This window comes from Molothrus aeneus, chromosome 10 (assembly GCF_037042795.1).
Source record: "Molothrus aeneus isolate 106 chromosome 10, BPBGC_Maene_1.0, whole genome shotgun sequence".
NCBI classification, from domain to species: Eukaryota; Metazoa; Chordata; class Aves; order Passeriformes; family Icteridae; genus Molothrus; species Molothrus aeneus.
Window position 1 is genome coordinate 2,322,534 of NC_089655.1, and position 70,337 is coordinate 2,392,870.

The window sequence follows — 70,337 nt, forward strand, 5'->3', positions numbered from 1 at the left end:
CTCTGGTGATACGGAATCCTTGCACTATAATGATAATAGAACTCTTGATATATAGGACAACAGGACCTGGGGGGCTGCTCATTAAAAGCAGCTCTGTGGGAGGCTGCAGTGTCACCTGCCTGGGTCTGCCAGTGATTCTGTGAATAAACCTCTGCCCTGACAGATGGGGCAGGTCAGAACCCTGAGCTGGGGGTTTTGGGTTCCTGCCTTGGGTTGCACCCACTCAGGAGCAGCAGAGCCTGGCCAAGCACATCCATTTCTGTAATCCCCTCACCTGCCTGCTCACTTCCAGCAGCTCTAGATGGATTTCCTCTGTCCCCCTTGTCTTCATTATTTTATTCTTATCTGAAAGCAAATTCAGGGAAGTGCACTAAAGCAAACATGCCCTCTCTTTTCTCAGAAACACAGAGATGTCTGACGTGTTTGTTACACATGCCTGTGACCTCCCAGGTTAACTGAGCAACTTCCCAGTGCAGCGTGGGGTGAACCTCTCCTCTGGTTTGGGGTCAGATGGAAAATTCAGGAGGGGGAGGCATTTCCTGCTGAGGGAGCTTGGAAATGTGCATGGGGCAGCTGTGTGAAACAAGGGCCCCTCTCCCTCCAGGAGCAGGGAATTGTTGATGTCACTGAGCTGGATCCTGACAGCTCAGATCAGACCAAATCAGGAGCCAGGGCTCCTGGTTCCATCAGCAGCTTCAGATTCAGCTGAAGATGTTTTAGCACTGGAAAGCTGGTCTGATTAATCTTATTCTCATTGATTTACCACTGTGTCATTGTCTGCTTTTTAATGCAAAGTGGTGGGGGTTTTTACACAAATTATATTAAAAACTTCAACATGTAGAATTAAGATTGAATGAAGCTCTTTCTGTTGCTAACCAATCTTCCTTTATGCTATGAATATATTTTTACCCAGTCACCATCATTTTGGATTGAAGGGAACATTTTTGTTATTTACTATATTTATATGTTGTTGAAACCCTGCTTGCTGAGAATTTCAGACTTTCTGTGCTGCCAGGCACTGACCCCCAGGAGAACACTGCATTTGACCTGAGGCCTTGGAGAAGGTTCCAAAATTGATTGATGGAACTGAGTTTGGGGGTGTGGAGTTTGAATAGGAGTGTGTGATATCATATGGTGGAAGAGTTAGAGTTTAAGGTATAACAATATAGTAATATATATAAAGCAAGATGGAGGTTTTAGGGCAGAGGCTGGTTCTTCTTCTTGACTTGTGGAGTCATCTTGGTTTTTTTTTTTTAGTTTTGTTTTCCTCTCCCTTATTTGCATCTCAGTTGTAAGATCTGGTTTCACCTTTCAGGATGAAAACCACAACTGATGTTGGGGTTTAGAGGTGGAAAACCCTGCTGTGACTGGAGGGTGCCCACTGGATCCCAGGGGTCCCCTGCTCCTTGGCATGTCCTGTCCTCAGCTGAGCTGGGCAGGGGTGATGGTGATGGAGGTGCCCTGGCAGGGTCTGCTGGGGCAGAGCAGAGCTGAGCCCTGCTGGGGAAAGGGCTCTCTGTGGAGTACAGAGGTCACCCTTGGGCTCCCACACAAAGAGTTTTTGTTATTCTGCCGAGATACTTGAGATCTCAATGGTTTTCATGCTAATTTTAAACTTGGAAGATGTTTCTCATGGGCTGTTCATAGGCTGGTTGGCTCTTCAAAGGCCCAGAGGGACTTTTTCTGCACAGCAAGCCTGAGAACTTCACTCAGGGAGGCCAGCCAGGAAGCCAAGTCTTTCATTTATTATCCTCAGAGGCCCAGCTCACTGAAGAGGGTGAATCCTGCAGACTTAATGCAGCTTCTCAGCTTGGACCGACCTCGCTGATGCTGAGGGAACTGCTCAAAAAACCTCAAATAAAGGTTTGTATCTGTATGGAGGCGTGTGGGGCTGGGGTCAAAGAGACTCCAGAACCCCAATATCTGCAGCTTTTGAAAACCAGGCTGCTGCAGACCTCCAGCTGCTGTGCTCCTAAAAAGATGGAGAAGAGCAAAGACATCTCAGCAAGGACAGCTTGTTTTGGAGAAGGCAGTTTCACAGCTGACTGACTCAGTGTGCAGTGGTTTCCTACCTGGTTTGTGCTGTGCTGAAAAACTTGCAGCCTGACTGGATTCATTGCTTTGGGTCTTAAAGGGAGAGTTAAATCCCTCTTCTTCTCAGTAGTGCACATGGAGAGGTTTCTTCCTGAAAACAAAACCCCTCTGCAGTCAGGATTAAGCATCCATGTGCAGGAATAAAGGCAAAGGAACAAAGAGTCCTCTCTGAGGTTGTTATAGAAGGCACTGTGCAATAATACCTCTAATTATTGTCTGTATTTGGGTTATGTAGATGGACAAGATAGGATCTTTTCCCTGTGTTTCCTCAAATTCCAATTTGATGGGAATGAATTGTTAAACTCAGGCAGTTCAACAAAGCAAAGGCAGGTAATTGGTCATCTAATGCTTGTATAAATATTTCCAGTTCTTGTGATGGAACGGGGTTGCGTGCACTTTGACTTTAATAATCTTCTTTTCTTTTCCATCTTTCTTTAAATAGATGCTGAAATTCCTTCTCCATTGTTCCTCACTTTGGGCTGTGTAACTGTGTCAGCTGCTGATTGAGAGCCAGGGGAGCAGGAGCCTCTCTGTTCATTCCTACCAGGTCTCCTTTCTAAGGTTGTTTTTGTTCTTGGATCACAGCAACTTCTGCTGAAGTATTTGTGGCTGGCACTTAGTGCATTTTTACTGCATTAGATCATAAGGGTGAGACTTGCATGAACCCTCATCACTGGAGTGTGACAGCATTCACAGGGGTCTGAGGATGAGGGGAGAGATGAGGATCTGACTCCATGTTTCAGAAGGCTGATTTATTATTTTATTATATACATTATATTAAAACTATCTAAAAGAATAGAAGAAAGGATTTCATCAGAAGGCTGGCTAAGAATAGAAAAAGAAAGAATGATAACAAAGGTTTGTGTCTGAGACAGAGAGTCTGAGCCAGCTGACTGTGATTGGCCATGGATTAGAAACAACCACATGAGCCCAATCCCAGCTGCACCTGTTGCATTCCACAGCAGCAGATAACCATTGGGTACATTTTGTTCCTGAGGCCTCTCAGCTTCTCAGGAGGAAAAATCCTAAGGAAAGGATTTTCATAAAACATGTCTGGGACACTGGAGCTTCTTCGAGCATCTTTGCCTTGAAAAATCACTCCAGGCTTTTAAGTCTCATCCATGGGAGGTTCTGTGCAAGGGTTCTTTAGGTGTGAGCAGCAGGCTTGGACCTGTTGGATGAAAACATGTCTGTGGTGTGTGAGGCTGGCTGCTGTGGGACTGCAAGCCTGAGAATGTGTTCTGTTAGTAGCACCAAGTGTGGCATGGCAAATGTGCTGCCACTGGGGTGGAACAGGAGCCTCCTTGAGCTTGTTAAGGTCTTTGGATTCATTTTCATCTTTGATTTTAGCTGTGGCTCAGAGTGCTGCAGGCATGCAGCTGGATCACTCTGCCCTGTGGCCATCAGCAAATTAGGGGTGGTGCTGATGCCTGGGAGGGGCTGCCCAGAGCAGAGGCTGGACAAGATTCAGAGAATAAAGTGGGGATTTATTGGAGACCTTCAAGAGCCACGCCTTGGGCAGCCACAGCCTCCCAGAGGCTACACCCAAGCTGGACAATGGGCACCAGTTTTTCAGACAATTCTAAGTTTGGTCCATTCACATATCAGGGGTTAATTCTCCAATTACAGCTTCAGCTAATGAAGTCATTGACCCCCAGTTTGCTCCCCCCATTCACTTTTGTTTGTACTTTTTGGGTCCTGAGGCTGTGGGGTGTCCATGGATCTCAGGCCCAGAGGGATTGTTTTGTCTGACCAAACTGTGAGGACAGGAACTCACACTCTGTGTGGAGTTTGGAGTGATGCACTGATGCACTACAGGATCTGAAAAACACAAAAGCTGAAATCCTGAGGCATCAGTGCCTCATAAAACCCCTTTTGGGCTGGGGCATGTGCAGGGTGCAGAGGCTGCTCCCCACCCTGGGGTGCTGCAGGGGCTGTGCTGAGCCCAGGGCAGAGCTGTGGAAGGAGCTCTCTGCTCACAGCAATCCTGCCCCAGACTGCTGCTGCCCCTGCTGAGCGACCAAACCCCATCCCTGCAGGGCTGTTCACCTCGTGGGGAGCATGGAAAGGGATGGCAGGAGCTTTCTGTGCCTTTGGACAGCCTGTGGTGTACCCAGAGCTGAGGTGCATCTTGCAGATTAAAGAGTGCATGGCCAGGGCCAGCTGGTGGCATTAGCAGGGACTGACTCTGCTGACACCCCAGGGTTTGCCCTTTGGAGGACTTCTGGCAGTGTGATGATGTGGAAAGTTGATCTGAATTAACATTTAAAATAATCAGACCGTTTAAATTGGTTAAACCCTCCTGTGGGCTTGGATTTCAAATAGTATTGCTTTACTATCAGGTATTTCAGATTAATTATATCTGAGAGTAGAGTAAGGACCACTGACTCAGAATCAAAGCACCTTAATGCCGATCAACCAATGAACTCTAAATCCACACCCCTAAGTGAACTCCAGCTGATTTCCTGTGTCCCTGTGCAGGCAGGTCCAGGGCCCCAGTGCTCTCCAGAGTGGTTCTTCTCTCCCAAGCAGAAGCAGCTTTTAAGTAAAGGAATTTGATGGCCTAAAATTGCCTCACCCTTCCTTTTTCCCTCCTTGGAAACAGCCTCTCTGTCTGCTGAGGAGCAAACACTGTACCATTACAATTAATGCCACCTTTGTAATGAAGAACTGCCAGGAAGACACTCTCTGCTCACTTCTGACTGGGATATCTCGTGGAAGGACCTGGAAAAGCTCTCAGTCTCTGTTACTCACTGACAGATTTCCCTGTCAGTCCCCACACTGCTGCTAAAACAGTGTTTTTATCTTTAAATCACAACTGATAACTTACACTTCTAGCAAGAGAAGGAGTTCCCACTCTGCTGAGTGTTCCCTTCCAGCCTTCTGGCAAAGTCAAACCAGGAACACATCCAAAAGTGAAACTACATGCCAGCACATGTATGATCATCTAGAGCTGGAGAATTGGATGCTGCCTCCTCTCTCCTGCTGAGCAAAGGTGCTCAAAGGCAAGAAAGCCTGTGGGGGAAATGAAAGGTGCTCTGCAAAAGCTGTTCACAGACTGGAAGTTCAACTGGCCCTACCAGCAGGACTTGCTGGTGCTCAGTGAAAACAAGAAAACCAAGGAATCAGGAAAAGGAAAGGGGCTGCCTGGTGTTCATCTCTACTTGGGTTGCCAAAACATCATGGAAGTGTTGCACAATCCTTTGTTATGGGCTGCTGAAAGCACTGGTGTCATTCTGGTGTAATTGGTTCATCTGTTACTGAACTTGCTCAGAGTTTGATGGGAAACCCAATAAACATAAAAGCACTTTCTGGGGGCTGGATGTTACTTCAGTTGTCAGCAGTGGGGCAGGTGTTGCTCACTTTTTTGGGCAATATTCTCTAGGGCTTAGGGGAGAAAAAGCCATCTAGCCCATGTGAAGGCAAATAAAATCAGTCTCTATAGCAACTGCAGTCAGTGTTCATCACAGTAAGTTTAGTTCTCCTGTGCTCTGTAAAAATAACATGTGTGTCAGCTTCTTACCTGGCTGAGGGCTGTCCTGGCCACAGAGCTGACAGAAACTCTGCAAGGGTAACTCCAGAATGAGTGCTGGCTGTCCCCACATGGCAGGAACCCCAAATTCCCTGGGATTTAGCTCCCTGCAGCTCCAGAGGGTGCTCCTCCTTCTCCTGCAGGACTTGGGCTTGTTCTGTTCTAATCTGGGGCCTTGGCCTTTTACAGCTGAGCTGGTGTTCCTGTTCAATTCAAGGTGAGGCACAGGGGCACTGAGAAATGATTTGCTTTAAATGAAGTTTCAGACTGTGGGCCTGAAGCTCTCTTACAGGGATGAGAAAACTCCCATTGCCTGAAGGGACTTTTCCTCATTCCTTCTGGAACGGGGCCACCACAACCCAGACAGAAAAGGAAAGAGTGAAAGAGTCCTTGGAAGCTTTTCCTGTGATGGGTACGAGGGGGTCTGTGCCTCTGGGAGGTGACACCTGGTGCCATCTCACATCTGATGAGTCCCAAGGAATGTGCAAGGCTCCCTCCTCCCTGTGAGCGTGGTGCCTGTGCCCTCATCATCCTTTGTTCCTTTTGTGATGCTGAGGAGGGAGGGCTCTGAAGGACATGGGGCTGTTTGAACTGTTTAATGCTCATTTCCTTGTTGCTATCAATTCTGCTTGACTCTAAACCCAGTCCTTGTGTTTGTATCTGAAAACTCAGCAATGTCTCTCTTGGGGTGTCCTCTGGGGATTTGGTCTGCGTGCAGTGAGATGATTCATTCAAAGCCAAATAGCTTTTCCTTATCACAAAAAAAAAAAAAAAAAAGGATGCAAAGTAGTGCAAAGGGTGAATTTGAGTCATTTAGCTCATTTTTCATATATTGAAGGTGCTGAAAAACAGGTAGGGGAAGGTTTGACTGATTGCTGAACACCCTGTGATACTGCTGGTTACACAGCCACAGTGCTTTGTTTGAAAAAATCCAGATAAATGCTTATGAAATGATCATCTCTTTTAATGGCAGCAAACCTGTCTGCTGAAGTGAAATTACAGGCTGCTCATAAACCTCAGAAATTAGAGAGCTGAACACTCATTGAAAAAAATGGGAGCTGTACCTCCTTCTCAAGTAAAAGTGTAAATTGAAATCTGAGGATTTTGGTGTTGTTCTGCTTGTGCTGGTGTGTGTGTGTATGGCCTTTTCTGTGTGTTTTTCATAAAATTGATGTCCCCTAGAGGGTATTATCCAGCAATTTGGCCAGAGGAGCTGCTGTGCCTGGTGCCAGATGTGGGAATGGTGTGAGGGCTGGGGTGGTGAGCTGATCAGGACAGGAGGCTGGGGAGCTACCACAGGAGAATATTTTTATTTCCAGCTACTACATCCTGCATGTTTCCAAGTTACACCTGCTCTCAGGTGGGGTTTGCAGCAGGTTACAGGGAATGGAACAGAAACCAACCATTTGTGTGGAAAACACACATTTTTATCACAAACCATGAATTATTTAAAGTGTCCAAAACACCTACCAACACCAGATTTGTATGCTCTAAGAACGAATCCTTACATGTACAAAACCCACCAGTCACAGAGCTGCAATACTGTTGTTAATGTAGAAATTCATACTGGAATTTAACAATCCACCTAGAGACAATATCAAGGGAAAAGATGAACTGAAAAATTCCTGGCATGCTTTCTAATCTGAAAATAACAAACTACTCTTTAAAAATATGTGCTTGTGAATAAATAATTGATTAGTATTGCTTAGCAGTAAGTGCATGTATTGCTTAGATTTCATCCACTAATATCACCTCAGTAAAAACCTCAATTCATGGCTTCTGCTTCTGTATTTTAAAACATTTGGTGTTATTTAGGTTATTAGAACAGTTGTGGTTTAGGGATAAAAAAAGAAATAGGTTGTGAAATAATGTTGTGACTACAAGGAAGCTTTTGTTAATATTGCAAAGAAAAAAACAAACCTACATCCCTGGAAGAAAAAGACAGCTTTGATCATCTGAAAAATCAAAAGTGTCCTTTTGGAACAGGTACCCTGGTAATGATATACACAGTGTTCACTCCCCCAGACCCCTGTGCTGGCTAATTATGGTAATTACAGCACTGTGGTACAAGTTTTTGACAGCTGTGTTGGCAGGGCTGTGGATTTGCTTCTGTGTGAAACTCCTCTGAAAGAAGGCATTCCCATGTAGTTTGGGATTTGAAAAGTAATTTTCCACAGAATGGTGCCATTTCATGTTTTCCTTCCAATCTGGGATGAAAATATTGTCAAATATTTTCAAATATGTCAAAATATTGAGATTGTGCTCAGAGTTGATGAGGGAGAAGGTTGTTCCCCTTTGTTTGTTTATAATTTTTCCTCCAGCTGCCCTTCTGGGGGTTCCCAATGCTTTTCTGTTTGTAGGGGGCACCACTGTTCCTCCCTCCCCAGAGATGCCCAGCAGGAGGATCCTGCAGAAGCTCCTCTGGGGGGTCACAGGGACAGTTCTGGGTGGAAGCAGAATGGTTTCAGCAGAATTGTTTCAGCAGAATTGTTTTGTAGGGATCTTTAGCTGCTCAGAGTGACCCCAAGAAGAGTTCCAAAGTCTCTTTTCCCAGCCCAGCGCTTGAAGAAGGAGTCAGGGCTCTTCATTTCTCGGTCTCAAGGTTGTTCATTGTTCCTTATCTATAAAATTCTTTCTCCTGCCCTGCCAAGGTCCATCCAGCAGGACAGTTCCAGGCACTCTGCCTGCCCCTGGGGTGGGGTTATGTCTTTATACTAAAAACTACAATGTGTACAATGTTTACAATTACTTCCCAATACCCATCACCTGTGTTAGACAGTGAGCTTCTACTCTAAACCAATCCTAAAGTGACACCATCACAGCAGAAGATGGAGGCCAAGAAGAAGAAGAAGGAGGAAGGCTGGACATGCCCAGTTCCCTCCATTTGCCCCCTGAACCCCCATACCAAAAACCCCCAAATCTACTTTTCCACCCCCTGATAACTTCACTATCATTCTACTTAATTTGTCATGGCTTGCAGATCTTTATCTAAGGTTGGTAATTTGCTCCAGGGCTCATAATCAAACCCACAGGGGCATCTTGGGCTCCATGCCAGGGTCTCTGAGCCCCCTGGCAGGGGTCTGGGCTGCTCAGGACAGCCAGAGGGATGTCCTGGGTCCTGACGTTGTTTCGGCAGAATTGTTTTGGCAGAATTGTTTCGGCAGAATTGTTTCAGCAGAATTGTTTCAGCAGAATTGTTTCAGCAGAATTGTTTCAGCAGAATTGTTTCCCAGCTCTGCTCCCACTGCTGCCCTGCACTCTCAGCCTCCCTGGCTGCCCTGGCCCCACAGGTGTCCCCAGAGCCCCCCCGCCCAAAGGGCTGGGGTCACTCTGCTTTGCTCCTAATGCTCACCAAGAGGCATTTCCAGAGATTCCCAGAGACAGGGGCTTTGCCCAGCTGGGTGCTGTGCATTCAGAGCTGCTCCTTCACTGAGTCTTCACTGCACTAACTTTGTAAGCTGACAATTAAAAAGTCCCTAAAATACATATTTTCCTAAGCTTCAGCTGCAATTTCTAAAGTTTGAAACATAACCAATACATGCACTTTAAATTTTTGTAGAGCTTTACCCTGTAACTGCATAGTTCATCATGATCTGTTCTGTTTGTACTGAAAAGCAATGTGAGACTTTTTGGAGGAGATAATCCAAGCCAGGGAGAGAGGGACCATCTGCAGGCTGGCCATTCCCTCCTGGAGAGCCTTGTGCCCCCTCTCCTCACATGCAGCTTGTTTCTTGGAGCCCCCCTACAGCACCAAGCTCTGGATCTCTCTTTTGGGCTTGGCTGGGCTTTGGCAGAAGCTCTTCAGAACCTGGGGTTTGTTGCTGCTTTTTCAGCCTGGACAAGGAACTCTGGGGGTGTTTGTTGCACCTCAGGAGCTCCACAAAGCACCTGTAAAACTGACACACAAAGAGAACAGCAGGTCAGCAGGAGTTTCATTCAGCTCAGGTTTTATAAGCCAGGCTTTATCTCATGATTTGGTATTAATAAAGTTCCTGGGATAGCTCTGGAACAGCATGGGTGTGACTATATTTTGTATTGGAGGTTGAAATGTTTTGTCAAATTAAACATATTTACTGAATGCAGGGAGCCCCTGAGGCAGGGAATGATTGGCATCTGACTCCATGATTCAGAATGCTGAACAATTGCTTTATTAAGCTATACTACATTACATTAATGCTATGTTGTAACTATACTAAAGAGATGCTATACTATACAAAAGAGACTAAAGAAAAAACTGTGACTGAGACACCAGGACACAGCTTTGAGCCAACTGGCCAAGGAAACAAAACAATCCTCAGCAGAATCCAATTGACAAATCCCTTCAGGTAAACAACCTCCACAACACACTCCACATGTGCAAAAACAAAAGGAGCAGAGAATAGAGATAAGAATTGTTTTCTCTTCTTCTCTCTGTGCCTTTCCAGAAAAATCCTGGGAGAGAGAATTGTGTGTCTCTCTGTCCAGAGAATGTGAATGCCACACGTGTCCTTGTGCCAAGAGCCCTTGAGCTCAGCAGAGCAGCACAGAGGGGAGAGAGCCTTGAACAAAATTCTGGCACAGGTCCCAGGCCTCCAGCAGCTGTCCTGTGTTTTATTGGTCACAGATATCACTGACTTGGTGGCAATGCAGAGAACAGAAGGGACTAAAGCTTCCCCAGCCTGTGGGATCTGTGACCTGCTGCAAGCCCTGCTGTGGCACAGGGATTTTGGGGAGCTGACGGTCGCTCCTGCTGCCTGCATCAGGGTGTGGATACATCCCCTTGCTCAGAGTGGGGAAGGAATTGAATTAATTGAGTTACCAATGGAACTGATGCTGGCTGCTTTGATTTGGGTCTGACCAAGGAAAAGATGAGATGTTTAAGCTCTCAGGAGGGGTTGGTTCAATATCCATAACTGGAGGGATTTTTTCAGTTGCACGGCAGAACATTCTGTGGATCTGAGGGCAGAGGGAATGTGCAAAGCATGAGGACAAGGAAAGTGCCTGTAGCTGAAAAAATAGGAATTTCAGGTGGTGTGGATTGTGTGCATGGCCCCCCTAAGGCTGCAGGGTCAAAGGCTGGTAACTGATCTCTACACTCCAGAGTCCAAAACAGCATCACTGGTAATTCTTTGTACAACTGCTAGCAATGAGCTCTGACAACTCTTGTTATCAACAGCCAAGAGAAAAATCATGCTGGTTTTTCATCAGCAGCCTTGCTTGCTGGGGAAAGTGGCTTTTTTAAAGTTTTACACAATTTTTGTATCAGCTGAGGTTCCTTTTTTTTTCAATGAGAAACTGCATTTTCTCAGGATTAAAAACTTACTTTGTAATAATCAGAATTTTTTCATCAGCCTCTTACCACAGCATTGAAATATTAAGCAGCTTCAAAACTCATGGGCAGTGCTGTCTATTTTCTAGTTTTCTCTTTGCCCCTTCCCCTCCTGGTCAAGCTCACATGGCTATTCCCAGGTACCTTTCTGCAGCCTTTCAGTCCCCAGTGAATTCCTGTTACACTGGAGAGTCTCCTCAATCTGCTTCACCTGGTCCTGGATGCATTTCCTGTGTGTGATGTTATTTTAGCTGGCCTGTTCTCAGATTTTATCCAGCCTCATTAGAGATTTCTGGGCACTGACCAGAGCAGGGGGGAGCCTGGACACAGAATTGGTTTAGGAATAGCCCAGGATTAGAGGGCAGTGTCAGCTGTGTGAGCTCTCAAGGCATCTCCTCCAGATTCCCACAGCCTCAGGAATGCTGTTGGTGTTGAATGTGGTTTTCTGGGTGGCCAACACCTCCTGCTTTCCCATGCCTGGCACCCCTGGGTGGCTGCAGCATCTCCTGGCCTGAGGTTCTCTCCTGAGTGCAGGGAAACCCAAACTATTGACTTCTCATTCTGCACTGAGTGGAACCCTGAGTACTGATTGCTGCTAAAATACCAACTGAGCCATGGAAACCAAGTGGAATTTAAGAAAAATTTTAAAATCCACCACAAACCCCCCTCCACAAAAAAAATGAAGCATGTGTGGAGCACCTGGAGTAAAAGTTTATGGTGAACTTCAGGAGTCTGACATGGACAAACCCAGTTTAATTTGTGTCTAGCTGCTGTTTGTGTCAGCAAGCTATTTAGTAAAAGGATTAATTTAGAATTGTCTGTAGAAAGCTCCTGAGCACAGTCTGTGTTGTTTTGGAGGGCTCTTTGCAGCCATGCACAGGTTGAGATCAGCCTGAGCTGCCTCTCTGGCTGTGACAGGGCTGGGTGTGTTGGCAGTGAGGCAGAGTTTCCCTTTGTGTGCTGGGCTTTCCTGGCAGGGGATGGCAACAGCTCCCAGCACTGCAGGGGTTTCATCAGAGAGTTTATTCAAAAGCTAAACAGGGAGGAGAAGGGACAGAAGGGAAGGTGGCAGGGGGGGCTGCACCCCCTGGGCTGTTTGTTTTTGGCACTGAGTGGAGCTGGTGGATGCTGAGGAGATGATGGATGCCGAGGAGATGATGGATGGTGTCAGGGAAACTTTCACTCCCTGGCAATTTCTCATGTCCCAGGAAAAACACCCACAGCTAATTCAAGCCAGACTTAAATCAATCTTTTACCATCATCATTTGTTTCCAAGAGAGAGTGAGCAATTTACTATCTGTGCTTCCTAACAGCTTCCAAAAACCATTCCAAGTGGACAACTTGCTGGACCCAGAGAAACAAATGCTCCACCTGCTGTAATCCCAGCAATGCAAAGATCAGTGCAATGGGCTGCTGGAGCTGGCTGAGGGATTGGAGGAGCTCTGATGCTCTCTGGTTTTCTCTGCAGATCTCTGCTCATCTTCACTTTTATTGTCAGTCCCTGTGCTGCTGCCTGCTGTGCCCTGCTGCAGCTCCTCTGGCACTGCCTTCGGGATCCTCACCAGCTCCTCAGAGGGGACAGCAGGACAAGGAGTGGCTGAAGGATTTTGGGGGGTTAAAAGAGTAAATCAGAGAGCTGCTGTTGTGAGGAGGAGGAGGAGGAGTTGCTGTGGGCAGTGTGCTGTGCTGGGCTGGGCTGGGTGTGGAGCAGCAAGGGCTCACATCCTCACAACACTTCAGTATCTGAGACACCTCAGACAATTTCTGTGCTTCCACTCTTGCCAGAACATGGATTTCTTCTCTTTTTGCTGAATTGGGCAATTGAAAGGAAGGACCAAAAAATCATTTGATATTTGCACATGTGGGGAGCTGCTTGTCCAACTGCCAAAAATGCAGATTTGTTGAATAAATTTGCTCCTTGGAGCCCTTTTTCAGAGCTTCCCTCTCATGGGTCTGGGTGATGTCACTGATGCTCTCTTTATCTCCTGTGGTAATTATTTATTGTGGTGTTATGGGTCCCAGGACATCTCATCTCTCTCACCTTGTCTCACCAGGACAAGGTGAGAGAGATGAGAATTGACTCCAAGTTCTCAGAAGGCTGATGTTATGTTTTATGTTATGTTATGCATGATATATTATATTATATTAATCATATCATATTATATCATATTATTGATATACTAAAACTATACTAAACAAAGAGAAAGGAGACATCAGAATGCCAGACAAGAATGAATAATAAAAACCCCTGACTGACCAGAGTCCTGACACAGCCAGACTGGGATTGGCCATTAATTAAAAACAATTCACATGGAACCAATCAAAGATGCACCTGTTGGTGAGCAACCTCCAGGCCACATTCCAAGCAATCAGATAATTATTGTTTACATTTCTTTTCTGAGGCTTCTCAGGAGAAAAATCCTGGTGAAGGGATTTTTCTGGAGAAAATATGGCAGTGCCAATCTCCCCTCACTATTTTGTCCCTCCTTGCACAGATGGAATCCAGAGGGAGGGAGGAAGGGAGGAAGGATTTCACTGACCTGTTTGTTCAGAAACACGTAGATGATGGGGTTGTGGACAGTGCTGCTCTTGGCAAGGATGGCTGGGATGATGCTGGCTGCAGGGCTGATGAGGCCAGGCTGCCCAAAGGTGGCCAGCAGTGCCACAGCTGCATAGGGCAGCCAGCAGAGGAGGAAGCACATCACCATCACCATCACCATCACCATGAGCAGGAGGCGCTGCTCCCAGCCCCCGGGGCGAGCTGCTCACCTGGGGACAGAGCACAGGGAGGGTCCTGCTGTGGTCACAGGTCACTCCACAAACAGGGCAGCACTGCTGGGGTACCTTCCTTGAGCTGTACTGCAGCATCAGCCTCGGGACATGGCTGAGACAGTGGCAGGATGGCAAAGCTCAGGTACAGCCAGCAGCAGCCAAAGGTGGCTTTGATACAGAGCATCTGAAAAGCTTTTTAGCCAATAGCACATTGCCAAAGCTTACAGACAGTGGTTCTAGGTCATTACTAAAAGCACACTCATACCTACTTCACACAATGTTTCCTTGTCTGCTTTATATTAACAATATACAATACAACATTATTAAGTTTAAACCTTCTACCACATTTTCCTGCAGTCTTAAGGTCCATCTTAGCAAAGCTGAAGACTCAAGCTATTGTTTCATTCCTTGCTTGCTGTACCATTGTAACTTTTTCTACCTCCAGACTTTGCAGCTGATTCTAAGTTTCTCTGCTCTTTCTCTTTCCAAGGTCTGGTTTCCCAGCTTTCTGATAATCTTCTTACTTTTACTATTTCCCACACCTGGGAGCTCCTGGGATGGCTGCACTAAGGGCAGGGCTGGGGTGATGAGTGCTGAGTGTGTCCCTGACAGCTCCTGCAGTGGTGCCTTTTTGAGCTACCTGAAAACAGAGGCCAGGCAGAATTAAGGCAATAAAAGCAGTTCTATTTATTGAAGGGCATTCAGGGCAGGTGAAGCCCCCCAGGGCTACACCCAAAATGGACCATGGCTCACAGGTTTTCACACTTTTATAAGTTTGGTCCATTTGCATATTGGGGGTTCATCTTCCAATTCCAGCTCCAGGTAATGAAGCCATGTACCCCAAGTTTGCTGCCCCCAACTCACTTTTGTTTCCATCTCTGGGGGCCTGAGGCAGTGAGGTGTCCTTGCTTGCCAGGCCTGGAGAGGAATTGTTGTGTCTGCCCAAAATGGGAAAGCAGCAGCTCCCACTGTGTGTGGAGTTTAGAATCACAGAATTACAGAATAATGAGGCTGCAAGAGACCTCTGAGATCACCGAGTCCAACCTGTGCCCTAAGACCTCACCCAGACTACAGCACCCAGTGCCATGCCCAGCCTTTTTGTAAACACATCCAGAGATGGTGATTCTACCCCCTCCCTGGGAAGAGCATAAAGAGTTATACACTAAAGAGCTGCAGGATTACAAATACATGAAAAATACACAAGCTGAAATCCCAAGGCATCAGCAGGACCAGCAAAAGTGCTCAGCACCTACAACAGCCTCCTCCAGCTCACTGCAAACCCCAGCTTTGAACAGGAGTGCCCTGGGCAGGAGGCAAGGAGGGGAACGAGCCCTGGTGTGAGCAGCTCCCAGAGCCTCTGCCCAGTCCTGCAGGAGATCCCCAGGCAGGTTGGGAGGTGCCTGCACCCACAGCACTGGGGCTGAGGGAGCTCCCTTCCCTGGCCCCATGGCCAAAGGCAGCACTTGAATTCAAGTCATTCACAGCTGAGAGTAAATCCCACTGCTGGGCTGGGCCTCATCTGCTTTGCTGTTGTCTGTGTGGTTTGAAAACCAGACCTTTCAGTGGCTGCTGTGTCATGCCTGCACTCAGAAGTGCTGCAGCAAGCACAAGGAACTCATTACTACAAGCAGTTTTATGGGGAATCCCTCAGGATGTATTTGAGTGTTGGAAGTCACCTTGAGACTAATTAAAAAACCTAACCAAAACTGTTCAAAAAATAGAACATATCTGTAATTGCCTGCTGAGGGAACTCAAATATCAAGTACTTTATAAATATCTTGTTAATGTGCAAATGAAATCTTTTATGACACTTGTCTGTGATTTAAAAGGAAAAAAAAGTGGCATTTGCTGCTAGGCAAAAAAAAGTTGTTAATCAAAATATTTCCATTAGCAAGAAGTGAATATTTCACTCAGAGCCACCCACAGGCATCAGTAGCTCAGATTTATTCACAGCCATCTCAGACAAAGCTCACATTTATCTTCTTCCATTGTATCTCATGGAGCTGATAAGAATTTTGTACTCCACATTCCCTGGGTGTGGATTTCTGGAGAGTCTGCCAGACCTTGGTATCAAACTTCACCCAGGCTGTGTGATGAAGTCCAGACAGCTGGACTGGGTGGAAACAAGGCTGGAGACCAGAGAGGGGCTGAATTTGCATCATGTGTGCTTGGTTTGGTTTGTGAGGCTCCTGAGGAGGGGCACTGCAAGGCATCAGCACCAGCTGCCAGGGCTCTGCATCCCCACACAAACCCCAGCTCTCCATCCTCACAGAAATCCCAGCCCTGCATCCCCACACCAACCCCAGCCCTGCATCCCCACACCAATCCCAGCTCTGCATCCCCACAGAAATCCCAGCTCTGCATCCCCACAGAAATCCCAGCTCTGCATCCCCACAGAAATCCCAGCTCTGCATCCCCACACCAACCCCAGCCCTGCATCCCCACACCAACCCCAGCCCTGCATCCCCACACCAACCCCAGCCCTGCATCCCCACACAAACCCCAGCTCTGCATCCCCACACCAACCCCAGCCCTGCATCCCCACACCAACCCCAGCTCTGCATCCCCACACCAACCCCAGCCCTGCATCCCCACACCAATCCCAGCTCCTCTGTGCCTTCCTGAGGCTCTCCTGTCCCCCCATGCCAGGAAGCTCCTGGGGAGGTGCTGGGTGAGGGCTTGCCTGTGGAGCACCTCAAGGAAAACCAAAACTCCCTTTGGTTCTATTAATTTCCATCAATTCCAGAAAAGGAAACCCAACCACCTCTTCCTTCAGCTAAGGCCAGAGAGGACAATGTTTCACTGGTGTGTTCCAGCTGGAAGTCAGGCTGCTGAGAGCTGGGATGGCAGGAGGGCTCTGCAGGGAATTCCTTCATTATTCCTTTAATAACCCTGAGCAGGGCTGGGGTCCCAGGGGGCTGAGCAGTGCTCTGCACATCTGCAAACCCTGCTGCAGGGGAGGAACAGCTGCTTTGGGGCACTGCTCCAGCTCAGAGCCCATGGGGGACCACTGCTGCTGCTGCTGCTGCTGCTGCTGCCTGTCCCAGCTGGGCAGTGCTCCCTGCTCAGCTCACTCACCAGCTGTCACCCTCTTGGCTTTTGAAGTGTTTTATCCTTTCCTAAATAAAAGAGAAAAGCTTGCAGGTTTCAGACTGCTGATGCCAGGGAATGGCTTCATGGGTAAGCAAGGAAAGGTTTCCATTTCCTGGCCAGCAGCAGGATTTTGTTATTTTCGTCCTATGAGGTCAGAAATTGAAGGGGTCCCAGTTGTGATGGTTCCAGCTGTGGGTTCCTCTGGGTCTGCACTGAAGGCACTCCAGACAGCAGTTTCATGTTGGGACTCAGGTGTTTATTATTCCTTATCAGTCAAACAGTCTCACTGCTGTGAGTTCTGCAGCTTTTCATTAGAAGGCACAAAATGGCCAACAATCTCTTGGTACAAGGTCTCCTAAGACTAAACTGTCCAATTAAGAACTGACACCTGGATTATTTTCCCTTTGAACCCAAGAACTGATCCCACAGAGCCCCCAGTGCAGACTTTTCTGCCCAATTCCAAAATGCCACCCAAACCCATGGAGAAGAAGGAAGAAGCAGCATGAAGAAGAAACCCAGGACAACACCCTGTGCCTCCATCCTGCTGCCATCCACAACACACTAAAAACCCCAAACCCTCAATTTCTCACCCAGTGATGCACCTGCACTGCTCTCTATAATCTATTGCACACTTTTGTGGGTTCCAGTCTGTCTTGAAGTCTGGGAAACTTTCTCCATGGATGAGGGTCAGAGTCAGTGCTGTCCTGGGGGTCAGGGCAGCCCAGAGCAGACACAGGAATGAATATTCCCTGTGCTGCCCTGGGGTTGCACAAGAAATTGTGAATATCCTCCCACTTCTGTAACTCTCCTTGAAGCATTTTTTGCTTTTGGCTACAAGGCTCCCCTGGTCAGTCAAGGAAACCTGAGATATTCATATTTGATATGAATATTCTGCATATTCACACATGCAGAAAACTTCTGCAAAACTAAATCAAACCCATCAACCTTGAAGTGCTGCTGCACCCCATCAGCAGAGGGAGCCTTGGCTGTCCCCTGTAGCTGTGGGCTGTGCCTGGCACCAGATCACCCTCTGGAGGTGGGCAAAGCAAAGAGCTCTGCAAAAGTGATGCTGCTGAATGGAGCTGTGGGCTTTTAGTTTAATTTTGTCTTTTTTATTATTATCACTGCATTAATTAAAGGGGTGGGGCTATTTTGGGGCTATGATTTATTGCTCAGATAAACATCAGTCTCAGAGGCTGTGAGATTTTAGAGGAGCAAGCAGTAGCCATAGCTCCAAGCAGTCACAAGTTCTTCATTACAAGGCAATATAGAACCTTCTGATCCAATGGACAGTTGCCACTGGGTTTATTTTGCTTTTCTAACCTGCACTTCTACTGCACTGTGGATACTTTTACCCCATGGGGTCACATGCACACAAATGCTTCTATCATAACCTCCAAACTCTCAGCTTATTCCATACAACCCCACCCTTACATTATAAACCCTTCACATTTTATCAATCCAATTTTTTACTTACTTCAGGCATACTCTTACTTACAACTATAGAAACATAACTTTATGATTTTTCAGCTAAATGTCTGTGTATTGTATTTTTACATCAATCCAGCCTTCTCCCAAGGCTGCAGACCAAACCCTCCTGTGTCTGTGCAAGTTTCTGCCTTTTCATTTCCCACAGTGTCAGTAACTCCCAGGAGAGCCAAGAGCACAGGTCTGGCCTGTGCCTGCCCTTGGTTCTGGCCCATGGAGGGTGGGAATTCAGCCCAGGCTGCTCCTGGCTCAGGGTTAGCACAGGGGAACCCTGGCTGTGCACTCTCCTCTGCTTCTGGCTTGGCCAAAAATCTCAACTTCAATCTGCTGTGCAAGAAATTTGTTTTTAAAATCTCACTGTTTCTGTAGCATTTGGTATAGAAAACAGCAGTGGAAAATGTGCTTTTATAGCCCTTGTACTTTATTCACTGGAAATTGAGTCTCTGCTCCTTCTAAAATGATCTTTTCTGTTTCCTAAAATTCATTTTGCCTCTATATCAGAGCTTCAGTGTGGAATGTGTGTCCCAGTGTACTGAGTTAGCAGGACTGGGGAGCTGCAAGCCCTGGCCCCACCTTGCTCTTGCAATGGATTTTTCCTCTTGCTTCCCATGGCTGCTGATTTTTTACTGGCTCAGTTTCTTTGTGTTTTCTCCTGCAGAGAAGCACCTCAAGGTGGTGATTCAGCCTGCAGAAGTGATTAATTTGCCTTTTTTTTTAAATCCCACTGACCATAATTGGGACTGTACACAGCAGGAATGCTCCCCAGGGTGTTTGTGTGGGGTGGCACAGCCAGGAGCTGTGGGTGAGGGACTGATGCAGCAAACAATGGGGAAATGGGGACAGGTTTAACCAGAGGTCACTGTGGACACAGCACATCCTGGCTGGTGCTGCTGACTGTGCACAGAGAGCAGAGGCAGCACTTCACCAGGAAAGCAAAATCGTGCTCTCAGCACTGAGGATGGGAATTGCTCAGCCACATCCAGGCCTGGAGAGCACAGCTGAGCCACCTGGGGGGCTCAGCCATAAAATCCCCCCGGTGAGGAACTCCTGGATCCCCAGGGCTGTGTGAGAACCTCAGCTGAGGATGTGACTGTGCTCTCTGCCTTTCTGTGAAACCACCACACTCTTTAGAGCTTGGAGAATTGACAGCAATGCTCATGGGACTGAGAGGATGAGAAATGTCAGAATAAGGGAGATAAAGGGGAAAAAAACCTCAACCAAAGTGTGCATGGGCTGGCCCAAAGGTGCCTGATATTTGGTCTCTTCAAGCCAGGTCTCATAAGCCCTTGGAGATCTGTAGCACACCTGAGGTATCTCAGCCACCTCAGATAGCTTAAAATCAGCAGGGTGGCTTCTGTGGCAGTGTTGGAAACATGAAAGTTTTAATAAAAGGCAAAATAACAAAACTCTTTACAGAGAAAAACCAATCCAGGTGCAAGAGGTCCTCCTGCTCCTCAGGAGGTGTAAAACACCTCACCTCCTCAGGTGTAAAACACCTCACAAAGGTGATTATTTCCTTTTGTTCTCTTCTTCTTCTAGTGAATTGCTCAGGGGGAACTTTTTGGCTCCTGTCCAAGTGGCTGTCCTTCAGTTTGAGGTGAAGTCCCCAGGGTCCTATGAGATGCCTTTTTACCCAATTGAGGAGAGAAACTTCTGGGCTTTTTTCCTTTTTAAGGAGACAAAGGATAACTTTGCCACTCTGTTCAAAGGAGGCACATTCCTACAGGTGCCAGCTGTGGGCAAAGCAGAGACAGAAGGGGCAGCACAGGCAGCCCTGGGCTGTGGCAGCAGCTGAGCAGCCTCAGGCACCACTGCCTGCTCAAAGGGAGCCCAAGGGCTCTGAAACCAGACACACCCAGCTCTGGAGAATCCATGGCTGGGGCTGTTGGAGCATGGACTGAGGAACCAGCTCAGTGGAGATGGGATTCATGCACAGCCTGGGCATTGAACTGCACAGCCTGGTTCCTTCTGAGGAGGATGTGAGAGCTCCTGGAGTCCCTGCCCATCAGCACATGCCCTGCTTCTAATAATTGATAAATGTAGCTGGCTAAATTGGATGCTTTAGGGGAAACCCTCAGCCCTTTGGGGCTGGGATTAGAGGATCCTTAAGGTCCCTTCAAACCCAACACAACCCATTCAATGATTACTGAGAATTTCCTTGAAGTTCTGAAGCAGTGGGCAGCCATTCAGTGCTGGTTGAACAATATTTCATGATCTGTCCCAATACTAATTAAAACAAGTTTTGCTTGGAGAAGAAATTAATGGCTGACACTCCCATGCAGAATTGTTGCAAGAACAAGTTAGATTTGATTTTTAAGGAAGTTTTTTTCTATCTCTGCTAGCATTCAAACCTTTGAATTATATTAAAACCTCTAAGTACAGTGATAAAAGCTAGGAACTCCTTATCTGCACTGACAGTGAAGCACTGCCCTTCTCACAGCCCCATCACTCAGTGCCTTGCCATGGGGATGAGAGTGGGGAGAGCAAGTGCCAGCTCTGCTCCCTGCCTGTTTTAATGCTGTGTGTGAGAGGGGAGCTCTGCTCCTGACAGACCTGGGGCTTTACCCCAAACCAGAGATGGAACAGCCCTGAGCCAGCAGGACAGCACAGATGGGGCAGAGCAGAGCTGGGCACCCAAAGTGACACGAGGCAAAAAGCAGCTGCACTGCTGGTTTGTCACTGGGAGCTTCTGCTCCCAGATCCCCAGAGTGCTGATCACTGCACTGGGTCTGGTAAACTGCAATATCATCAGGCCAGGCTTCATCACTGATGGCAAAACCCACATTCCTTTGTCTGAGTGAAAGACAAACCTTTTGTGGTGCCCTTTGTGCAACGACAGCCAAGCCCTGTCCCTCCTGGCTGGGGCCCAGGCCTTTCCTGTATCAAAGAGCACAATTAGAAGCCCTTCTGATTTATTTATATATAAATATTTCTGCATGCTTTGGGGGAAATGGGGGAATGTGAGGTGAAAGATGTGGGATGGAAAGGGTTTCTCAGTCCTCTGAAAGTCCCAGAAGATGCAGCAGCTTTTCCTGCAGGGGCAGAGGAGCCTCCTGCCCTGCCCTGCCCTGCCCTGCCTGGGGCTGGGGGCTCTGCCAGCCCAGAGCTCACCCAGCAAAGCTGAGCTGGCAGGGACAGGGGAGATGGGAACTGATTGCAGCCAGGGGGTGCTGGTGTCAGGGCAACCCCCACAATTACTGTCAGGCCTGGGACTCCTTGCTCAGGAGAGAAGCAAGGCTGTCTGTGGGCTGTGCAGAGCCTTCCTTCCAACCACAACCACAGCATTCCTGACTCTTGGCTCCTTACCTGGCACTAAAGGTATTTTTATGGATAATGGAACACCTTATCCACAGGAAGGAATAAAACATCTGTAAGAAACTCCTTTTGCCTCCAGCTGCTGAATATTTTCAACCAGAATTCCATCCTTCTTTTGCAGAAGAGGTGTTGGGCTGGGGGAGCTGAGCCTGGAGTTTGGCTGCGCTCAGGAGGTGCCCTGCTCTTCCCTTCTGCTCTCCTTTCCCTTCCTGCTCTCCTTTCCCTTCTGCTCTCCCTCTTGCTCTCCCTTCCCTCTTGCTCTCCTTTCCCTTCCTGCTCTCCTTCCCTTCTTGCTCTGCTCTCCCTGCTGGAGGTTTCTGGGCTGCCCTGCCCTGTGCCCAAGCAGAGATTGCAGCAGATGTCTGTGTGTTGGGAAGGATGAAAGTTTGCCAAGACAGTCTCACAGATATGTGTGCTTAGCAGAAAAATTTTTAAATGTGGAGTCTGATGAAAGAATAGAGATGGAGGCAAGTTTTGATATAGAAGAAAAGAATTGCTGAGCCAGTCTCACTGGATAACTAAAGAGACAAAGGGTGTGTGAGTTAGAAGGGGTTTTTATGGCTTAGAGCAAAGGATAAACCCACCCCAAACAAGAAGATGTTTTGACTGAGAAAGAAGATAGAACAGGCAAACAAGGCAGCAAAGTTGCAAGTAGAAAAAAGGTCACAGAATTTTGCACTGCAAGAAAACTGAAAACCAACTTCTAGATTAAACTGTAATGTACTGACTTTTAGTGACTGGAGAACAGTAACATGAATATGGTAATTACAGTAGTTATGATAGGCTATAGGTAATAGTTAAGGGATAGATTGGTTCTACTGTATTGAGATGCTCAGTAAAGAAAAGTATAGAATGCATTGTAACCAAAAGTCTATAATGCATTGTAACTAAAAGAAAAGTCTATAATGCATTGGAACCAAAAGAAAAGTCTGTAATGCATTGGAACCTAAACCAAAGGGTCTCCAGGCCTGCCTGCAGCTGGAGCTGACAGCTGTGGGCACAGCTCTGTCACCCATGACCCTGGACTGCTGTGACACCTTGGATGGAATAAACTGCATTTTGTATACACTAAACTGCATTTTGTATACAATAAACTGCACTTTGGAGAGCCCCTGGAGTCCCACATCCCTCATTTCAGCTCTTACATCTGTGACCTGCACATCTGAGAGGTGCCCCCCTCTCCTCTGAAGGCAGAGGAATCTTCAGCCACCTCAGGACATTTGTATCACTTGGCTTGACAAGCCCACATAAATTACTGACTTTTCTAGTCACACATTTCCTTTCCCCCTGCCTTTTTCCTGTGCTGTTTTACCTTTGACTCCACCTCACAGTTTGGGTTGCCCTGAGCATCTCCTTGCTTTTGGAAGGCTGTGGAGAGCTCTACCTCACTTGGCTGTGCTGTGAAAGGGAACCAGATGACAAATGTGACCATTCCTGGTGTACAAAATGTGCCCCAAATCCCACTAATGCTTCTGCTTCAGCTTCAAACCTAAATACAGGCTGTGTGCATGTGCCTTAATGCACCAGAACACCCCAAGTTTGCCTGCTCATACAAAGAGGGCACACACCAGTCTGGTGGCTCCAAACAAAACCTCTGACCCTGGGCTGTGCTCCTGGTGCTGCCCAGCACCAAGAGCTGGGGGAAGATTTGCCCCTGAAAATCATCTTTTCTTTTCCTGTGAATGAAGGCTGTGGAAAATCTCCTGTAGTAAGTGAATTAACGAGATTGGTGCTGTGGAAATTCGGCCAAAAGCACTGAAAGGTGACTCTAAGAGAGGCAGGTGGTCTCAGGCTGGTGGGGGATCACAGAGCCCATGCAGGGAGCAGCCACTCCTGGTGGCTCCCTGGCAGCTGCTGCTCCAGCATTAACACAGAGCTCTGCCAGAGCTGCTGGGGAGGTGAGGAGAGAGAGAAGAAATCCTTTCACCTCTGCTGGGCACATGCCTTTCACCTCTGCTGGGCTGATGCCCTTCACCTCTGCAGCAGTAATTTTTCTCGTTTCTAAGAGGGCTTGGAAGGTGCTGGAAGAGTCAGTGAGGGCTGCAAGGCAGGAGCTCTCTGGGTCAGGTACCCTTTGAAGTGCTCACAGCATCCTCTCACACCCACCTCTGTCCTCTTAAGGGTGCACCTCATGAGTTAAGATCAAAATTTAAACCTCAATTCAGTCCCTCAGTTGGTGTTATAGACATAGAGGGCTGTAAGGAGAGGTCTTGTAGTCACTAAAGGGGTTAATATTTAATTTCAAATGCCAGAATATTAAAATAATTCATCCTAGTTGTTGTTTGCAAAGGCTGGAGCACCAAGTGTGGGCACCATGCAGCACTGCTGGGTTCCAGGTGTGGCCTCATTCTTCCCAGTCCCTGTGTCTGAGGCTGGAAAATGCAAGATTTATCTGGGGGTGTGTGTTCTGTCCCCATCTGTCAGAGCTGGGGCAGTTCTCTGCTGTCCATGGGGCAGTTTTTTCTTTCTCTCTCCCCCAGCCACTCCTCCCTGCAGGAGATCTCTGCTGTCCATGGCCACTGAGTGTCCCTGCAGGGCTGATCCAATTCCATCATCCCATGGGGAGATGCTGCGCCCAGGGCAGGAGCCAAGCATTCCTACCTGGATCCAATGTGAGCCTGGCACAGCACAGCAGCCTTTGCCCAGTGCATTGCCAGAGGAGCAGCTTCTGCTGCCCTGCATGGCCAGAGGGAGCCCAGGCCCATCTCCAGCAGCCCTGGAGCTGCAGAGGAAAACTCCCCCCTTGTGCAGGATCCCTGCTCCAGCAGAACCACAGCTGGCACTGCAGGAGGGCTGAGCCCCCATGGGATGGGGCTGTGCCACCGCCCCTATTCTGACTCTGGCAGAGTTGTTTTGTATCACTGCATTTTAATTTTATTTTTATTTTCTTCCCTAGTAAAGAACTGTTATTCCTATTCCCATATCTTTGCCTGAGAGCCCTTTAATTTCAAAATTATAACAAGTCAGAGGGAGGGGGTTTACATTTTCCATTTCAGGACAGCCTCCTGCTTGTTCCAGATTGCAAGGCAAGATGTTTTCTATTTCCATCTGTATGGCAAATTATCTTTTGTCAAGTGGGCAGTTTGCCTTATCTCTCTCTTTGAGTGACCACAGTCACACCTCCCTCGGGAGGGGACATCTGCTGATAACAGCCATTGAATGTCCCTGCATGGCTGATAAGAACTATAACATCCCATTGGGAGATGTGAGCCCAGAGGGAGGAGCCAAGCATTCCTACCTGGATATAATCCAGAGGTTTGGAGACACCAGCACGGCTTCTCCACAGGATTCCCCAGAGGAACAGCAGCTGCCTCTCCTTCCCCTGGATCTTCAGAGGCAGAATCCATCCTTCTCTACAGGATCCCTGCTCCAGCAGAACCAGCCCTGACACTGCAGGAGGGCTGAGCCACAATTCCAATGGGACTGCTGCCAACAGCCTGACCCACAGGGTGTCAGGCTGGGTTCTGACTCTGGCAGTGTTGTTTTGGTTTACTGCATTGTTTATTTTATCCTTTCATTTTTTTCTTCCCTATTAAAGAACAGTTATCTCCTGCTCCCATATTTTTGCCTGAGAGCACCTTAATTTAAAATTTATAGCAACTTGGAAGAGTGGAGAAGGTTTACATTTTCCATTTCAGGGGAGGCTCCTGCCTTCCTTAGCAGACCCCTGTGTGTTCAGACCCAGGCACCCTGAGCTCCCTGTAACACAGCCAGGGTGCTTCCAAGCTGGGGGCTCCCTGGGCAGGGATGTCCTCTGGGGTTCTGCATCTGCACAGCCCATCTGTCAGTGAGCATGGCTGCTACAGCATCTCAGCACCAATGATGCTCTCACTGGTTTGGTTGCCCTCCTCCTGCACCTTGCACTGAATCTTTAATCAGTAATGACTGGTGGAGTGTGTTCCTCTCACTGAGGATGGAGTTCCTGTCAGTTATTGCTGTCTGGGACACACAGCAGAGCACCAGGGAGAGCCAGGGCAGGGGCTCAGCTCAGCCTGCAGGGCAGGGCTGCTCCTGCTGTCCCTGCAGGCTCTGCCTCCCTCACTGCCTGTGCTCGGACACTTCAAAGGTTTGGAAGCACCTGAGGGAAAAATATCACAGCTGGCTTGTTTTCAACCAGAAAAATCCTCAGTGTGCTCATCAGGTGGGTGGGTGCTGTTGGACAGATGAGGCTGTGGCACACCCAGCACGAGGTTATCTCCCCTGCAGCTCTCTGGACAGGCAGAGCCCCTGTTTGAGCAAATCCTCCAGGGAATCCCAGTATCCCAAAGGGGGAAAGGGTCTCCTGTTGTTCCAGAGGCAGCACCTGGGCTCTGGCCCTCCTTGCACCTGTGCTTTGTATCCACATGATGCCTTAGGATTTTAGCTTTTGTGTTTTTCATGTATTTGCGATCCTGCAGTTCTGTAGTGTATAAGTCTGAACTCCACACACAGTGTGAGCTGCTGCTTTCCCATTTTGGGCAGACACAACAATTCCTCTCCAGGCCTGGCAAGCAAGGACACCTCACTGCCTCAGGCCCCCAGAGATGGAAACAAAAGTGAGTTGGGGGCAGCAAACTTGGGGTACATGGCTTCATTACCTGAAGCTGGAATTGGAAGATTGACCCCCAAATAGACCAAAACTTATAAAAGTGTGCAAACCTGTAACCCGAGGTCCATTTTTGGATGTAGCCCCTGGGGGGCTTTGTCTGCCCTAAATGTACCTGAAGGCCCTCCCATAAATAGAACTGCTTTTTATTGCCTTAATTCTGTCTGGCCTCTGGTTTTAGGTAGCCCCACAAGGCATCACAGGTGGGGATCAGATCTTCCACTGCCCACAGGAGGAAGAGCCCTTCCTGCAGCTCTGAGCACAGATAACCACGAGCATCCTGCATGGGCAGAGCTCCTGCTGCTGTCCAAGAGGGGAAATACAGAAACATCCCCACCTCATTTTCACTGGGACTGAACTCAGCTGCAGCCAGGAAAGCCAATTCCTTGGTTTTCCTGAGTGTGGGTGGATTGACCCGAGGTGATTTTCCCCTTGGATCACTCACTGACCTGCATGGCCTCTGCAGCTCTCTGGGCTCAGCTGTCTCAAGACTGATTTTCCATTCCCTGGTGGCTGAGGTGTTGCAGCTGCCGGGATTCCTGCCTTTGGGAATGTGTCTGTCTCACATGAGGCCCAGTTCAGCCCCAGTTTATGGTGGCTATTCAGGCTGTTATGAGTAGAAAAGCTGCCCATTTTTTTAAAAGGTTGCAGAGTTCACAGGTTGGGCCAGTTGCTGCCAGGGTGGAGTTCTGTTTGTCACTGTCATCACCTGTCATTTTCGTTAACTCCCTGTCCTTGATGGTTGGGAATTCCCCCTTTTGTCAGTGACACCCTGCTGCTTCCTGGAAGAGGGCACCCAGACGGTGAAGAGGAGGGGACATGGAGTTGGCATGCAAATGACATCGGATCCAGCATGAAACGGGAGGGACCCCTCACCAAACTCAGCCAAAAACCCCTAAAACAACGAGCCAACACAAAATTGATGAATCAAAGCAATGTCTAGGTGTGAGGAACAGAATCCAGCATCTGCCAAGACCCTTTTTACCCCTCACCCTAACCTAAAGATGTTGGCTAGACAGAGGAGCTCAAATGTTCAAGTGGAAAATTAAGGGAATTTCCCAGGGCTGTCGTGAGGATGGAGCCCCCAGCCCTGCCCACAGACCAGTGGACAAAGCTGCTCTTCCTTCTCCTCCTCCGAGTCACTGCTGGGAGTGCAGACCCGTGGCTTCTCCCCACTCGAGCTGATCACTTTTAATAAAGGTGTTAAAAAGGAGAAAGGTCTCCTGCCCTGTTTATTTCACTGGCCATGAAGAGCTGGCCATGAAGCGTTGGCCATGAAGTGCTGGCCATGTGCTTGAGCCTGGAGAGTCACTGCTTCCCACAGAGAGGGGTTTGGCTGTGCCAATGTTGAACCCCAAAGTAGGAACCTCCTGAAGCTCTCATGAGGACGGAACCCCCGGCTCTGCCCCCAGACCATTGGACACAGCTGCGCTTTTCCTTCTCCTCCTCTGAGTCGCTCCTGCTCCAGCAGTGGCATGAGCGCGACCCATTGGTTCTCCCCACCTGAGCTGATCACTTCTAATAAAGGCATTAAAAAGGAGAAAGGTCTCCTGCCCTGTTTATTTCAGGCTGTCCAGAGGAAAGCTGGAGGAGCAGCGTGATCACCCTTTCCCCTTCCTGCCAGGAAGGGAATTGCTGAACACAGAGCTGTTCTCCCCCAGTTTCTCCTGCCCGTGCTGGACCAAGCTGTTTCCTGCATTGGAAACTGCTGCACTTGCTAATTGACAGAAGGAAATGAACATGGAGCAGATCAAAGGCCTCCTTGCTGCACGTTTTTGTCTTTTCCATTACACATGAGGCACCAAGAGGGCAGAGGGCTGGTGGGAGCCATGCCAGGGTGTTGGCTTTTCCTGCCCTGCCTGTGAGTGCTGCTTGAGGCAGATTTACCCTGATGTGACTCAGGGCAGGAGCCTGTGCAGAAATGCAGAATACTGAGCCTTGCACTGATCTGCTTGGATGGATAATTTGAAGGCAAGCCCTCAGATTCATTTGTCAAGGAGACAATAGAAGAGCAGGCTGGCTGTGAATTAAAGGGAAAATCCCTGTGACCGTGTTCACAGGGGTCCAAAGATGAGGGAAGAGACGAGGATCTGACTCCATGTTTCAGAAGGCTTGATTTATTATTTTATGATATATATTATATTAAAACTATACTAAAAGAATAGAAGAAAGGATTTCATCAGAAGGCTGGCTAAGAATAGAAAAAGAAAGAATGATAACAAAGGTTTGTGGCTCGGCTCTCTGTCTGAGCCTGCTCACTTTGATTAGCCAATGATTAGAAACAACCAACATGGGCTAATCAAAGATCTACCTGTTGCATTCCACAGCAGCAGATAACCATTGGTTACATTTTGTTCTTGAAGCCTCTCAGCTTCTCAAGAGGAAAAATCTTTAAAAAAAGACTTTTCATAAAAGATGTCTGTGGCAAATCCCCAAGCACAGTGTAACAACAGTGACACAAAAGTTGGGATCCATTGGATTTGCATTGTGACAAGTCATGTGAGAGGACTTGTCAATGACTCTGACCAGTGACTGTAAACCCCTGAGCTCACACAATGATTTATCTGTTTCCAGCAAGCATTTTTAAGGTTGCACATGCTGTTCCAAGAGCTGGGAGCAGAATGGCTGTCTGCTGCAGGATTCATGGATTGTGCCTGTGTGCTGCTTGCAGCTGAATCTGGGATGCTGATCCTGACCATGTGCTTTGCCCAGACAGACATTGGGATACACACAAGTCAGATGATGGACTTTGGACCTGGTTAGCATAAGAGATTTGATAACAGGATGCCTTGGCAAGAGCAAACAGAACTTTGAGGATTAAATCAAGATTGCAAGAAGATTCAATTCAAAGACAGGTTTACTGGAAAAAGAAAATTACATCAGACTTCTGCAAGCAAGAGATGTTTAAAATGCATACGCTCGTTTATGTGATTTTTAACCCAATCATTGTAGCAAAACATTCCTAGCCTCCCTAAAATAGTATATAAGAAGTTGTACTTCACAAAGAACTTGGATTTTTTGACCATCACACCGAGTCCCTGTCTCTCTCTTCACTGCCAACAGCCAGGTCCTTACTGGGCCCCTTTGCACACCACTGCTGGGGCTGTGCTGAAACACAGGAAGGGCCAGGCTGTGCAACCCCAGGGCAGCACAGGGAATATTCATTCCTGTGTCTGCTCTGGGCTGCCCTGACCCCCAGGGCAGCACTGACTCTGACCCTCATCCATGGAGAAAGTTTCCCAGACTTCAAGACAGACTGGAACCCACAAAAGTGTGCAATAGATTATAGAGAGCAGTGCAGGTGCATCACTGGGTGAGAAATTGAGGGTTTGGGGTTTTTAGTGTGTTGTGGATGGCAGCAGGATGGAGGCACAGGGTGTTGTCCTGGGTTTCTTCTTCATGCTGCTTCTTCCTTCTTCTCCATGGGTTTGGGTGGCATTTTGGAATTGGGCAGAAAAGTCTGCACTGGGGGCTCTGTGGGATCAGTTCTTGGGTTCAAAGGGAAAATAATCCAGGTGTCAGTTCTTAATTGGACAGTTTAGTCTTAGGAGACCTTGTACCAAGAGATTGTTGGCCATTTTGTGCCTTCTAATGAAAAGCTGCAGAACTCACAGCAGTGAGACTGTTTGACTGATAAGGAATAATAAACACCTGAGTCCCAACATGAAACTGCTGTCTGGAGTGCCTTCAGTGCAGACCCAGAGGAACCCACAGCTGGGACCCCCACACTAGGGAGAGCCCTTCATCCTTCAGGACACCCCTGAGCTCAGGGTGAGCCCAGTGCTGGTACCAAGTCCTGCTGTTTCTGGCCGCCCATTCATTGTTGGCACTGCCAGAGCTGTCTTTGGGGGTCCACGTCCATTGGTTCTGCTGGCTGGAGGGTTTGCAGAAGTTACAGACACCACCAAGCTTCTCCAAGCAGCCAGGAGGCTTTGGGTGAGGATGATGCAGCCTCTCTGCACTGCCAGCTGCCTCTCCCAGGGGGTTTGTGTGACCGTGTTCACAGGGCTCTGAGGATGAGGGGAGAGATGAGGATCTGACTCCATGTTTCAAAAGGCTTGATTTATTATTTTATGATATATATTATATTAAAACTATACTAAAAGAATAGAAAAAAGGATTTCATCAGAAGGCTGGCTAAGAATAGAAAAAGAAAGAATGATAACAGAAGCTTGTGTCTGGGACAGGGTCTGAGCCAGCTGACTGTGATTGGCCATTAATTAGAAACAACCCCATGAGCCCAATCCCAGATGCACCTGTTGCATTCCACAGCAGCAGATAACCATTGGTTACATTTTGTTCCTGAGGCCTCCCAGCTTCTCAGGAGGAAAAAACCTAAGGAAAGGATTTCTCATAAAAGATGTCTGTGACAGGTTTGCCTTGGAAGAGGTCACCCCCCAGCCTCTGCCCCTGCTCTGGCTGCCAGGCCCTCCAAGGGCTCTGCAGAGCAAGGGGCAGATTTGCTGTTCTGCTCCTCACAGCTGGCTCAGCCTCCCAGGCTCTGCCTCACTTCTGCCATTTCCAACCCTTGATGGACTCTGTGATTCTCCTGCAGTGACCTGAGCTGAGGGATCACAGCTCCTCTGCTGAGCCATGGGTGCTGTGAGCTGCTCTGGAGCTGCACACTCAGCTGTGGAGCACAAACACCCTCTCCATGCCCTGCCAACAAAGCCAAGGCCATCCTAAAGCAGCCCTGCTCTCTGCAGATTGCTCCCTGCAGCAAACCCAGCTGGCAGATCCCTGCCTTTCAGGAATGGGAATGGACACGGGGGCACAGGCACCCCCTGGCATCCCTGGGGCTCTGTGCTGCAGCCAGGGAAGCTGAGATGGACCCCTGAGCCAGCTGAGTGCCAGGGCACACCTGCAGGGTGCCCCTGCTCCCCCAGGAAAGCTGCAGCCTCCTCTTGCTTCTGCCTGGGCCCTGCAAGCCCTGCACAGCAGAGCTGTGAAAGCTGCATCAAAAGCAGAAGGACTTCTCAGAAATTAGATCATTAAAACTAAAGCTCAATGTGACTGGAAACCTAGGTAACCCTCATTTTCTAGTGGTTGTTTTCAGAATTGAGATTTATTGTTGGCAGTGTGCTGTAATCATCCCAGCTCCTGTGCTGCTCATTTTAAACTGCTCAGAGCAAACCCTTCCCTCTGGCCATTCCCTGCCAGCCTCAAACAAGGCATGGGAGGAAAAGCAGAGCTGCTCTTAGAGGTGAAAATTCTCTTCAAATTTAAGGAATCTGTGACCTTGAAGCAACACAGTGGGAGTGGGAGCCTGGACTGATCTCCCAGAGTTTAAGCCTCCCTGCAAATCTCCCATGGTGACAATCAGGTCAGAAATCAGAGCATGAAAATACAAATGTCAAGAGAAAGGATACAATTGTTCATGCCTGGCTGAAACCAAGCACCCTGATGTCCCAGCACAGTTCTACTCCTGTGAGTGGTGCAGATAATCTCACTTACAGGCAGATACCCATGGCAGGAGCTGGAGGCACCACTAAAGGCTTACACAGTGCTGCCTATAATTCAGCATCCACTGAAAGCACAAATGTCTGTTGTTCAGTTCCTGAAGCATTAAGCTGGCATGTGAAGCTTATTTTTGTTCATTTTTTTCTCTCTCACACACAGAGCAGGGATTTTGCTGCTTCTGCACCTTGCTGCCCTGGGGATGCTGGGCAGCAGCTGGGAGCAGCTGGGTTGGGAGCAGGGATGGCACAGGGCATGGGAGGCAGCAGGGAGGCTCTGCCCTGCCCCTGCCCTCCCTCCTGCCTTCCCAAGGAGCCCAGGTGCATCCACAGGACCATCCAGTTCTGACCCTCCCTCTTCGTGGAAAACCCCCCCTTCCTGAAAGGATCATTTTGATCCAGACTGAACAATTTTCATATTGTTTTCCCTTGTTTGGGGGTTTCTGCAGGACCAGGGAGCACAGGAAAGACAGCTCCTGACCTTTAGAGTTGTCACAGCCCCTGCCACCACCCTGTCCCTTTTCCAAGGCACTCTGGTCCCTTCACTGCAGAGATCCCATTGCTCCCTGCAGCCACCAGGCTCTGCTGAGCTCTGCTGCTGCATCTCCCCCTGCCCACTGTCCACAGCTGCCCCCTCTCCTGAGCCCAAATACAACATTTCATGTGTATGGCTGCATCAGTGGCAAAAGTATTTAGTGTAAAACCTTCCCCCTGCAGTGCTGCTCAGCTCCAGCAGAAATAAATGTTCTGTTGGCCCTGGAGAGGGCAGTGCCAGCTCTGGGGGTCACTGACACAGCAGACAGCACAACCCTCACAGCAAAGCAGGTTTGCTTGCTGCTTCTTGCCCTTGGAGGAACTCTGAAGAGGAAGAGCCTCTTGCAGGCAGGACCTGCTCCAGCCCCAGCTGCTGTGAACACCTTGGAACAAGCAGCACCTCTAAAACAGGAATTTTTAGCCTTAAAAGACGGAAAAACACTGAAGTCCTGTGAAACCCAGTCCTTGCCTGTGCTCAGGGTCCATGGTGGTGCAGGAGAAGCAGCTGCTCCCAGCACAGGGTGGCCAGAGGGGACTGAGCTGGCTTTTGTGGGGAGTGAAGGATTTGTAACAGGACAATGGGCTGGGGGTTAATTGAGGATTAATTTAAACATCTCCACTGATTTAATTTGCTTCTGCCCGAAGTCCCTGAGCAATAATAAGCTTAATTTAAAGTTTACATCTGCAAATGTGGCTCACAGAGTGATCTTTATCTAATGCCCTCTTTGCTCACTGCACAAGGTGAGCCCCAGCCAGCTCTGGGAATGCTGATGGAGCTGGAGCCAGCCTGGGGTGGCCCCCATGGTGCAGGGACCAGTGTGGAGGTGTTTGGGGGTGAGGAATCCAAACTTTGTGCTGGGACAGTCCTTGCCCATCCCCAGACTGCTCCCCAAGGGCTGCCCTGCTCTCCAGTCTCTCCCAGCCTCTCCATGCCATGAGCAGCCACTGCTGCTCCTTCACTCCTGGCTAAAGGCAGATTTCTTCACACAGGAGGAAAAACCCCTGCCCTGGCACTTCCAGCTGCCTGACAGTGCTGCCCTGATGGTGTTTGGTACCAAATGTTCCACTGGGGTAGCAACGTTTAGAGCTGCTATTCCTTATCTTGGCAAAAAAAGCTCATGGCCTGTTGGAAGCCTGGCTGCTGGGAATTTCAGACTTTCTGTGCTGCCAGGCACTGAGCCCCAGGAGAACACTGCATTGACCCAGGGCTGAGGAAAAGGCTTCCAAAATGGAATGGCAGGACTGGGATTGTGGCTGTGGAGTTTGAATAGAAGTGTGTAATATCACAGGGTGGGAAACTTAGAGTTTAAGGGTTTAGAATATAGTAATATATATAAGGCAAGATGGAGGTTTTAGGGCCAAGGCTGCTTCTTCTTCACTTCTTCTTCACTTCTTCTTCACTTCTTCTCCATGGGTTTGGGTGGTTTTGTGTAATTGGATAAAAAAGTCCACAATGTGGGTCAAGGGTGGTTGGTTATTGGGTTAAAAGTAAAAATAATTTAGGTGTCATTTCTTAATTAGACAGTTTATCCTTAAAAGGCCTTGGAGAGAGAGAGAGAGATAGGACTCCATTTTAGTTTATTACAGTGAGGTGCTGTAGAACTCAGGGTTTGTGAGACTGTCCCATAGATAAGCACTAATAAACATCTGAGTCCCAACAAGAAATACCATCTCACGCATCTCCCAGCCCTGGCAGAAAGAAGTTAGGACTCAATGATGGTCATTTATGGACTGGCTTTGCTTTGTGTCCAGGGTTATCTGCCTCATGCCATGGGTCTGTCTTGCAGTTGAGATTTGTTAAGTTCCATCCTCCTGCTTTGCCTGATCCCACCAGCAGCTTGGTCATATGTGACTCTTTTCCTAGCAGCCTTTTTTGCAGGGTTCACTTTCCTGCTCTCAGAAGAGAAGCATTGATCTTCAGAAATCCCTGCTCCCACTCTCTGCACTGACCATGCAGCTGCTGGACCTGCTGATAATGCTCACCTCTCTCCACAGCATTCCTGCAGATTTAAATCCTAGGACCAATCTCATCAAGGTAGGTAAATCTTTCCTAGTTTTAATTAGGGGTAATTTGAAGTATCTAGAGTTCTCTGGCAAACTTCCCTCATCTGTGATGCTGACATAGGGGCCTCTGATGCCTTAGGATTTTAGTTTTTGTGTTTTTCAGATCCTGTAGTGCATCAGTGCATCACTCCAAACTCCACACGGAGTGCGAGTTCCTGTCCTCACAGTTTGGTCAGACAAAACAATCCCTCTGGGCCTGAGATCCAAGGACACCCCACAGCCTCAGGCAACAAAAAGGACAAACAAAAGTGAATGGGGGGAGCAAACTGGGGGTAAATGACTTCATTAGCTGAAGCTGTAATTGGAGGATTAACCCCTGATATGTAAATGGACCAAATTTATAATTGTCTGAAAAACTGGTGCCCATTGTCCAGCTTGGGTGTAGCCTCTGGGAGGCTGTGGCTGCCCAAGGTGTGGCTGTTGAAGGCCTCCAATAAATCCCCACTTTATTCTCTAAATCTTGTCCAGCCTCTGCTCTGGGCAGCCCCTCCAAGGCATCCCTCCAGCTGTGCACACCTGAGTAAGGCTTTCAAAGCCCTGCTAGGCTGGAGCCTGAACCCAGGACAGCCACAGGAGAGGCATTGCCAGGGCTGGCAGCACATCTGGCAGCAGAGGAGCTCCAGAGGTGGAAAATGGGCATCATGGGCTTCTGCCTGGTTTGGGGTGACACTCAAAAGGCAGCTGAGGAATCAACTTACCTGTCTGACAGCACAGAGCAGCTTCCCATAGGAATAGATAATGATGGCAAACGGGATCACGAGGCAAAAGATGAAAAGACAGATGATGTAGGAGGCGTTGTTGGCATCCCTGGAATGCCAGTTCACAGAGCAGGTTATCCCTGCTCCTTCTGGCCCATAGCTGCTCCAGCCAAGCAGTGGGGGCACAGTCCAGAGCAGGGAGTATGTCCAGGACAGGATGATGGCTGCCCAAGCTTTCCTGTAGTTGGTGGTGTCAGGCTCTGCCGTTCTCGTCATGGTGCAGCAACCCTCGTACGAGAGCACGGCCAGGGAGATGAGGGACATGATGCCTGTGTCAGACCAGAGCCTTGTATCAGCAAAAAATCCATGAGTGAAGGCTTTGCTCTGCCTCCCAAAAAAATATTTCAAGCTTTGGATGAGACTGATGGCACTGGCTTTGGAAACAAGGTGGGCAAGGACTGGACTGAGGTGTCCCCTAAGGGTGAGAGGTGCTGAGAGCCTGACCCCACTCACCAGGAGCTGGGGGTGCTCAAACACATCCAGCCAAAGCAGTCAGTTATAAATGCTAATCAATCATTAACCACACCTGTCTGAATGGATACGTGTGTGTGTGTGTGAGCTGCAGCAAAATCCTGCCTTCTCCATCAGATCTGGTTCTTGCTGCACCTGTAAAATTCGAGATTCATATCTAGATTTGCCCAAAGTGTGGAGCTGATCTGGTGCTCCTCTGCCAGCTCTGAAGTGCAGCCTTCTGAGCCCTCCTTGGGGAAGTGCAGCCCCACAAGGATTTCATGCTGTGCATAATGAAGAGCTGTAGATTAAAGCCATGTCCTGAAGCCCCCTGTGCCAGCAAGAGCTCCTGAGCCTTTGCAGAGACAGTGATGGGTCTCCTGCAATTGGGGTACTGCCAGCAGACACCAAAGGGACAATAAAACCACCAGCAGCCAATCAAAGGCTTCTTTAGCACGCAGAAATGCTGGAGGGGAGGTAATTTCTAAAGCTGAGATAAGAGCTTGCAATTTCCCTCCACACACACGTCCCGGGCTGCACTGTGGAAGCAACGCTGGCAGGTACAAGGGGATGTTGCTGGATGCTGCCACACTCCTGCCGAACTTTCCTTGCCAAATAAAGGTTTTACATGCACAAATTTGGCTTTTTACCCTGTGTAACTTCACGAGGGAAAGAGATGGCAGCAAACAGCTGCTGCAAGTACTCTCTTTAGAGAGTGCATAAGCAGCGTCAGCGTCTCCTAAGTGGCGGTGGGAAGCCTAAGCTGCATTCCTGGGGTGGTTCAGGTCTGTTCTGACAGCAGAGGGATGCTCTGCTGGTAAAGCCTCTGCTCCATGGGAATGCTGGCTGGGGGAGAGCCCCACCGATGTGTGCCAGTGTCGGCGGAGCTTAAAGGTCTTTCATAACCTAAACGAGGCTGATTCCATCCCCGCTTTCATCCTTTCAAGTTTGTGGAGCTCTTCCTCAGCCGCTGAAAACACGCTGTGGAGCCTGAGTGAGGACTCACACCTAACGCTGCCTGGCCTTTTCCCAGCGAAACAACCACCAAAGCTGGCAAGGTTCCCCCAGCCCTGTGCTCCAGGCGTGCCCGGTGTCCCCTCCCCAGGGCAGCCCGAGCCCCATCGCGGCCCCGGACACGAACGCGGCGGCTGCACCCGAGCGGGCTGGCTCTGCCCTCCCTGGGCCCCGGAGCCGCCCAGGCTGTCCCATCCCCTCCCCAGAACAGCGAGGCTATCCCGTTATCCCCCGGAGCTGCCCAGGCTATCCCGTTCTCTCCTCAAAGCTGCCCAGGCTATCCCATTCTCCGCCGGAGCTGCCCAGGCTATCCCATTCTCCGCCGGAGCTGCCCAGGCTATCCCATCCTCTCCCCAGAGCTGCCCAGGCTATCCCGTTCTCTCCCCGGAGCTGCCCAGGCTGTCCCATTCTCTCCCCGGAGCGCCGGGGTTGTCCCATCCCGTTCCCTCCCCAGAGCGGCCGGGCTGTCCCATTCTCTCCCCAGAGCTGCCGAGGCTATCGCATCCCCTCCCCAGAACTGCGGGACTATTCCATTCTCCCCCGGAGCTGCCCAGGGTGTCCCATCCTCTCCTCAGAGCTGCAGAGGCTGTGCCATGCCCTCCCCGAAGCTGCCGGGGCTGTCCCGTTCTCTCCCCGGAGCTGCCGGGGCTGTCGCATCCCCTCCCCAGAATTGCGAGGCTATTCCATTCTCTCCCTGGAGCTGCCCAGCCCATCCCATTCTCTCCCCTGAGCTGCCGGGGCCTTCCCGTTCCCTCCCCGGAGCTGTCCCATCCCCTCCCGTCCCTGCCGGCGCTGTCCCGTCCCCTCCCGCAGGAGGGGGGGAGGGATGTTGTCCCTGTCCCTGTCCCGTCCCGTCCCTCCGGCGGCAGAGCGGTGCTCTCGGCCCCGCAGCCCGCTCCGCACTCACCGCAGAGGGCGGTGGCGAAGCCGTGCCAGGCGCAGGCGGCCCCGGGAGCGATGCTGTTGCTGTTGTTGCTATTGCTGCTGTTGCTGCTGTTGTTGCTGTTGCTGCTGTTGCTGTTGTTGTTGTTGCCGTTGTTGCTGCTGTTGCTGCTGTTGCTGTTGTTGTTGCTGTTGCTGCTGTTGCTGTTGTTGTTGCTGTTGTTGCTGTTGCTGCTGTTGTTGCTGCTGTTGCCGTTGTTGCTGCTGTTGCTGTCGCTGTTGCCCGCGGCCAGCCCGAGCGGCGTGCCCAGCGCGCAGCCCAGCAGGCCGCTGAGGGCCACGTTGAGCAGCTGCAGGTTGATGGGGGAGCGCAGCGCCGGGAAGCGCCAGAGGAGCGGCAGCACCAGCAGGTTGCTGCAGAAGCCCAGGCTGCCCAGGCACACGGCGGCCGCCAGCCGCCCCCCGGGGCCCAGGCGCGGCTCGGCCTCGTCCCGGCCACCCCCGCAGCCGCTCCGGCCGCCCGCATCCCCGCGCTGCTCCCGCCCTGCCGGAGCGCCCCGGACACCCACGGGAGCGGGAAATCCGGGCCAGAACCGAGCGCGCTGTGCTTCAGAACATGTGCGAGTCTCAGCTCGGCACGTCGCGCTTTCAGAGTAAAGCTGAGAACAGCACGGGCTGACCCAGACTTTCCCAGAGTGCAGGGAAGGTGAAGCTTGAGCTGCCAACCTGTGACAGCGTTCACAGGGATGGGAGGATGAGAGAAGAGATGAGGATTTGACTCCATGTTTCAGAAGGCTTGATTTATTATTTTATGATATATATTAAAACTATACTAAAAGAATAGAAGAAAGGATTTCATCAGAAGGCTGGCTAAGAATAGAAAAAGAAAGAATGATAACAAAGACTTGTGTCTGGGACAGAGAGTCCGAGCCAGCTGGGCTGTGACTGGCCATTAATTAGAAACAACCACATGAGACCAATCCCAGATGCACCTGTTGCATTCCACAGCCGCAGATAACCATTGGTTACATTTTGTTCCTGAGGCCTCTCAGCTTCTCAGGAGAAAAAATCATAAGGAAAGGATTTTCCATTAAAAATATCATGGCTACACCAACCAGCTACACAGCAAAGTATTTATCAGTTGAAGTTCCTTAAAATCCAAGTTCTGGTCATATCCCACCCTTCAGTGAGGAGAGCATTTTAATGTAGTGATGTGCTGACCCAAGAGGGAAAAAACCACCCCCACTGTTCTACTCACAAGGGAATTTTTCTTTGTGTTTGCAAATAAAAAATGGACTTGTCCAATTTCCTGCAGCTTGGTTACTATGAGCAATTAGTACTGAAAAGGAGAGTGTGAAGCCTGGTGTCCCCCCTCTTTTTGTTCCTCTTTTTTTTAATGGTTCATTATGGGGAGGAGGCACTTCAGACTATTTCTGCTTTTAATGACCTTCAAGTGTTTTTTTTTTTTTTTAACAAAACCCCTGCACTTTGGGAAAGCTGGCTGCTTCTTGCCTTCCCTCCGGGCTGCTAAGGGGATGGACAGGATCCAGCATGATGCTATCATTTATCAGCATTTCTGAAGGCTAAGAATGTAACTGGGCAGGTGGCTCAAGAGGTCAGTCACCTGAATCCCTGCACTGTAGATAAAAAATAAGGATGGAAAAACGGACCCTTCACCAACTTTGTTGCCCTTTCTTGGAGTCTCTAGGTGGTCACAGTGACCCCCAGATGCATTAGAAAGTCTCTTTTCCCAGCCCAGGGCTTGAAGAAGGAGTCAGGGCTCTTCATTTCTCTGTCTCAAGGTTGTTTATTGTTTCTTATCTATAAAATCCTTTCTCCTGCCCTGCCGAGGTCCATCCAGCAGGACAGTTCCAGACACTCTGCCTGCCCCTGGGGTGGGGTTATGCCTTTATACTAAAAACTACAATGTGTACAATGTTTACAATTACTTTCCAATACCCATCACCTGTGTTAGACAATGAGCTTCTACTCTAAACCAATCCCAAAGTGCCACCATCACAGCAGAAGATGGAGGCCAAGAAAAAGAAGAAGGAGAAAGGCTGGACATGGCCAGATCCCTCCATCTTGCCTCCTGAACCCCCATTCTAAATACCCCAAAATCTACTTTTCCACCTTGTGATAAATTCACTATCATTCTACTTAAACTTTTGTGGCTTGTAATTCTTCATATAAGATTGGTAATTGTTTTTTCCAAGGGCTAAATCAAAGCCACAGGGGCATCTTGGGCTCTGTGCCAAGGTCTCTGAGCCCCCTGGTAGGACCTTGAGTCCTCCAGGGCAGCCAGAGGAATTTCCTGGGTTCCCACAGCCCTCCTCTGGACATGCCCTTCAATGTCTTTCATGGAGTGAGGGGCCCAGAACTGGGCACAGGATTTGAGGTGCATCCATCCAGGTAGTTTTTAATGCAGTGAAAATGTGCCTGTCCAAGCTGTGGGCTGCCAGTTTTCTCAGGAGAATGCTGTGGGATGTTTCAGATCCTGAAAATGTGTCAAGAAGTTGTTTTGATAATGCAAAATTGATCACCTGAAAATTGTATCAATTACTATTTATTTTGGCAAAAGGATTTGCCAACTCATTTGGGGGAAAGGTGCTGCGGTGCAGCACATCTGTCTCCTTGATCATCTGGGAACTTGGCTGGAATTGCACAGCTGCTGGTAAAACTGGTTTCTCTTCTGAAAAAAAAAATAGGAATTACCTAAACCCAGATGTGGAATCCGAAGCGATTTAGTGACGTTTCCCTCGATTTCAGCAACGGCCACAAGATGGCACAGGGCAGCTCCGAGTGGGATGGGACTTGGATCCCTGGGGAAAAGGGTTTCCCAAGGGGCCTGGAGCCGTGGCTTGGCTGGGCGCTGGCAATGAGCCGCGGGCACACGATGGCCTCAAGCAAGCAGCGTGTGCGACAGCCGGACCGAGGGTCACCCGCACCCGGGTGGCCTTGGCACTGCCGGGGCAGCTCGGGGCTCCGGCAGGAGCCGATCCCCACATAAAGAAACGCCTTGTCCAAGGGCTCTGCTTTGGCCCAGCTCCTGCTGGGATGGCTGAATTCCCCGCCGGGATGGGTGAATTCCCTGCTGGGATGGCTGAATTCCCCGCCGGGATGGGTGAATTCCCTGCTGGGATGGGTGGATTCCCTTCCAGGCTGGGTGAATTCCCCGCCGGGATGGGTGAATTCCCTGCTTAGATGGGTGAATTCCCCGCCGGGATGGGTGAATTCCCCGCCGGGATGGGTGAATTCCCTGCTGGGATGGGTGAATTCCCTGCCGGTCTGGGTGAATTCCCTGATGGTCTGGGTGAATTCCCTGCCGGCCTGGGTGAATTCCCTTCCAGGCTGGGTGAATTCCCCGCCAGTCTGGGTGAATTCCCTGCCGGGATGGGTGAATTCCCTGATGGTCTGGGTGGATTCCCTCCCGGCCTGGGTCAATTCCCGGCTCAGCTGGGTCAGTTCCCTGCCGGGCTGGTGGATTCCCTTCCAGGCTGGGAGCTGCCCGTGCTGGCCGGGGCTGTCCTGGGGTGACAGGGGCCGGACAGGCAGGCACCAGGGCAGGGCTGGCAGCAGCACGGGCGATGCCCGGGCTCTGTTGCGTTGTGATTTCAGGGTTTACCTCAGAGCCCTGGGTCCCTCCCCTGAAGATTCCCTGCCAGGTGTGTCAGTCACCTCTCCTTTCCCCTCCCTGACCCCTCCCAGCACTGTCTGTCAATCCTGGCATTCCAGAAGGGCATTGAGTGATTGGCAGATTCACAGGATGCCCTCTACCCCTGGGGGGCATTGGGCCATCCAGGTGTCCTTTGTCCCTTTGTCCCTCCCCTCCTGTCCCTGCTTGGTGCCTCCCTGCCCCTTCCCTGCCCCTCTCCCCGGGTTCAAAGGAGCAGCAACCACGGGCTCAGGGAGTTCTGTTGGAGCTGGTGCTGCATTCAGAGGCCTGAGGGCCAGAATAAAGCTCTGGATCCAAACCCTCCATCAGAACCGACTCCTTTCCTTCACCATCCCCTTAAAGCTTCTTTGGCAGAGGTAAAACCTGAGGAGCAGCCCGTCTGTGGAGGAAGCTCCATCCCACAGCCTGGACTTGCCTCCAAGCACCCAGCTGCAGCACCCAGCCAGCCAAAAGTGTCTGTGGGGTGAAACACCACACACCCAGCAGCCAAAAGTGTCTGTGGGGTGAAACACCACACACCCACCAGCCAAAAGTGTCTGTGGGGTGAAACACCACACACCCAGCAGCCAAAAGTGTCTGTGGGGTGAAACACCACACACCCAGCAGCCAAAAGTGTCTGTGGGGTGAAACACCACACACCCACCAGCCAAAAGTGTCTGTGGGGTGAAACACCACAGTTGCCCCAATTTGGTTCAGCAGCAGGGCCAGACAAGCCCAGGCACATCCCATCCACAATATTGGTGATACCAACAGGGCAGGATGCTGGCCCCACAGGAGGTGGCGTTGCTGGTGGTGGCAGAGCTAAACACAGTGTCTGCAGCTTTGCTGCTGTGAAAAATGCATGTATTTTATGATTGGCTTTTCACAAATATTAAAATGAATATTGTATGTGTTGTGTTAGAAAGTAATGCTGTAATAATTTTCTTAAGTAGTGTGTTAAATATAGTTTTAGGTTATAAAAAATGTTAAAATAGAAACTATGCTATGTAGGATACTTTTTTTAAAGAAAGGACTCACAGCAAGACAGCAGCCACAGGACACCTGAATCTTTCAGAGAAAAAGAATTTATGGCCCTCTTATCAGAAGAAACAAACTTCTGCCTGCCTCCAAGGCGCTGTCAGGATTCAGAGGAGGAAGCTGATGATGACCAGACAGAATCCTGTGTTTGAATGGAATTTATGCATCCTGTATGAGGTGTATGAATATGCAACAGGTTATTGTTTTTAAGGGTTAATCCTCTGTTAACCTGGGTCCTTTTTCAGGCTTGTGCTGCCCAGAAAAGGTACCCAGACATCCGTAACTCTTTGTTTTTATTGTCTCATATTGTCCTAATCCAAATTGTCCAAATTATCATTACTCTAATTGTATTACTATTTTTATAACCATTTTATTACTGTTAAACTTTTAAAATTTTAAAAACAAGTGACTGGTGTTTTTCACACTGCTGTGCCTCCCTGCTGGCCATCGAGTGTCAGCGTCCAGCCAGCATCCAAACTCATTTCCCACACCAATATTTCCATAATGCCTGGAAAGGGACAGGAAGGAGACAGGGATAATTCCCTCTGGCTTGCAGCACTCTGTGGGTTGTGCTGTCCTGAATCCCTTGTTCCCATGTGGAAATCACACCAGCCACAGCCTCCAATGGCACTGAGGTCAACACCGTTGTAACAAATTATCTTTTCTCTCTTACTAATGATAAGAGAAGTAATAATCCTCCTACAGGACTAATTACAGCCACAGAAATCGTGGTAATGAAAAGAAGTCCCTTTGCCAGCATTTGAGAAGTTACAATTTACACGAACTAAGAGGCTTATGTAAATAATGATTATTATTTTGTATATGGCTCTCTGTGGCCCCATCTATTCTGATCTCAGTAAATCAGGGTGTAATTAGTCACAGAGGATTAAATGTCGCAGGACAAAGACTGGAAAATTCAGTAAAAGCAAAACTCTGGTTGGTTTTGACTCAAAATAAGCTTGGGTTACCTGTCCCAAAGGATGTGACAGCTCTGCTTCCCACTGCCAGCTCCTCTTGCTGCTCTCAGAAATCAGTGTAATTCTTGTTTCAAATTTTGTGGTTTTTTATTTCCTAAAGATTCTTTAAAAAAAATATAGAGATCTTTATAAACCATCACATCCTTGTAGGGCTGTAAGCCCCAGAAGGTCTCAGAGACGCGCTGGCCCTGAGGTGCAGGCTTGGGTCTCCCAGCCTGGATCACGCTGCTGACACAGGGATTCAGATCTCTCTGTTGTCCTTGTAGTGTTTATTAGTGCAGACCTGTGGTCTGTGCCTCCTCTCCAGCCTTTCAGCTTCCCCAAAGGATGGGGTGTGATGGAGCAGGTGAGCACAGCACTGTGGTCCTTGTGGAGAAGGTAACATGGTCCTCCATGCCAGGGGAGAGGTCTGTGTGTCTCAGAGAACCTGGAAATTAAATATAATGGGCATCAAACTGTAAAAAAGATTTTAATTTAGCACTTGGGGCAATAGACACCAAAAAGGCAAAGAAAAAGCAAAATAAATGTATTGCTTGGGATGCTGAAGTCAGTAATGTCTGTGTGAAAGACAGCCTGGTACAGAAACAGGGCATTCCCTGTGTGAGAATCTCCAGAGCAACAAGGGAAGGGCTTTGGCTCTTTGGAGCTGTCACTGGCCTCTTCCCTCTCCCGGTGGCCCAGGCAGGTGGTGTGTGAGAAATAGCTACTCACTTTTCATAGTTTAGGAAGGTTTATTAAACCTTATCAAAAATACAACAGAAGACTGAATAAAGAAAAAAGGTTATAGCGCTGGGAGCAAAAGATTTTCCCCACCATGTGCTCAGCCCCCTCACCATGGAGGTTTTCCCTGTTTAACCCTTTAACCCCTCCCAAAGTTCTGTCCATCAGCCCCTTCTTCGCTGTCCAGTGGTGGAGATCTCCTCCTCAAATCCTCATTGGAGCTCAGGTGTTCCATAGTGACAAGCCAGCCCTCCCAGGTGTCCCTTGATAACCAGGCGAGGGGGTAAAACATAACTATAAATCTATAAAACTTTTCTTAGCCTACATACATGATATTTGTCTGTTAATTGTGAGAGTCAATCATTGCATTACTCATCTGTCACAGGGTGCATGGCAGGTAAAGCTCCTGGAGCAGAGCTCAAAGGCTACAGAGGTGTTATGAAGCAGAGCCTCTGCTCACAGCAGAGAAGAAAAACAAGAAAAACAAACAAACAAACAAAAAACCAAACCCAGGAGTGTGGCAATGTTCTTCACTTGGGGCTCATCAATGTGGTGGTGTTCACAGGGGTCCCAGGGCGAGGGAAGAGATGAGAATCTTGACTCCATGTTTCAGAAGGCTGATTTATTATTTTATTATATATATTATATTAAAATAAAATGATATATTAAAACTATACTAAAAGAATAGAAGAAAGGATTTCATCAGAAGGCTGGCTAAGAATAGAAAGGAATGGAATGAAATTTTGTGACTGACCAGAGTCTGAGCCAGCTGACTGTGATTGGCCATTAATTAGAAACAACCCCATGAGCCCAATCCCAGCTGCACCTGTTGCATTCCACAGCAGCAGATAACCATTGGGTACATTTTGTTCCTGAGGCCTCTCAGCTTCTCAGGAGGAAAAATCCTAAGGAAAAGATTTTTCATAAAATATGTCTGTGACATGGGAGAAAATAAGATTTAACTCTTTTTAACCTTTGAAACAGCCACAATTCTGAACAGATGTGTCAGTGACCAATTTTGTAGGATACATTTCTCACAGCAGGAGCTGTGAGGCATAAGCATACAAGCAGAACTTGCCCTATGCTGAATCACAAAAGAGGCTGTCAAAGAAGAAGGTAGATAATAAGCTCTGGAAACAAGGAAAAATCTTAATGACTTTTTCTCATCTCTCTTTTCAAGGCCTATTAAGGCTCCTGGGATGTGCTAAAAGCCAGAGAGGTCCCTGTGCTCTGCACATTAACAGAAATTCCCAGAGTTTTCTTTTTTTTTTTTTTCATTTTTTTGCAGAACTGGGCAAGAGCAAACACAGGGGGAGTCTCTCAGCCATCAGAAGCTGCCCTGCTGCCACAGCTGTGGGTGCCCTGGTGCCCTTGAGGCAGGGTGGAAATTTTCCAGGGTAGAAATCCATTTTGATTCAGGTGAAATGTACATTTTTGAGTTGAGACTGTGGTTAGAAAACATAGCTATTTAGCCTGACTGCAAGGCCTGGGCTCAGAGAAACTGCTTCAGTGAAGGACAGAGATAAGGGGGGGAAGAAAGAGGGTGATAGAGAGAGACAGAGACTGCTGTGAGAGCAGCTCAACCTGACCTAGGAATTCTTCCTGATAAAGAAGAACTAGCGGCAAATGTCAGGTGAAATTCGTAAAAATGAATATGTGTGAACCTATAGTGAAACTGTATGCATATGTATTTGGGAGTGGGATAAAAAGAGACCTGAAGTTCCCAGAGGTACACATGTCATTTTAGGGGAACAATTCCCACATGCATCCAACGCTGTAATAATAAACATCCCGGCTTTACAACTTTCACAAAAGTTGTGGAGTTTTGATTATCTCCACAAAACACCCTGAGAGCAGCACAGCTGGCTCCTGGCCACTGCCTTTGGAGTGACTGCCAGCTACACAAGGTTTAGTAGGTTACCAGACCCACCACTCACCTCTCTGCACTCCTGGCTGCAAAACCCAGGTGAACAAGCTGAGCCTGGTGTCAGCTGCCCCTGTCCCCTTGAAGGGTGCACAAGTGCCACAGCAAAGGCCATGAGGGAGGGGATCAACAACCAGGGTATCCTGGGGCACTCAGCGGCACACAGACAGACCCCCAGGATAATTCTGGACCTCCTGAATTATTCAACTTTGTTTTGTCCAGCTGCAAGTAATTAAAATGTCCTCAGCAGCTCTGGGTAAGTGATGTCCCAGTCCCAGGTCCTGCTGTCAGCAGAGCAGCCTGAATTTGAGACATCACCCTCACTGCTCTCTGAACAACCAGCTCCAGTGGGCAAAATAGAAGCCTGAATTATGCCACAGCTTGGTGTTATCCACACCTGATTATTGTGGTATTGTGGGGCCATCTGCTAGACATCCATTTTGATTTAGGTGAAATGTACATTTTTGAGTTGACACTGTGGTTAGAAAACATAGCTATGAATATGTATGACCTTAACACCACAAATGAACCCATTTCCTCTCTTTGGCTGCATTTAAAAAAAATTGATCATCAGTTTTCCCAGACAAATTTAACAGTGGTGCCAGCAAAGCATTTGAACTGAAGGTACCAAAGCCGAGGTTCAGCAGGGACCCAGCCCAGCAGACACAGCTCTGCTCACAGGGGCTGCTTGGGCTGTGGTTTGACTTACCTTGGTGATGCCAGTGTCTTCAGAAGTTGTTTCAGGCAGGAATTACTTTTACTATGTGGGTGGAGCATCTAAAAGCAGCCTGGACCATGTTTAGGGCTTGAGGTGCTCCTGCACTGGAACAGGGCCCTGCCTCCCTCCCAGGGATGAGATCTTTCCCTGGATGGAGGCTTGAGGCTGTGAGAGCTGCAAGTGCTCAAATGTCAAGAGGAAATATCACTGTCACAAAGATCTGCCCACACAATGTGGGGCTAATCTGAATTTTGGAGGGCAAACCTTTGCACTTCTGAACTGTCCTATCTGGAAATGATGCTACAAAGTTTAAAAATGACCTTTAGGCACCTACTTCAGACACCATTTCCCCCTGACTATAACCTTCAGGTCACCTTGGGTGTTATAGCATCCAGCAGGGTGATAAGAGAAATAGTATTGAGTCCTGGCAGAGCCATTGCAAATTGGCTGTGAGCAAAATGGAGATTGATCTCTGTGTAGAGGAAAAGCAACACAGTGATCTACAATCAGGAGAGCAAATCAAGCAGAGATTTCCTGAGATAAAAGGCTTGCAGTGAAATTGATGTAACTGAATGAAGAGAAAGGAGAAACCGTGACTGGTTTCATTAAACACGTAAGCAAGGTGAGCAAATAAGTCCTTCCTTGCTGCCAGTTCCTTTTCCTGAGAGGATGTGGTTTTGCTTGGATTTACCAGTCCTGTTTAAGGATCTACATCTGTCTGGCTGATAAATTGTCACTGAGGGTTCATGTTGGTGTGTGAGGAACCAGAACACAGCCATGGGGCAGCAGCTCACAGAGCTGGGGGTGTGAGGGCAGGAAGGCTGGGGCAGGGTGGGTGCTGGAGGGGCCTGGCCCAGCTCCCCATCCTGCTGTGCCCAGAGGCCCTGGTCATGGTCACATTTTCTGAAAAAATCCCTTGCCCAGGATTTCTCTCCTGGGAAGCTGAGAAGCCTCAGAGAAAAAGGAAAACAATTCTTATCTCATTTGCTTCTCCTGTGTTTTGCTGCTTTGGAATGTGGTTGGAGATTGTTTATCCAACATGTGAATTGTTTTTACTTATTGGCCAATTACAGGCCAGCTGTGTCAGGGCTCTGGAGAGAGTCACGAGTTTTCATTAGTTTTCATTAAACCTTCTGTAAGTATCCTTTCTCTTTTCTTTAGTATAGTTTAGTTTAGCATTCTTTAATATAATATAGATCATAAAACAATAAATTAGCCTTCTAAGAGCATGGAGTCAGATTCATCCCTTCCTGCCACAGGGGACCCCAGAAAATACCACAGCCCCTCTCTATCCTGACCCTGGTTTATTCATTGCTCCAGCCCCTCAGCACAGGGGAAGGAAGGAAATTCCCCCTGTGTGCTGGAGGGGATCTCCCTGCACACACACAGGGCTGAGGTGGGCAGCCGTGTGCTCACAGCATGCAGGATCAGCATCCTCCTTCCTGTGGCACTAAAGGGTTAATGGGAACGGTGTTTAGGCACCCCTGGACTTCCACAAAGCAACAGAGAACTCTGTCACCTTGTAGCAAGCTGGGAAATTGCTTTCAAATGGAATGGAAGTAAGTCATGGAAGGTTACTTCCTGTGCCTGCAAGTTTATTAACGCTAGGGGTGTCACCACATTTCTCTTCACAGAGAAAAGCAAGGCACAATTCTTCCCAAGAATATTGCTGGGTTTCACACTCTCTGAACCTCAGAGAAAGAAAACACAATTCTTATCATTTGCTGTGCCTGTGTTTGTGCCACAGCAGAATGCAATATGGAGATTGTTTACCCACAGTGATGGGGTTTTGTTCCCTTGGCCTGTCAGGGCCAGGTGTGTGTGTGTGTGTGTGTCAGGACTGTTGGGTGACAGTCACCAGATTCTGGGCAGTTCTGTGCAGGGTTGAGTGCTTGGCAGATTCAGTTTAGATGTAACATAATGTAATATAGTGTGGAATAATATAGCATAATAAAGTAATTAATTAGCCTTCTGATATCAGTAGAGTCAGATGCATCATTCCTTCCCTCATCAGGGCATTTCTCTGCAGACTGTATAGGGGTCTAGGAGGCAAAAAATCAACATCACATCTCATTTGTGTCCTATGCCTTCTGGTAATACCAGCAGTAGAGGCTGATTTCCCCCTGACCTTTTACTTCAGGGAGGAAAGGAGAACTACCAGGTGAGAGATTTCCTCTGTGTGTGGGACACACTGTACTGTGCTCAAGGCCATGGTGAGTAGTCACTGACATCTCAGCTGAAATGCCAAAAAGATACTGATGCAGTGAAAGAAATAATGCACATTTTAGGGGCTGCTGGCATGAAGCAATAGCCTGAAGAAACATAAGCAACTTAGAGCAGCACACATGTCCCCAGAGGCTCCTGCCCAGCGTGGCCCAAGGGGTCACAGCCTGCTCTCACTGCATTGGAGGTGACTTTGGGCAGTGCATTTCAGGCAGCACCAGCAGCAGATTGGCTCAGGAGCCTCAGGGTGCAGGTGGGGCTTTCTCAGGGCCTGTTCTGTGTGCAGCAGTGGTGCCATGCACAGCAGATGGAGACTCCCAGCCAGTAACCCCAAAACCTTGTCTCTCAGGTGGGGAGCACTGGTGTGCTGGGAGAGGGGCTTGTGGGAAATGCAAAGGCAGAAACTTCCACAGACACAGGAGGGTTGGATCTGCAGCCTTGGGAGAAGCTTGGATTGATGTAAAAATACAATAAACAGACATTAAGCAGAAACAATCATAATTTTATGTTTCTATAGTTGTAAGGAAGAATATGCCTAAAGTGAGAAACTGCATGGATAAGATGGTGAAGGGTTTATAGTGTAGTAATGTAGTTGTATAGAGCAAGTTAAGAGTTTAGATGTTCTCATAGAAGCATTTGTGTGTATGTGTGATAATAGCCCATTGGATAAATGTATCTGCAGTGCAGTAGAAGTGAGTAAAGGTGATAGGTTAGAAAAGCAAAATAAACCCAGTGGCAACTGTCCATTGGATCAGAAGGTTCTATATTGCCTTGTAATGAAGAACTTGTGACTGCTTTGAGCTATGGCTACTGCTTGCTCCTCTAAAATCTCACAGCCTCTGAGACTGATGTTTATCTGAGCAATAAATCATTCTTAACCCAACAATGGTCCCAGCCTTTCATTAAAAAGCAGCCACAATGACAGGGGCTCAGTGCTCTAACCCATCCCAGGGCTCTGGAAGCAGCTGCACGAGTTGGTCCCATCACTGTGCTCCAGTGTTCTGCTGGACAAGCAGGCCAGGAGATATCTGTGCTGCTTCTTAAGGACAACCTCCCACAGGAGGCCTTTTCTTCTCCAAAACAAGCAATACTGTGAAAAATGAGTATTTTAAAGCACTGAAAGTATTTCAGCCTTTGAAGCTAGGGAGAGATAAAGGCCAGGGACCCAGGTAAGGCTAAAGGGGCTGCTGTCACTATTGCAGCCACAAAGCTGGGGCAGGTTTAGGTGTCCCTGACCAGCACCAAGGGAAGCCCTGCCCTAAAGAGGCACGAGAAGGTGCAGGGTTGTTTATGTGCAGGCTCAGGGTATCAGTGACACCTGGAATCTGCACTGTGGTCAGATATTTGCACAAAGGAGCTGTGGGGAAATCTGCTGCCTGCTGAGTCACAGGCTGTGGTGATAAAGGCTATCACACAGGAGAAAAGTACTGGAGCAAAGCAGCCACCAAGTGAACTTGGCAGTGAAATGGGATCCAGCACAGTTTCATGGGGTTCTTGTTTTCCCTTCCTCACGTGCTCCCTGATGAGCTCAGTGTTCTACACAGCCCCTGCTCACTCACTGCTGGGAAGGGGAGCAGCCACTGCCACCACATGGGGTCTTTTTGGGCCAATTTTCCCACCCAGTTTTTGGTTTTTTATTTTCCTTGACAGCAGGGAGGTCTGGAAGTGGGAGGCCCATGGGAAGCCTGTGTTTGCTGGCAGAGCTCTCAGTGTTGTCAGGTTCTGGGCAAAAGGGTGTGTCTGGCACAAGGCCAGGGGGTGGAAGTGTCCTGCTATGTTGATTTCTTACCCTTGATGACTGGTTGGATAACAGAGTGATTAAGTAAGAGTGAAAATGCCTTGGTGTAAATCAGTGGCTCTCCATGGGTGCACAACTTCACATGTGTTTTAACTGTGAGATGCTGAAAGCCAAGGTTTCCAAGCTCAAAATTAAATTCCAGTGTCAGAGGCTGGAGCTGACCTTACCAAACCACATTTTCCCCGCTTCCTGTCCTGCAAGTGAGAAATATGCACATCTCACAAGCATGTTCTTCAGCCAAGTTCATCTTCCTTGCTCTTCTCTTTTATTCTCTGAGCACAGTGTGTCAGCACAGCCCTGCAAAGGGGAAAGGTTAAGATATCTATTTTTTAAATAGATATTCATGGATATGCTTATATGCCTCCCTGGCCTGAAAAGCAAAGCAAACATAACCAGCTTACTGTTTTAGTCCACAAGGCAGCCCTGCAAAGGTTATCACTCCATCCCATCACTGACACTTTACATTTTCTACTACTGCACAGCAGATCTGTGGCTCACAGCACCCAGCAGGATCAGGGTGGTGTCATTGCTTTCAGCCCTGCCGTGTCACCATCATATTTTCTGAAAAATCCCCTTGCCCAGGATTCTTCTCCTTGGAAGCTGAGAAGCCTCAGAGAAAAAGGAAAACAATATTATTTCATTTGCTTCTCCTGTGTTTTACTGCTTTGGAATGTGGTTTGGAGATTTTTTTATCCAACAGGTGCTTGTTTGATTGGTTTCATGTGAATTGTTTTGACTCAATGACCAATCACTGCCCAGCTGTGTCAGACTCTGGAGAGAGTCACAAGATTCATTCTCATTCTTTGTAGTTAGCCTTCTGTCTGTATCCTTTCTCTATTCTTTAGTACAGTTTTAGTATAGCATTCTTTAATATAATATAATATAATAACATAAAATAATAAATTAGCCTTCTAAGAACATGGAGTCAGATTCATCATTTCCTTCCTGCCACGGGGGACCCCAAAAATACCAAACTGTCATTCCAATGGCACAATGTTATTATGCTGATGCTCTTGCACAGGAAGGCAAAACACATTTGTCATCATCAGCTTGCCCTCTGTCCCCAGTGCTTTGGTGCTACTGACAGATCTTGTCAAAATCACTATTCCTAAATTTCCATTTATTAAAATTATTATTAAACTGTATTTCTAAATTTGCATTCAATTTCAGGAAATGGAAACAGTCTGACGTAACAGGGAATTTTTGGTACAGACTCATCATCACCTTTCCAAATGAAGTGAGACCAACTTGAATCTAATTTATCACCTCTCCTTTGCCAGGTTATTTCTAGTTCTTAACTGCTGGGGTAATTTTCCTTCTGAAAAGTGGATGTTTATGGAGCACTCTCCCTCCCTGTACCCTCTGATGGCTGTCCTGCCTCCTGCAGCAAAAGTTTCCCAGTTTAAAAACTTCTGAGCTAAACTGCTCATTCTCATCCACATTTATGAAAAACCAAATGGAACGGGGTTCAGAAGGCAAGTGGAAAAATAAGCAGGAGGAAGAAGGGTGATGAATCCAGTGGGTTTTAGGAACCCTTTTATTTCAGGAAACCAGCATACACACATTTCAGCCTAGCCTGTGCTAGAATACTGAGAGCAAAGCACTTCTATAGGCAATGTCCAAAAGTATAAGCAAAAGCATCTAACACTCATAAGTACTACATTGCAGGAGTGATGCTTCTCCAGGCTGAAAGTGCCTCTGTCCAAATGCAGAAATGGGGAGGATAACTACAGGCAAATTACAGACTTCTGGTGAAAGCCAAGGATAAATTGATTTGCTCTCCTGGGACTAGACAAGGTCAGAGCAAAGGGTTACAATTACCAGACCTACTTCCACTCTCCTCTGTTGCTTCCCATTAGCAAACCCCATTTTTTTTCTTTTTATTCTTTTTTTTTTTTTTGAGTGTTTTGTGGTTGAGGGAGAGTGATGAAAAAAAATCTGGTGGAGCTCTTGAAGCATTAGAGGTCTCCACTCAAACAGGGCACTCAGAAACAAAATGATTCTTAGAGAAGGAGAGAGAGAGAGCAAAAGGGAGTTTTTCATCTCAGGAAATCAATGATGTGAGTCTTTAGCATCAACATAACAAGTCTGGATAGGCTGGAGTGCAGCCTGAAGAGCACTGAGGATTTTTTCCATTATGGCCTGGTCATATATAAAATAATTCCAAACCTATGAGATGTATTTGTACAGCATTGTACAGGTGGGTGTTGCTGCAGCCCATCCTGAATAAAGCATGTCTGGCTGTGCAAACACTGCCATCCTTATCCCATCTTTGTTTTTCTCCTTCTTGGACATATGAATGTAAACTACAAATAAATTAAGCTTTGAATTTGGAATATTAATGAAGGTGAAGACCTTCCAAACCCAAAGGATTGCATAACAAAGTGACCTTTCAAACTGATTATACAGGAAAGAGATGTTCATGACTGAGGGAGGGGAAGGGGAAAAAAACCCAAACCAAGTTTAAGAGTGTTTTTGCCTTGCTGTCATGGCAAAGGTGGTACCTTCAAAGGTTGCCAAGGCTGGCTTATGAAGGTTTGCAGCGTCCCATGTAAGTGTTGCCCTTGTTTCACACCACAATCAAACCCACTTTGTTTAGTCCTGCTTAGTATACTGTATTTTAGCAAACACAAATAGATGTAATCTGTACCAGTTTAGAATCTTCCAGCACTGAGATTTGGTAGAAGAGAGATAAAAAATGCCAGGTGCTCAGCAGACCCAGCATGAGCAGCCTTCTCCTGTCTTCCATGGGGGGCTGAATCCTTCTGCCCAGGCTAGACACTGCTGCAGGCAGGTGCCAGGGTCACAGCCTGACCTTCCCAGTGCTGCTTGGCTGCCACCATCCCAGAGGTCCTCTGCTCCATGTCTCTGTTCCCTGGTCCCTTCCAGAGGTGGAGCTCATCAATCCAGACAGTTTGGCCAGCCTGTATCCATCCCTGTCCCCCATCCATGGTCTTCTCTCCCCAGCCTCCTGCTTTACACCCCTCTTTGGGGCTCTTTCCTAGATCACCACCTCCAAATCAGCTGGGATTCCACAGGCTGAGTTCCATCTCCTTCTGACACTGGCAGTTTTTAGTCCCCACCATCAACTGCAGCTCCTGCAGATCGTGGTGGCACAAAGTAATTTCCCAGTGCTGCTCATCTCCTCACCTTTTACAGCCAGGCCTGCAGTGAGCTGACACTCATGGTGTGCTCTTCCCTTCAACACTGCTGTGTCCCTCAAATGTCCCCCTCCAGGAAAGGCAGGAAAGAACATCCAGAGAGCTGCAGGACAGTCAGTCCCTGTGTCTCCTTCAGCTGAGGAGGAATGACTCCATACCCCTGAGCAGGCTGAGGCTGACCCCCTGGAAAGCAGCCTGGCAGAGGAGAGCCTGGCTCCAGCAGGAAATGCAGCTGATGGAGAGCAGCAGTGTGCCATGGCAGCAGGGAAAGGGAACAGCAGCTGGGGAATGAGCAGTGCCAGCAGCTCAGGGAGGTGAACCTTGCCCCTCTGCCCAGCACTGCTGAGACTGTACCCAGTACAAGAAAGACCTGGACTTACGGGAGCAGGTCTAGGAAAAGGCCACAAAGATGATTAAGGGACTGGAATATCTCTTGAAAGAGCTGGGACTATTCAGCCTGGAGAAGTCTCTCAAGGATCTGATCCATGTGTATAAATACCCAGTGGCAAGGAGTGAACTTTTTTTTATGTTTAAACAGACTTTCCTGTATTTCAGTTTGTGCCTTTTGCCTCCTACCCTCTCCCTGACACTGGTGAAAGGGCAAGAGGTAAAAGGCACAGACTGAAATATAGGAAAGTCTGTTAAAACATTTAAAAAGTTTAGTCTCAGAATGATCAAGCACTAGAGCAGGTTGCCCAGAGAACATGTGGAGTTGTCCTTCAAACTATTCAAAACCAAACTGGACATGGCCTCAGACAATGGCTCTGAGCAAAGGGCTGGTGGAAATGTCCTTTTGGGGGAAGGAGGCTCCTTCCAGCCCCAGTGGTTGTGAACAAGGCCATCACCATGGGCTCTAACTCAAAAACAACTCACAGCATCAGCCTTTCTGGGGAACGCAGCTGCAGCTACCACAGGCAAACAGCTCCCACCACCTTTGCTTTGTGGCTCTCTTCACACAGGTCTTTCCTGTCCCTGGACATCTGCAGTGACCATCCTGTCCCTTTTTCACACTGTGACCCAAGAGCCACTGCAGCATTTCGTGTCACCCTGCCTCCCTGCCCCCCTCCTGCACAGCACCTTACAAATGCCAGATGCTATCCAAGGGTCTTATCAGCCTGTGGTTCTGAGATATCTGACGTGGCTCCTGCCTTGCACACGGGCTGTTCCTCCTGTGACAGGCACACCCAGGACTTTGGATGCCTGTTTGCCTCCTGAGGGCTGTGATCAGCACGCACATCTCTGTGGTTATGGGATGGCTGTGAGCTGCAGAAGCCTTGTGGTGGGGCACAGCGAGTGGGCCTTATCTTCAGGATCCTGTGCCTGGAGCTCTGCCCTGCACAGCCCCATTTCACAGCTGTGCTGCAGAGCTTCCTTTGCCTGGTGCCACCCAGTGCTCCTGAGCTGGGCACCCGCGGGCATCCTGCCACCCTTCACTCACCCAGGCTCCAGCCAGCTTCATCCTTTCTCTCACGGCTCCCCCAGCCAGGACAGCACCCATGGTGCTGACTGAAGGGCACCAACCACCAGTGCATCCCTGCAACACAGCAGTGCAGCAGCTGGCCAGTGCCAAGGCTGAGTGTGCATTGAGGCAGTCCCCACTAGCAGCTGATTACTGACAACAATTAACATCCATTACTGAGCCCTTTGGGGCTTACAGCTCTGCCTGCCCTCTCCACTTCTGTTAATGCAGAGTTTGACAAGTGAGGCTCTTTGCCACCCATGTGAGATGCTGAGGCCTTGGTTTAGGTGCCAGCTGAAGCTCCCCATGGTTTGGCTGTACCTGTGCTCAAACAGGGCTGCAGGCCAGAGCCCTAATGCTGCCCCATCACGACCCTCTCCTGCTCCATCCATGCCCCAGGCACCAAATCCAGCCCAAGGCACCATCTGAGTGCAGCATTTGAGGAGGGCTGGGGAGGCTTTCCTTCACTGCTGCCAAGCTGCTCCCTGTGCCCACCCCCAGGTCCAGAGCTGTGCAAACACAACATTCAGGTGTACCATGAGCTGCATGGGGCCATCTGGACCAGGTATTGCACCTTCCTGGCTTTACTTAGCTTAGACTTCAGCACTAGTGAGCATTTCAAATCCCCACTTGCTGAACATCTCTGTTAGCCATAGAACACCCTCTTTCAGAAACTGCAGAGTGGTGTGTAGCAGTCTGAATTGCTGCTAGCACAATCCAGGCTAAGGAAGCAAAAAGGACCTTTGCATAACATCCACAGATGTTTTATTCAGCTGTGTGGTGAGATGTTCAGGTCCCAGCACCCACACACAAAGGGTCAAGCTTTCTCTCTGCAGGGGCCTCGGGCCAGTACAAAGATGAGGGCCAGTCAGGGAATAGGGAAGGAGTGGGTCAGGGACATAGGAACAGACATAGGAACAGGGGAAGGAGCCAATGGGGTCTAACAGCTTTTTGAGGGAAGCTTCTTGTGTCTCCCTAGACCAGGAAATGCCCCACCAAGGTCTCCACAGTGGTGAGGCACCAGAGCTCACTGTGAAGTAGTGCCAGCATTGATTTGGCCAGAAGGCTGGCATTTGAAAGCTAACTGATGTGAAATCTGCTTTTACGCAGGAGGAGGAGGTGCTGTGGAAACCCTCAAGTACCAGGGAGCTGCTGGTGCCAGGCCCCTGCCCTGCACTGGCAGCCCATGCCCAGCCTGCCCTGCCTGGCTGCACAGAGCCCTCGTGCCCTGCCTCGGGTGGCACCTGCTGCTGACTCTGGCACCTTAAATCTGCAGGTAACATCACTTTGTTTCTCCTCTTTTGCTGCCTGAGAACTGCTGAGCAGGGTCCTGCTGTGCCTGGGGGAAGCAGAGGAGGCTTTGAGCGTGGTTTCTGCTGGGCAGTGAGGGCCCTGTGAGGCAGGAGGAGTCCCTGGGGTGGGCTGTGATCTCTGAGCCTTCCAGGTTCTGTTCTTACTCCAAGGTATTCTCTGGGTGCTTTACCTGGAATATCACAGCGCTGAGAACTGGAAGTTAATTCATCCCAATATGGGAAATGAGTGATTCTAAGAAATTTTTTTTGGTCTAAGAGAACTCCTTCCAGCATCTATCAAAGCAGATCATGATTAGGGTGACCACATTACATTTTTCAAGGGATGCAGTGATAGATGAGCGTGAAAGAAGTTTCAAAAGAAGAGAACAAACTGCTGTGCCTTAGATCCTTGCATTTGAGAGAGGTGTGAACAACAGCAGCAAGGCTGGAGCAGGCAGTTGGCAGATTTCTTTATGCTATTTGGAAACACAGAGGAAAAGCTCCTCACTTCAGCACCATGGCAGGGCCCTCACCTGGGTCTCCTCTGCCATGGGGACAGTTTGCTGCTCACTCTTTCTGGCCATGCTTCCCCCCAGGCCAGCTCCTGCCCAGGGCAGGCCAGCAGTGCTGTGGGTACATTAAAACCTCTGGGAGGTACTGCCCTGCCCAGGCCTGTTCGCACACCTGTGCTGCATCTTCACTGACTATTTGCTGGGAGCCACCCATTCCATTTGTAGGACTGTTGGTGACAGTCAGGGCTGTTGTCATGGGGGTGGCAGGTCTGAGGGCAGCTCATGCACAAGATGCTGTGCTGTATCTTACTTCAGCCCCATTTCCCTTCTTGCTCTCTCTCTGCTCAGTTCCAGTTTCCTCCCCTCATCCACCAGGGCTGCCATGCTGTCCTTATCCACCTCACCCACCATATTCACCCTTCAGCCCTTGGTGCCTGCCCACTTTTGAGCTCTCCCAGAAGGAAGGAGAAGAATTTTCCATTCAAGACTCCCCCTTCAGTGCAGCTGCTTTCCTGCTGGAAAAACACAGGATGCAGCCACCACAGTGCTGCTGCAACATCCCCTGTGCCTTCAGCCTCTGCCTTGCATCTCTTCCTCCAGCCTCTCTGTTCAGGGTCTGGCAGAAGCCTCCTGCTTCTTGAGCTGCTGGAGGAAACAAGCTCAGCCTGGGCCTCCCTCCCCAGATGGTCACCAGCTTCTGGGCTGGGGGGCAGCTGCTGAGCAGCTCTCCTCAGCCTATGGTGGGCACGTCAGGACACCCTGCACAGCACTGGTGACCTTGTCTGTTGAGCCCCAGCCTATTGCTGGTCTTCCAGCAGCAGCAAGATGCTGTTTCACAGCTGTCTCCATCCTTCTGTCACAGCTCTAAGTTGCTGCCTAGCCCCTCTGATGCTGCAGGCATTTCATCTACCCCACATGAAGCATTTCCAGCAGCCACAGGATATGCTAGCTAGTCAAGCTGAACCTCTTTAAAGGTTTGGGTTTTTTTTTTTTTTTTCTCATTCATACCCTATCAGTGCCTTTTGGGCTGCTTTAAACCCTCTACTCATTTCCTCCATCCTCCTCCCAGCCTCTGGACTGCCCTGTGGACTGAAGCACTTGTGAGCCCTGCTGCTGGGAACTGCACTGGGCCAGGTCTCCAGCCCCAAAGGCAGCTCTGGCCAGAGCCCTTTGATGCTGCAGAGCCCAGCAGTGTGGTTTGCCTGTGCTGCACCTCTGCAGAGGCTGCTGCAGGCACTGCATCCCAAGGCAGTGAAAAGAAGCCTGGGCACCAGTGCAGCTGTCAGACTTCTGCCTCATGCCATAACCCGTGACCACAAGCAGTGACAGTTCCCTGCTGCTGCTGTCCACAGTGCAGAGAGGTTTTCCTCAGGGGACAAGTGTCCCCTTCCCTGCAGGGTACAGGCAGTGAGCAGCAAGCCTCTGTTGGGAAAGCCAGGCCTGAGCATACAAGAACTGTGCAGCAGTCACATTAGTGTCTGCTATTGCAAGACACTCACACATCCCTCCAAAAACTGAGTTATTTGTGTATTTTTCAGTGACTTCAGGACTGAATTCTGATTTGCAGGCAGTGCCTTCATGCACTGGCCACAAGGTCTGCATTGCTGGTGGAGGCACATAACTGCTTACCTAGGCAGAGGTGATGTCCCTTCCCAGGTCTCTGAAAGCTGTAAGATTTCACCAGATCCCTCCCCACTTCACTCCGTAAAAAACTTATTTTACATTGAAAGCGGTTTTTTTGTTGTTTGTTTGTTTTTTCTGAAGTGAATTTAGATGCAAGCAGAAGTGGCAGATACTGAGAATCACCGGTTCAGAGAATTTTTCCATGTGCTTGTCACATGAAACCACTTTGCACAGGAAGGACTCTGCTGAAAGATGATTTTTATCAGGCCATGAACTCACACTCTTCACCCAACTAATACTCCTGCCAAGCATCTTGCAGCTTGTGTGACAGAGGCTCAAGAGCTACTCCCACAGCATGGATTTCTGAGGGTGGCTGGCTGCCTGCCTGGAGCAGGAGCCATCTAATTCAGCCCTTGTTCTGCAGTGGTGTTCCCTCTTCCAGATGTGACTTTCTGCTTTGCATCTGCAGACTCCTACTCTCTCCTGGAACAAAAGGACTTAAAATCAGGTTAATCCTTCCACATTCCCCTCCTGGCGAGGTGGAGAGCAGCATACCTTACTCTCTCCCTTGGGAGAGCAGGAATGCAGATTCAGCTGTTTTCCTCAGCTTGGAGGAGGAGCTCCAGGTTCACAAGGTGGTGCAAAGGCTCAGAAACCTTCCCAGACAGAGCCAGAGCATAAGAATTTCTATCAAGTGACATCTGCTATGCACTCCCACCCCTTCACCCCCAGTCTGAATCCAAACCCAGTAGAACTGACAGAGGAGGTTTCACTGATGGGTTGTGCTGGGCTTTAGTTTTGGTTGCTGCAAACCCTCCCTAGCTCAACACCAAGCTAAGGTAATTTTACATCATCTGCACAGCCTGGTTTAAGGAATTTGTGTTCACATTGTCACAGGATGTGCCCACTACCTATGGAGGCTCTTCTGAGTGCCATGTTGCCTCCTGCCCACACACACTTCAAGATCTCCCTATTTAATAAAGGCTGTCTGTCATGTCCTCTTGGAAATGTACCCTGAGACACTCATAAACTGAATGGACATAAACAATGCTTGACAAAGGATGCCAAAGATGACACAGGCTGACTGAGAAAGACAGCTCTGGAAAGCTCAAATTCACATTTTTAACAAAGGACATATGTACTTACATGTGCTTTTTTTTTTACAGCTACTAAGAGGTCTTACCATGTCTTTTCCTATTTCAGGTCTCAGAACATCATACAACATCTGTAACTCAGGACAATGAATGTGTCCAACAACTGCAGCACCAGAAATCTAGAACCTCACCCCCATGTTCGCCTCATTGAGTTTGCTCTCTATAGCCTCATTTTCTTTTTTGGAGCACTATTTAATGCCCTTGCCTTCTGGGTGTTCTCCTGCAAGATGAAGAAGTGGACAGAAACCAGGGTGTATGTAATGAATTTAGTCTTTGCAGATTTCTCTGTCATCTGTACCTTGCCTTCCATGGTTTATTTGCTCTGGAATAAGTCACCCCGAGGGAAGCTCTGCCAGTTTACAGAGACAATGTATTTTATCAATATGTTAGTGAGCATCTACATCATTTCATTCATCTCCATTGATCGATACATTGCCATAAAGCAACCTTTGAAAGCCAGGGCCTTCAGGTCCCCGTCAAAGGCTGCCCTCCTCTGTGGGCTCCTGTGGGTCCTGGTGATAGTCAGTGCCACCATCCAGCTGATGCACCACAGACATGCAGATCTCTGCTTCCAGACCTACACGCTGCCTGCTGCTCTCAGCCTGCTGGCCATTTTCTTTGTTTTCATTCTCCCATTCGCCATCTTGATCTTCTGCTCCACAGAAGTGGTCAGGGACCTCAAGAAACATCTGAACACAAATTCACCGGAGGAGAAATCGATCCATAAAGCTGTACACATAATTTATGCAAATCTGATTGTATTTCTGGTATGTTTCCTGCCAGCCTTCCTCGGGCTGCTTGCCAGGTTCATCATGGAGAGCATTGGAGCTACCTGTTTCCTGCTCTGTATCATGGAGAACTTCTCCTCCGTGTTGAGGTGCATTGCCACGTCCAACTGCTGTCTCGATAGTGTCTGCTACTACTTTGTCACCAGGGAGTTCCAGGAAGCCTTTCTACAGCCCAAAGCCAGTACTCAACAACCAGAGGCAACCCACCCCTTGCAGATACAGACATGCTAAAGGGGAACAAACCCCAACATCTGCAACATAAAGAGCAAATACAGCTTCAGGGCTATTGGAATAAGTATTGCTCTTTTTCTCTAGCAAGTTCTTTGTTAGGGTTAGAAAGTTATACTTTATGTTTCCATTAAACAGGTCACAGAGATATGTAAAAGTGTGTATGTAATCAGTTGTTGTTAACGTGCCTCCATTCCACCCTCCAGCACCTACTTGTTACAGGTACAGCAAGACAGGTGAGCCATGTACCTCTTTTAGTTCCTTCTGCAGCTAAAATCCACTGATCCTTCTTGCCAACATGTACAAATGTATCTATCATATCGTACCTCATTGTGTATTTCAGGTTGTTTCCATTATTTCCATCTGTATGGCAGCTGTCTTCTGTTCAGGGGGCAGTTTTCCTTATCTCTTCCACACCCACTCCTCCCTCGGGAGGGGACATCTGCTGATAACAGCTATGGAATGTCCCTGCATGGCTGATAAGAACTACAGCATCCCATTGGGAGATGTGAGCCCAGAGGGAGGAGCCAAGCATTCCTACCCAGATATAATCTGGAGATTCTGGAACACCAGCACTGCTTCTCCACTGGATTTCCCAGAGAAACAGCAGCTGCCTCTTGCCCTGGATCTTCAGAGGCAGAGACTGCACCTTTCTCCAGGATCCCTGCTCCAGCAGAACCACCCCTGACACTGCAGGAGGGCTGAGCCACAATTCCAATGGGACTGCTGCCAGCACCCTGACCCACAGGGTGTCAGGCTGGGTTCTGACTCTGGCAGTGTTGTTCCAGTCTACTGCATTGTTTATTTTATCCTTTCATTTTCTTCCCCCTTAAAGAACTGTTATTCTTGCTCCCATATTTTTGCCTGAGAGCCCCTTAATTTAAAATTTATAGCAACTCAGAGGGGTGGAGGTTTACATTCTCCATTTCAGGGGGGGCTCCTGCCTTCCTTAGCAGACCCCTGTCTTTCCAAACCAAGACACCAGTTTATATTTATACCATTCCTTTGGCAGCTTGGGCTGGGTGGCTGTTCAGATGGTTCTGGTGTATAATTAAGCACACGTCCCTACAAAACAGCCTAGGCTGTCCTGAGCTCCTTCCCCTTCAACTCAACAGGTCAGACAGGTGTGAAGGAACACTTCTGGGATGAAAGCAACACTTGTCCAATGCCATAAAGGCACAAAGTCCAGATTTCAGAGCTGTCTTCCTGCCAGGTGCCTCCAGCTGCCCTGCTGAGCCCTGGTTCCCAGACAGCTCCTCAGAGCAGCCATCCCTGCAGGGCTGTTCCCCCCACACGCTGAAGGCATTTCACTGCTGCCCCAGCACTCGCCACCCTGGCACTGCCCTGCCCTGGCTTGTGCTGTGTCACCAGGCTGTGCCATTGGGCTCAGAGCAGCCCCACCCTGCTGGGTTTCCACAGCCTGCCCACACTGACACCTTTAACATTTCCATCACAGATTTGTGTTTTTCCACAAGTCAGTAGCCTAGAAAAGTCAGGGGAGAGAGGAAGTGGATAAATGCTGCCTAGAACTGGGCTTTTTTTTCTTTCTGAATGCTAAAAAAAACCCCAAAACAGCACTGAGCTCTGCCCAGCAATACTCAGAGTGTTCCACCAAGACAGTATGGGGGAGTCTTTCCTGCCCACAAACACATCTTCCCCCGTGACCTATACCTGCCCTCTGTCAGCCCACAGCTGCTTCATCTTTGAGAGCATGAGCTCCTGTGCTGGGTTTGCAGGGCCTGGTTTTTGGTAGCAGGGGGTCCACAGAGGTGGCTCCTGTGAGAAGCTGCTGGAAGCTTCCACTGTGCCTGGCAGAGCCAGTCCCTGATGGGTCTGAGGATGGACGTGCTGTTGGCCAAGGCTGGGCCAATGAGAGAGATTGGAAACACCTCAGTGGTAACAGATTTAAGAAGAAAATCAAAATATAGCTTTTTCTAGCCAGAGAAAAGGAGAAGGTGAGAACATGTGAGGGAAACAATGTGGAGACACCAAGATCAGTGGAGAAGGACAGACAGGAGGTGCTCTAGGAGCCAGAGGTGAGATTCCTCTGCAGGCTGTGGTGAGAGCATGGTGAGACAGCTGTGCCCCTACAGTCCCTGGGGATACAGGGGGGATGCAGAGATCCACTCAAAGCCCGTGGGGATCCACAGGGGATGCAGAGATCCACCCCCAGCCCCTGGGGATCCATGGGGGATGCAGAGATCCACAGGGGATGCAGAGATCCACAGGGGATGCAGAGATTCCCCCCCAGCCCATGGGGAAGGTGCCCATGCTGGAGCAGGTGGATGCCTGGAGGAGGCTGTGATCCAGTGGAAGACTCAGTGGAGAGGGGGCCCTGCTCCCAGGCTGGAGCAGCCTGTTCTTGGAGGACTGCACCCCGTGGATGAGTGACCCACACTGCAGCAGTTTTGGGAGGACTGTCTCCCATGGGAGGGACTCACATAGCAGGAATTTTGGGAGAAGTGCTGCTCTTGAGAGTGGACCCAACTCTGGAGAAGTTCACAGAGAACTGTCTCTCCCATGGTCTCACAGGGACTGCTCTCCCAGAGCAGCAGAAGGAAATCTCGGGGGTGAACTGACCCAAACCCCCATGCCCATGACTCCCTGTGCTGTCAGTGGGAAGGAGGGAGGGGTTGGGAGAAGAAAAGGTGTTTTAAGGGCTTACTTTACTTCTTATTATCCTCCTCTAATTTTGTAAGTAATAAAATCACTTTGTATCTCTAAGATGAGCTTGTTTTGCCCTTGAAGTGTTTTCTCCCAGTCCTTATTTCAGCTTAGGAACCCTTTGTTAAATGTTCCTCTCCTCTGCCCAGCCGTGGCAGGGGAGGGCGAGTGAGCAGCTCTCGTGGGTGCCTGGCATTTGGCCAGTGTCAAACCATGACAGCTCCAAAGACAAGAATTATTGGGACAAATCCTGAGGGAGTCAGTCTGGCTCCTGTCAGCTGGCTCAGAGAGATGGGATTCCAATTGCTCTAGCCAGTGGGCAGCAAAACCCATGCAAATGTCTGTGACACACCACTGGGCAGCTCCTAACCATGCTCCCAAAGGTCGCAGCCCCTCAGTGCCACACTGGTGGCAGTGACTGCCGTGACATGGCTTCCCAGTGGCACTGATGGGCAGAGTTGCACTCCTGGCTGCTGTGCTGAGGGAGAGCCAGCCCACAGATCTGTCAGGTGCAGGTGACAGCAGCCCTGTGTGTCCCCAGGCTCGCTGTCCCCGGGGGCACAGGCACCACTGTCCCCTCGGAAATGTCCCTGTCCCGCCCGGGCCCCCTCTGCCACCGCAGCACCGCTGCCCAGCCTCCCTGAGGAACCTTCTGCTGCCAGACGGGCAATTTGCAACCATTACGGGTTTTATCTCAGAAATTGTTTTCCCCCGACTGGAAAGATGACATTTTAATTGCCGGGCTGTGTGAGGCGAGGCGGGTATGAGCGGGGGGACCGACGGCGGAGCTCTGAGCTGCCGGCAGCGGGACAACAGAGGGCACCAGAGGCTCCAGCCCGAGGAAGTCAGGGCATAAATGAAGCGCTGGTGTTCGCACGAGTTCAGTGCTGGGCTCAGCCCTGCCGGGCTGTGACAGCCCCGGGACAGCAGTGACAGCACGGCCAGCACGGATCCCTTCCCTGCCGAGACAGCCGCGGCCTGTCTGAGGAGCAGCCCGCCCGCGGAGCAGGTAAAGCCAGCCGGCCCTTCCCTGTCCCACAGCAGCGACCGTGCCCTGCCCGGCCCCTCAGGGTGCGCCTCTCACCCCTGCTCCCCTGCACTCAGTGCCGCTGCCTGGCTCCCTGCTGCTCCCACAGCTCCTCTGCCTCTGATGGCAGCCACATCCCGCTCAGGGGTCTCTGCCCCTCGCTGCAGGTCCCATTAATGCTCCCTCAGGTGTGGGGACAGCTGGCACACAGCCTTGGAGCTGCCACCAGCTCCGTGCTTGTGCGGGGCTCCCTGGGGCTGGCATGTCCAGCCCAGAGGGCTCAGCTGTTCCTCAGGCCACTGATAGGCAGGCAAAGTGGCTTTTTCACTGCAAGGTGACCACAACAGCCTGCCAGGGAACAGCTGCAGCATAGGCTGAAACCACAGAGGGGCCAAAACCTATGAGGCTGAAAGCCCAAGAGCACCAGGACACTGGCTGTGTGTTAGCTCCTCCATGAATTCCACCCTAAAAATGACTGTATGCCTGGGGTTCAGTACTGCCATACCCGTTCTGGTACTAGGGCAGGTGTTGTGCTTTCCTGTGCCAGATCTATCTCCCAGTCTTGGACACTAGAAACAGTTCACTTACTTAATGCAATCATCTATTTTAACTACAATTTGCATGTTGATGTTTCGAAGCTGCTGACTTATAAGGCAAGGTATTGGTAAGAGATTGTAGGAATCTGGGCACTTCCCGTTCCTGGCTCATTGCAAACACTTCCTATATGAGCTGCAGACAAAGTCTGATTCATCCTCTTTGCCGGTGGCAAATGCCCTGAGATATTTAAAGGAAGAGCAGGAGATAAGTTCTCAGATTCATGTTTTCTGACCAAAATTTTTGCTTCCTACCTTTGAAGGTTGAGATCAGACACATGTGCTCATTTGCTCACTTTCCCTTCTTTCTCTGGAAGCCTGTTATCTGCTAGGGCTGCTAATATCCCTGCTGAGCTGTTCCTCCCCACCAGAGGATGGATTTGTGTTTGGGAGCACAAATCCTGCCCACAGCAGGCACCCACCCACCCAGCAGCCTGCAGCAGCATTCCCACTGCCCCTGGGAGCAAAGCCACTGGGCTGGAAGGGCTCAAGCCCTGACGATGTTCTCAGGTCTGGCAAGACCCAGAGCAAACCCATAGGGTGGCTTCAGCAGCAAACCAAGGGCTGTGGAGGGCGAATGGGGAATGCTGCCCAGGGCGAATGGGGAATGCTGCCCAGGGCAGATGGATAATGCTGCCCAGGGCGAATGGGGAATTCTGCCCAGGAAAAATGGGGAATACTTCCCAGGGCAGATGGATAATGCTGCCCAGCTCTGGTGTGGGCTGTCCTAAAGCCAGTGGCTCTGACAACCACAGCAGAGCAAAGGTAACAATGAAAAAGAGTATTCTGCTTTGCTGTGACCCAACTGTTCATACCAGGACTGGAGAGACGGTGAGGCAAGCTTAACCCTGCACCAGCAGTAAGAAAGGGCAGTCTCGGTAGTTCTGTGGACTGAACAAAAACCAGTTCAGTTTTTGAGGCTGCCCACATGAGCAGTGCAGGGACACGAAGAGCTGCAGGGCCATGAGAGGAGGGCACAGCCGCAGGACACTGCCAGTGAGCTCAGTCTCATGCCTGCACTCTTTCCTTGCAGAGACAGCCCAACATGGAGAACTGCACTAACAGAGATCCAGATGATACCATTGTGGTGCTTCAGCTGGTTGTGTACATCCCAGTGCTCGCTCTGGGGATCCCACTGAATGCAATTGCCTTCTGGGTCTTCTGCTGCAAAATCAAGAGGTGGACTGAGACCAAGGTGTACATGATCAACCTCATCATGGCAGACACTTCCCTGCTCTTCACCCTGCCTTTCCTGCTGTATTTTAGCAAGTTCAGACATCCCATAGACCGGCTGTGTTTAACCATACAAAACATCTATTTTACAAACATGCCTATGAGCATCTTTATCATCACCCTGATTGCGATTGATCGATACATTGCAATCAAGTTCCCTCTAAAAGCAAAGATCCTTCGATCCCCACTGAAGTCAGCTTCTGTCTGTGGCTTTCTCTGGATAGCAATGATCATTTATTCCATTTCATACTGCACGTATCGCAGTAACCAGGAAGGTTTTTGCTTTCGGAAACAATCTCTTCTACCTAACTATTCCTCTTTAGTCTACAGCATCTGTGGGTATTTTATTCCCTTAGGGATTGTGATGTTTTGCTCAGTACAAGTCATCAGATGTCTAAAAAAGAAGATGGCCACAGGTCCTCATGAGACAAAACTATTCCAGAAGGCTGTGCAGATAGTTTCTGTGAATTTGTGTGTGTTTGCTGTCTGTTTCTCACCTTTCCACATCTCACTGCTCTTGCGGTTTGCAGTGGAAGCTACTGGAGCTTGTTCTCTGCTGCCAGGAGTTATAACCTATATTAAGGCCTCTGCATGCTTAGCAAATTGTAACTGCTGTCTGGATGCATTTTGCTATTATTTTGCAGCCAAGGAATTTCCAGAGTTTTCTTCTATGTTCTCCAAGTGTATATTTATCAGGTCCAAGATGAACCAAAGCAAGGAGTCAGAGCCACCCACGGATCAAGTGATGGTATGAACAAGGTGTAGTGCATGGCAGGTGTTGAGTGCCACAAAGCTGCTCAAGTTTTGAGGCACAGGCAATGGAGCCACATACAGTGTTTGCAATCATTGTAGGCATAGGCAGATGGACAAAAAGGGGCAAACCCCTCCAAAGGGTCTGATGTTAACTTGAATTTTGTCCTGCTGTCCTCAGTGACTTGACTCCAGCTCTGACTACAGTCTTGTATTGCATCGCAGCTCCAGGCGCCTCCTGGTGACAGCTTGTCTTGGTTGGCTTCATGGTCCTTCACTTTCAGTGTCTTCTGACTTGTAAACCTCTAGAATATTTCCTCCTGGGACTGCAAGCCCATATTCTGCTGATGTAAACTTAGAGGCAGTTAACTTCCTTAGTGGCAACTGACATATAGTTCCCCTATGAGTGTGTCACCACGCAGTAGTGACACTGGTTCAGACCACAGTCTGAAACCGCTGACTAGACCTTGGTGAAATAAACACACAAAGGACTGTTCCCAGCACGGAAAGTGTCCCATATCCAGGATTAGATCCACCTGCTTTGTGTCAATTCTTGGGCAGACAACACAGCAGAAGCTGCAGTGAGCAATCGTGCCATAAGAACAAATGAAACTACTCAGGTCATTCAGCTGATAACTCCAGTCCCAGTTTTCTTCACTGGTGTATTTTCTAATGCTCTGGCATTCCTGGTATTTCACTGCAAGCAGAGCAAGTAGCCTGTGTGTATGTGTGTGTGTATGTGACCAGTTTAACCATTGCACACTGTTTAGTCCTCGTTCTGCCTCTAAATGATCTTTTCAAAGACAGGAAAAGATATGGGAGACAAACAGTGCCTGATCTTATCAACATATATTGCTTAAGGAGATGTGTGAGTGTTGTCACCCATCAACAAATATGCTGCAATTAACTACCCCCAGAAAGCAAGAGGGCTTCTTGACAGACGTCTCTTACAAGCCAGGCAAGTGATGTTCAGCAAGGAAAAACTTCAGGAACAGCACAGAGGGCCTTCAAAACCAGTTTTGGACCTGTGATTCCCTTCTGAGACTTTGCATCTCATTGCTTATAATGAATGACTGTTCCAAAAAGATTATTATGATTTTTTTTTATTATTTTGAAAAAAAGAGATGAAGATTCATATCAACCTACTGTTAATCCAGAAAGCAAATAACTTGCTTATTTTTGCAGATTTGGTCATGCTCATGTTTTCTCCCAGTTAACATGGAGAACTTGTTCAATTTCCAATGGGCTCCAAATAGGTTATCTACTCTGAAATACAGAATAGCAATGCTTTTTATACATGTGGCCTCACATATAGTGTTCCTTTTTCTCATTGTAAAGCAGAAAGTAGTTGACTTCACAATCTCTGTCATCATTGGGATTTTTTTTTGCTGTTTCCACTGAGTGCTATGAAAACAAACAAAAAATCCATACTTTTGCAAGTGAAAATAAAGATGTGTCATAGTAACATATCTATAAATATTAATTTATTACCATTATGCATCAGAGTCCTCTACTCTTAATGCTAAACCTATCCTGGAGACTGGGAGAAAAGCCTTTGCTACCGAGATATAAGATCTGCCTTCCAGCAGGGTATTTAGCAGTGAAACCCAAAAATGAGCAAGGAACTTTCTGATTATCTGAAGATATATGTTCTACCCTGGACAAAAATTATTATCTGGTTTATATGTCAAGTTTTGGATGGATTTCTGGCATCCTGCTTCAGTCTGAACAAAGCCTCAGTTCCCTGAGTGCTCCCAGTAAATGGAACAGATGAGTTATCAGACCCTGGGCCACAACAAACTGCTGGCCTCCATCCAGCACTGCAATAGCAATCCAGGAGGATGGCAACATCCTTAACCCCAAATCTTTTCCATTTCCTAGCACAAGAGTCTGGGAAATGGTAGTGGGGACCAGCCACAGCTGCCAGAGTCCATCAGCTCCCCCAAACAGCAAGGTTGAACCACTGCATTTTACCAACATTTCTGCAAGATGTAAATTTCCTGTCCCTTAAAAGAAAAAAATGCTGATAATGGTTTCCACTTCAGGCTTGTGAGGAAAAAAATAAAAAACAACAAACAATAGAAGGAAAAGCCTACAAAAAATTCAGAATCTTGCTTTTATGAATCTGCAAAAATAATCTGCTTTTATGTGGGTGAGTGAGTGAGTGAGTGAGTGAGTAGCCACCAATATAACATTTTTGGCCCTCCTATGCATAGAAGGCAGGGGCTGGCATTAGACTTTATTTTGCTGTTTGGTGGCATTTGGGCAGGCCTGAGAGCTGAGTTCTTACTCAGGGGGCTGAAGGACAATACTGGGGAGCTGTGGGCTGGGTGCTGCTTCCAGGTGCTGGAGGCCTCTCTGATTTTGTTTCCTTGGCACAGCACAGCTGTTCCAGGGGTGAGTGCTGCCCAGCAGCCTCCAGGGAACTCCACAAGCCCTGAAGCAGCATCAGGCTTGTGGGAAGCACAGGCTTTTCCATGTCCTGCCCAGTGTGTGGGCACAGATACTCAGCTGGTCCCTGGTGCTGCTGATGCCTTGGGATTTTTAGCTTTTGTGTTTTTCATGTATTTATAATCCTGCAGTTCTTTAGTGTTTAATTCTAAACTCCACACACAGTGTGGGCTGCTGCTTTCCCATTTTGGGCAGACACAACAATTCCTCTCCAATCAAGGACATCTCACTGCCCCAGGCCCTGAGAGATGTAAAATAAAAGTGAATTGGGGGCAGTAAATTTGGGGTACATGGCTTCATTACCTGAAGCTGTACTTGGAAGATTGACCCCCAATATCAAATGGACAAATTTATAAAAGTGTGAAAACCTGTGACCCATCATCCATTTTTGGGTGTAGCCCTTGTAGGTCTTCATCTGCCCTAAATGTACCTGAAGGCCCTTCAATAAATAGAACTGCTTTTTATTCCCTTAATTCTGTCTGGCCTCTGTTTTTAGGTAGCCCCAAAAGGCATCACTGCAGAAGCATGGGGAGGGTTGCAGCACAGGAGCCCCGACAGCGTTTCCTGCAAAAGGCAATTCCGTGCAGTGCTGGGGAAGGGGAAAGGGGAAACAGCCCCAACAGCCAGGGCTGGTCATTGTGTGGGATTGCTGCACTTAGCCTCAAACCGCCATTTGATGTGCTAAAAATAAGACTGACATGTTTTGCTCTCAACCCTACAGTTCTCTTTTAGTCAAGATCTGCTGTTGCACCATCCCTTCTGGCCGTGAGAAAGGCAGGAAAGCAACCCTGCGAGGCAGAGGCACTGCAGGGCAGCCAGAGCCCTGTGTCCTTCCCCGTGTGTGGAGATGGTACCAGCACATCCTCCCATCCTGCCAGGGGCTCTGCCCCTGCAGCTGCAGCCAGCAGGACACAGCCATGCAGGGGAGATGGAGATTTTTCCCAGCAGGGAAAGGAGGCAGGAGCTCATCAGTCTGTCTGACAGCAGGCAATACCAGTGGTTCT

The 70,337-nt window shown here is 48.9% G+C and overlaps 3 protein-coding genes across 3 annotated transcripts; 2 read left to right on the forward strand and 1 right to left on the reverse strand.

Moving 5' to 3' along the window:
- Positions 1–6,917: 6,917 nt before the first annotated feature.
- On the reverse strand, positions 6,918–38,129 carry LOC136560820 (opsin-3-like). Its single transcript, XM_066556879.1, has 4 exons — positions 38,072–38,129; positions 37,371–37,889; positions 34,940–35,268; positions 6,918–9,522 (listed from the first exon to the last, which is right to left on the reverse strand). Exons 1-4 carry the CDS (start codon positions 38,127–38,129, stop codon positions 9,340–9,342), a joined length of 1,089 nt encoding a protein of 362 aa, XP_066412976.1. The 3' UTR covers positions 6,918–9,339.
- Positions 38,130–59,685: 21,556 nt separating this feature from the next.
- On the forward strand, positions 59,686–60,618 carry LOC136560739 (G-protein coupled receptor 35-like). Its single transcript, XM_066556760.1, has one exon. It carries the CDS (start codon positions 59,686–59,688, stop codon positions 60,616–60,618), a length of 933 nt encoding a protein of 310 aa, XP_066412857.1.
- Positions 60,619–65,944: 5,326 nt separating this feature from the next.
- On the forward strand, positions 65,945–67,005 carry LOC136560897 (G-protein coupled receptor 35-like). The gene has a single exon (XM_066557010.1). It carries the CDS (start codon positions 65,945–65,947, stop codon positions 66,884–66,886), a length of 942 nt encoding a protein of 313 aa, XP_066413107.1. The 3' UTR covers positions 66,887–67,005.
- Positions 67,006–70,337: the final 3,332 nt, after the last annotated feature.

Bases quoted from the DNA above. Each gene is read 5' to 3' on its own strand.
- LOC136560897 (XM_066557010.1), top strand. From the start codon at position 65,945: ATGGAGAACTGCACTAACAGAGATCCAGATGATACCATTGTGGTGCTT.
- LOC136560820 (XM_066556879.1), bottom strand. From the start codon at position 38,129: ATGGAGTCAAATCCTCATCTCTTCTCTCATCCTCCCATCCCTGTGAAC. The intron at 37,890-38,071 runs GTTGGCAGCTCA...GCGCTCCGGCAG, and splicing joins CCCTGTGAACGCTGTCACAG to GGCGGGAGCAGCGCGGGGAT. The intron at 9,523-34,939 runs GTAAGTTGATTC...TTTGTGTGTCAG, and splicing joins TGCTCTGTGCTGTCAGACAG to TTTTACAGGTGCTTTGTGGA.
- LOC136560739 (XM_066556760.1), top strand. From the start codon at position 59,686: ATGAATGTGTCCAACAACTGCAGCACCAGAAATCTAGAACCTCACCCC.